A 64,379-nucleotide genomic window follows, 5' to 3' on the forward strand; every position below is an offset into this window, starting at 1 on the left:
GCATTCTGAACAACTAAAATAGTCATCCAGTGCTTGTGGAAAACCATCACTTAAAAGTCTCCCACCAAAAATGGAAGGATGATGGCAAATATCCTGGCCCCCAAAACCACATCACTCTAGAATCAATGTGAATTGTTCTAAGTTTAATCTTGGAAAACTATATAAAGGCAGAGTAGGTGAATGTATTCTTCTCAATTTCAAACCGCAAATTAAAACTAAGGCTGGATTTCCAGATCATTATACATTTCCATAAAAGATCTTTCCTGAGTTTAACCTGTGTGAGTCATGCAAATTAAAAAAAAAATCATTGGTACTTAACTGCCCCTAAGTAAAGACTATTCCCGCAGAGATAGATATAGGCAAGATCCGAGTGAAAGCAAACATGGGAAAGAAATACCATAATTCATTTCCTAGTTGGCAGGTACTGTCTTTGCCAGAAAGTGTCATAGCGGAGATTCCCAGCCAAATCAAGGTCCTCAAATCAGTGGCTTTTATGACTCTGTATATAAGGAAAGAAGGCCTTCATGATGTCACAGGAGAGGAGCCGAGAGGTCGCTAGAACCTTGTTAAGTAATCATCTTGACACACCTCAAATGCAGATTTACTACCTAAGAGATGGGCTTAGAGGAGTTTCTAGAAGCTGGGTTTGTCATAGCTTGAACACAGCTAGACTTGGAGTGGTCTGGGATAATTTCTATAGTTGCTGATTTTTAGAGTTAATCTGCCTACGTGGTTGGGGAAGACACTGAGAGAACTGACCTGACTGATGATGGCCGTGGGGGCATGTTCTGCCAGGAAGCAGAACATGGTATCCGAAAGCTACGGCCACAAACAGTAGTTAGGAAGACTAAGTTAGCAATAGGAAGATGCAGCCTGGAGTAATTTAAAACTGGTCCAGGCTATCACATATAGTTGTTCAGATCATGCACTGCACAAACCTAGATGATGCCATTTACATAGATGGTATGTCCCAACAGGTGGACCAAACATAGACCCTGGGAATGCGGAAATAATATATAAATGGTTCTCCAAATACGTATATGGAGACAGTTGGAATAAACAAAGTCTACCAACAGTTAAGAGTTCAGAGGCAGGACTCCAGCCTAAGAAGAGGGACAATAAAGGAAATATTTCTGTCTTTAACAGCAAATAGAATCTTAAACGTTTTGTCACCTTAGAGTATCATCAGGGGATGATTAAGCAAGTGGGTCTGAATACCTCCCCTTGAATTTCACCTTTCTGGATTCTTGCTACTGCCATGGGCACTGTGGTCCAGTGGTCCACTGCTCTGCCATTAAGCAGTGTGTACAAAAATACTTTATTTTGATTCTTCTTAATACGGTAGAAATAAGCTGGAATTTTTCCAAAAGAGAATACAAATAGAAAACATGAACAAAAAGAGATATTTAAGGGAACTGAAAAAGGAACTATTTCTATCCTGCTTTTGCACTTCTAGGAATTTATCCAAAGGAAATAGTTATAAATGTGGTCAATTACAGTTTAATCAGAGAAGCAGAAGCACTATGAGTGATACAGAGGGATTTGTATAGAGATTAGACCTTACACAGTGTGGGAGCTGGTTGTGCAGACCATTTAAGACTGCAGCCCTTCATCTGGTGCTAGGCCTGAAGTCAGGAGGACAGCAGTTAGGAAGGGAAGATGCATGTGAAGTGAGAGAGAGTGGGGACAAACTGGAACCCACAGCATAAGCTAAAACTGTTGAGATGGAACTGGAACTTGCATCTGGCTCTCACTGCTTCCAAACATCCAACTTTGATGATGTGACAGACTTCGAGAAGATCTAGCGCCCCTTCACCACAGAGTTGCACACGGACCTGGACCCAAATTGGGAGAAGTTGAAAGAGGAGATCCAAGAGGAGCTGGATTTGTTAGGCCCAGATACTATCCCATGAAGAACCAGCTGGAGTTGCTACAGGCCTGGCCACTGGCCCCTCTAAGAAGATGAACCAGCAGATCCATGCCAATGTGCATGAGCTGCAACAGCACGTGACCCTACGTTAGTCTTCCAAGCATACGCATGACCGCTGCTTCATTTCCACCTTCCAAATCTTATGCAAAAAAATTTTTATGACTCTCATTGACTCAGAACCATGCAGGGAAGGGGGTGCTGGAAGTGTAAATCCAGCTTACTTGAGTTGACATAATACAAAGTCACCATAGAGTGTGTGCCAAAAATTAACTACAGAGATTTTTGTTGCAGTGTTATTTATAATGATAATAGGATATAACCCAACTGTCCAACAGTACAGAAATGGTTAAAAATTTATGGTGTATCCACACATTAGACTATATTACAAAGGATGTAAAAGAATGTTTATGTCTATGAACCTATGTTCACAACGTAATTATTGTACCTGGTTGTGTAAATACAAAGTTGTGATTGAGACACTGTGGGAGGCAGACTAACGACCTCCCAAAGATGTCCACATCCTAATCCCCAGAACCTGTGAATATGTTCCTTACATAACAAATAAAAACAAAGGTTGGGGCCAGCCCGGTGACGTAGCAGTTAAGTTCACGCGCTCTGCGTTAGTGGCCTGGGGTTCGCCAATTCTGATTCCAGCTGCAGACCTATGCACCACTTATCAAGCCATGCTGTGGCAGGTGTCCCACGTATAAAGTGAAGGAACATGGGCAGGGATGTTAGCTTAGGGCCAATCTTCCTCAGCAAAAAGAGGAGGATTGGTGGCGGATGTTAGCTCAAGGCTAATCTTCCTCAAAAAAACAAAAAGAATTAAGATTGTAGATAGAATTAAGATTAATAGTCAGATGACTTTAAAACAGGGAGATTATTCTGGATTATCCAGGTGGGACATTTAAGGTTACTTCAAAGTGGAAGAGGGAGGCAGAAGAAGAGAGTCAGAGAAAGATGTGATGAAGGAAGAAAGGTGCAGAGAGATGCAGTGTTGCTTGCTTTGAAGATGGGGGAGGGGGCCATGAGCCAAGGAATGCGGGCAGCCTATAGAAGCTGGAAAAAACAGGGAAATGGATTTTTTCCTAGGACTTCCAGAAAGAAATGCAGCCCTGCAACCCCTTGATTTTAGCCCAGTGAGACCATTAACAGACTTCCATCCACAGAACTAGCAGATAGTAAATTAGTGTTGGTTAAGCTACTTAGTGTATGGTAATTTGTTACAGCAGCTACAGAAAATGAATACCAGCACCATTATACAATAGATGTGAAAATCCAAAGTGTGGTGCCAGAAATATCAAAGTAGATGACCTAGAACAGGTCGTGTAGCTCTAAAACCCACAAGGAAGATGTAAACATTGTGAAAGTGGAGATAGACTATTTTGTGAAGAACTTTTCTTTGGGGAGAGCTGTGCAGAGTTTTCTCTCTCCCTTTTCAGGGAGAAGGGGTAGTGGATAACTACCTAGTTAGAGGGGCTTGGAGAGTTTGATTTGTGTCCCCTTGAGTTTGGGGCCACAAAGGACTGAGTCTAACTGTTGCTCAGGAAACCTAAAGGGCAAGAGAGATGAGCTGGTGATGGACTCTGGTTTCAGAGGATGAAGAGCCACTACTGCTGCAGTGGGATCAGTCTGTCCTCCCGGGGTTTGTCAGAACAAAGAGCGAATGGGTCATTCTTTGGGATGTGGGTCATCCCTCAGGGAAGAGGAGGCAGATGATAGAGCTCTTTCAGAACAAAGAGTCTGAATGAAAACCCCGAGCTGAGGGGATAGCAGCAGCTGAGGAACAGACTGCAGTGCAATAGCGTGGAAATTACAGCTAGAGAAGCTCAGCAGGGGAGCCCCGAAAGAACCCGGGAAGGCACCCATGAGAGAGATTCAGCTCTGCATGTCTGCCGGCTTATGATCGAGCTTGTCAAGTAAGAACTTGCCGCTCCTCCATCCTCCTATGAGAAGAAAGGGAGGAGAGGTTAATCATTTTCCTCCTGAGAGGTCAGGCATCAACCAATTTCACATCTACAACTGGGAAGGGTAAAGTGTTATCTTTGAGTGAAGATTGAAGTATTAATTCGTATATTGGCTTAAACATTAATAAATACCAAATTGAGACTGTAGATTTGCAACTTAAAGTGATCATAGGTCATTGTATTATCTAAGAGGGACCAGAAAAGTCATGGGGCCTGTTGGAAGTTTTATTTAGAGACAGGGCAAACATTCTCCCACTGAGTAGCTTCTAAAGGTGACCCCTCTGAAAGATACCAAATAAAGTTGTATTTGGATTATACAAACTGGTTGTACTCATTCAACGTACACTTGCAATGAATGGAAACTCTGTCAGGTAACTCAACTAATGGAGAATTTATTTTGAGGAAATGTATGTATTATATGTATAAACACACATCGAAAATGTCTAGAAAGATATGTGGCAAAATGATATTAGTAGTTACTATCTATGGAGTGTGGGATTATAGGTGAATGTTTTGTTTGTTGGTTATCTGTATTTCCCAGGGGTTCCCCCCCCCAAAATAAACAAATATTACTTGTGTAATTTGTGTGCGTGTGTGTGAGGAAGATTGGCGCTGAGCTAACATCTATTGCTGATCTTCCTCTTTTTGCTTGAGGAAGATTGTCCCTGAGCTCACATGTGCCAATCTTCCTCTATTTTATATGTGGGATGCTGCCACAGCATGGTTTGCTGAGAGGTGTCTAGGTCTGTGTCCAGGATCCGAACCTGCGAACCCCAGGCTGCTGAAGCAGAACGTGCAAACTTAACGACTACGCCATCAGGCCAGCCCTACTTGTGCAATTTTTAAAAATTAAAAATACAGAAAGCAAGGAAGGAAAAAATTACTTAGGTTTATACAATAATGATCCTACCTATCTTATCATCTGGATTCACAAGGCTTGTCCCCTATCACATCCTGTCAGACAGGCTGAGCCCAAAAGGATGGGTATAACTTCCTGGGGACCTGGCCCAGAATCCTCACTGTCTAGCCTCTAATCTGCCTCCACATGGAGGGTGCTGTCTTGTGAACTGCTGAATGGGAGCTGGACTCCAACATAATATCTTTGAATATGACATTGGCTGCTTGGGACTGCCTTACAAGCCCAACCCTGGGTTTCATCTTGAGAGACTCACCTCCTCTCCAGGTATTTGGCAGGAATCTAGAGATTAACGTAACATATTTCACTCTTCAGATGAAGCTTGCATCCCTCATTCCCCGTTCACTATGATGTAAGATTTAAGAGGGCACTGGTCCTTGTTTTGTTCACTAATGTGTCCCAAGGGCCTAGAAGAATGCCTGGCCCGTAATAGACTCTCAATACACTGAACTCATTTCTTCTGCAGAGGAAATGGCTTAGTCTTTTATAGACCACACAACTAACAATCCCTTATTTTTAAATTCTGGGACAAGGACATCTGTGCTTTCTCCCTCAATCTCCACCCTTATCTCGTTCTCTAGGAGAGGAATGCTGATTGGTTAGTCAGAAACTGGACAATGATTGGGCTGAGTTTTCAGAGAATGGAGCTTTCAAAGAAATTAAAAGCTCAATGAAAAGTTAGTTTTTGAGGAAATGACCCTCCTTCAAGTATCTCCCTTCCATGTTCTCTCTCACCCTGTGGCTCCATTCCCCTGCTGCTGGAAGTAGGCACTGGATCTACTTTTCCTCATATCCAAACTGATTTCAGGTCCAGGACTCAGGTTTAGTGTTTGAAGGGGACTAGGAGTTCCATGAGGACAGAGACCTTGTCAATTTGTGCTCTCAATTATATTCTCAGCACCTCACATTGTGCCTGGCATCTCTCTCAATCTCTCTCTCTCTCTCTCTTTCTCTCTCTCTCTCATCTTTCTATAGAGATAGGTCATTTTGAATGAATGAATGTGGGGGGCCGGCCTGAATGTGGAAGGATAGAGCTCAAAGCATGCTTCCGCTATTTAGGAAGAAGGAGACTTACACATGGTCTAGCTTAGCACATCAGATTTCTACTTTGAGATATGGGGTGGAAATCAGTTCATCATAAGAGGCCACTTTACCTTTATGTGTTGGTCATTGTCCTGAGCGTACATTTTCATCAAGAACCTTGAAGTTTTACTGGGTTCTCTGGTCATAATGCCATTTAAGAGCCCCAAATCTCACCATTTTCCAATGCGAGTCAATTAAAAAAAGAAAAGCCATACCATTTATATAAGAATTATGGTTAGACTTCTTAAAGGAAGCCTATCAGGATAGATTCTAGCCTTCCTAAAAGCTCACTGATTTGAGACACAGAGCCTTGGAAAAATACCAACCCCCACCCCTGGCACTAGCTAAGCATCTGAAAGGGCCACCGCTGGCCAGGCTGTGGTTGTTAGATTGTGATTGTCAGGTGGTGGCTCCTCGAGGTGGTGCTTTTCTCCTAGAATAGAGCTGCTCAAACTTTTGTATGCTTATGAATCCCCTAGGAGTTTATTAAAATGCAGATTCTGATTCAGTGGACTGCAGTGGAGCCTGAGGTTTTGCATTTCTAACAAGTTGGTCCATGGACCACACTTTGAGTAGTAAGGATCCAGAACACTGATTCCTTCTTCTTTCCACATATGGAAGTTGCTTTTGTCCCATGTTAGTGGAACAAAAGTAGTTTTTGGAAGTGGAAAGCTATTTAAACATTCTATGCCCCTGTTTAATCACTTTTTTGATAAAAGTAATATTACAGGTAAAGTCGTTTTCTTCATGAGGAAGTGAGACTTCTAAACATCTCAATAGTTTATTCTCATAAGGTAGATAAACTCAACCTACATGATAAACAGAAACCACAAGACAAAATGGTAGAAACAAGTTCAACTTATCAATAATCACAATAAATATAAATAGATTAAATCACCTACTAAGGGACAATGACAATGTCAGTGATTGACTTTTTTCTAACATTTCATTATGAAAATTTTCAAACATGCAGAAAAGTTGAAAGAATTGTATAGTATATACCCATATACCCACCATCTAGATTCTGTAATTAATATTTGCTGTATTTGCTTCCTTGCCTATCTCTCCAGACAGACTTTAAAAAAATCCAGTTATATGCTGCTGACAAAAGACATCTAAAAACAACACAGAGAAGTTAAAAATAATAGCACTCAAAGATCATTTGCACTTTATTTTATCTTTATTATGAGTTCCAGTTCTACATGTTCAAAATAATGGGGAAAAAATGAAAAATAAAAAAAGATTAGCTTTATACTAAATAATTTGAGATTCTTCCTTATAATATCCATATCTACTAATGGGATTCTCAATCTACAATTTGGGTAATGGTTTTGTTGGCTCATGCGCATTTCATGCAGAGCTTAGGCCCTTTCAAATTATTTACCCTCTCCCAATTCTGGGGATTTCTAGGCAGTGTTTCACAGGTACTTATAAACAAATGTCTCCTGCCAGACCATTTGGCAGCAGCACTGTTGGGCACTGCAGCCTTCCACTGGGCTGCCACCGATGCCCAGAGTCTCACCTCACCAAAGCTGCTTGCAGAATGGTACTGAGCTATCCATGTGGGCTGCTGAGTGCCCTGGGGAGACAGAGCTTACTCACTCTTTATTTACACACTCCATTCTCTGCATAGGGCTCAGGCATGAGTCTCTTGGGGTCTGGAGACTAATCCACATGCAGACTTCTTGCCACCCAGGATCCCTCCCAAGAGCTAAGGCCTTGTCCTCCACTACGAGGCTCCACAGTCATGCATGGAAAAAGGTTTTTAATTAAACTAATCAGTATATCATGAATAAGTGACTTTTTTGCATTTATATTTCCCCTCTATAAATCTGAAAATGTGTAAGATGCACTTGACTGACCAAAATATGACAATAAATCTAACTCAGAAATGCCTAACTCAATATATATTAAGCATCCACCTAGGAACAGAGTTATTTAAAAAAAAAAAAAATCTGTCTCTACTTCTGCAGATGCTCGATTTTGAAATCTTAATCTACTTAAGTATCCCATGTTTCAGTCAGTGTAAACATAACAGAATCCAAACCTGGGAGAAGCTGGAATGTTATTTCTTTGTTTCCAGCATAGTTTGGGGTGAGCACATTGCATATTAAGCAAGGAATCTGATCTGAGATTAAGGACTCCTTCTTTCTCTCAGCACTATTTTTTATCATTCTTTTCATTCCTCTTTTTTTCTCAATATTATCTCATCATTCTTATAATTTTTTTTTTTTGCTATATCAAATTGACTGTTACTTGGTCAAAAAAAAAATCTTGTAATTCATTTCACAGTCTTTTCCTTAATTATTTTACTATAGACCTGAGCACTGTATAACTGTTCAGAGTGGAGATAAACATAATTATATTTGCAAAGGACTCATGAGTCAATTTTAGTTGCTTTTTCTGATTTATAGCTACTCAATCAGGATGGAATGAGTCATCAGGCAGAAGAAGGTTCATGTTACTACCGAGTTCTAGTCTGCAGCAACAGTGTGTGCAAAAGAAATGTCAGAAGTTAAGAGAGCGTGGCATTTTGGGGAGACACTGTAAGTAATTCAGGGTGGTGGCAGCGGAGATTGCTGGAGGAGAGCAGAGAGAGATGAGCCTAGGGTGATAAGCGAGGGCTCTGTCAGACAGGCTTTGCGTGCCATGCCAAGAAAGTTTTCTTTAAATCTAGTGCCACTGAAAGACTTCTAAACAGAGGAATGTGCTCAGGTTTGTATTTTGGGGTTATCTTTTAATGTAGTGTGAGAAATACATTGCCTGGGTGAGGTGTGGCAAGACTAGAAGCAAGAAACCCAATTGGATGGTTTTTGCTAATCTAGGCTTGATAAGAGGGTTGCTGGAACTAAAGCAGCAGCAGCAAAGATGGAGAGAAATGGATGGGTTTCTCAGGGGGTGGAATGGACGCCCACCCCCCCCCCCATTAATTGGATGCAGGGGCTAACAAGGGGAGAGAACTTCAAAAGACAAGTATGTATCCCTCTCCCCAGTGATTTCTGAAGAGACTCCATGGGGGGAAATAGACCCCCATGATATGCAAATTTGAGGTGCTGTGGAAAAGAGCAACTTAAGGTAGGATGGGTAATAGTAATCAGTGTAGGTGCTAAACAGTAACAACAAAAGGAGAGTGAGAGGAGAAACGTGCTTAGCAGGGAATTATTTTTCCAGTTTTTTGTTTGTGGTAGGATTGCAATGAGAAGAAAAGCAGCTTAAGAATCTCAAAGACAAGAGACAGGAACAGAAAGAGTTCCCCTGCTCAGACCAAGGGGTGCTCAGAAATAGCTGAGAATGCTGTTAATGACTTAAAGTAACCCAAATAATTCCCTCGGTCTCATGACACTAAACCGTCGTCAGACATTGTGGAATCTTAATCTTCCATGCTCAGTGAAGAACTAACATTATTATTTTTGGTTAAATGTTTCCAAAGCACTATGTTAAGAATTTATTAGGAAAGAAGTAGTACACAAAATACAAAAATGGTCAAAGGGAAAGAAGCAGCAATCACAAAAGAAGAAATACAAATGACCAATTAATACATGAAAAATGTTGCATCCTATCTTGCAGATTATAATGAGATATCATGTGATGTCCATCAGATTGGCAAACATTTTAAAAATATAAAACAAGGCGGCTTGGTGGCACAGCGATTAAGTTTGCAAGTTCTGCTTTGGCAGCCTGGGGTTCACTGGTTCGGATCCTGGGTGCGGACATGGCACCGCTGGTCAAGCCATGCTGTGGCAGGCGTCCACATATAAAGTAGAGGAAGATGGGCATGGATGTTAGCTCAGGGCTGATCTTTCTCAAAAAAAAAAAAAGGAAAAAAAATATATAAAATAATCATACCTTTTATTGGCAATGGTGTGAAGGGACATGATCATATAGTTCTGGTCAAATTCTATAATCTTTTGTGAGATAATTTAGCAATTTGTTTAAAAAATTTTAACATGGCAGTTTCACTTTTAGGAATTTGCCCTAAAGAAACAACCAGAAATGTGTAAAATTATTTATATATAAAGACACGTATAAAGGCAATGTTTTAGTAGTGAAAAACTGTAAACAACATAAATGTCAATGTCAACAAATAGGGAATTTGTTAAATAAACCATGGCAGTTTAACAGAGTGTCTAGGAGGGAGGGCTCTGGAGCCAGACTGCTTCAGTTTGAATTCCAATCCCACTCTTTCCTTGCTGTGGGAACTTAGGCAATTTGCCTACCTTCTCTCTGCCTCAGTTTCCTCATCTGTAAAATCGGGTAAGAAATTAATAAATATATGGAGAGTTCATAGAACTGCACCTGCTCATACTAAGTTGTCAGTAAAGAGTTAGTAATTTTCATGGTTTGTGTGAGCACTGACCATCAATACTTAGCATGAAAGAGACCTGCAGTCACTCCGTATTGGTAGAGGGTAAAGGAAGGTTAAGTCTCCATCAGGGGACCTTGATGATGGTAGGCAGGTCTGAGTGTTGGGGCTTCTTCTACAAAACGTGGTGCTGGGAAGGAGAAGAGCCAAGCTACGGGCGAAAGCTTCAGAAAGAGGGGATCACAGGATAGATACCCTTTACCAACAGGGCCTGTTTGACACTCTTGCCTGTGCTGGCTATGCTTATAGAACACATCTACCAGACGATGAGTAATGAAGATTAAGCAATCAAGGGACAGACTTTTTATTCTTGAGGCAGTAGGACACTCAGGACAACTCAGCATTTAACAATAACTCTGAATTAAGAACATGTAAGGTTTTTCTAGGTTAGTTTTCCAAGAGACATATCAAGTTCTTTAAGTGTTGTTTTTTACATTCCTGTCCTGTTAGGAACAGTGACTGTATTTTGTAAGATGTGAGTTTAATTTAGTTGATAGCCTTCCCCTGGATTTCTGGTACAACTGTTCAAAGTATAGATTAACAGGAATAAGCCTGGGGCCGGTCCCGTGGCACAGCAGTTAAATTCACGTATGTTCCCCTTTGGTGGCCTGGGGTTCGCTGATTCGGATCCCAGGTGATGACCTGCGCATCACTTGTCAAGCCATGCTGTGGCAGGTGTCCCACCTATAAAGTAGAGGAAGATAGGTTCCGATGTTAGCTCAGGGCCAGTCTTCCTCAGCAAAAAGAGGAGGGTTGGTGGCAGATGTTAGCTCAGGGCTAATCTTCCTCAAAAACAAAACAAAACAGGAATAAGCCTAGAGGTCATTTAGCTCAGGGGTTCTCAACCTGTTGTGTGCCGTGGACTCCTTCAACAGGTTAATAAGGCCTATGGATCTCTCCTCCAAATATTGTTTTAACATGCATAAAATTTAAAAAAAACATAGAATTACAAAGAATACCAATTACATTGGAAAGTAGTTATCTAAATTTTAAAAAGCTAATTTGCGATGTAATCGTGCATGTGCTTTGTTATTGATGCATTAATAAGATCTAGCTGCGGTTCTGACAACTGCTATCTCTGAAGAAGTGCTGAGCAGAAATGATGAGCTGAGATAGCTGCAGCATGTCACATGAAAATCAGTGATTTCTATTAGTGACAAAATCATAGCCACTTTGAATACTAGTGGGGTTTGTTGTCTGCATTCATAATTAAAGAAATTGATAAATTTCAGTTAGAACCTAATGAAAATAAAGATGCAATTTTACCCCCCAACCAGGTTCTATCCATAGACACCAGGTTAAGTGTCTGATCTTGTCTGAAGCTGTCCTGTCACAGATTAGCAAACTGCAGCCTAGTTTTTGGCCCTTGTGAATTGTTCCATTAGACAGAGAGCTAGTAGCAGATTGAAGTCCTGGAATAATATATATTCCCTTATTCCAAGCTGCAAGCATCCAAGATTGACTGGATCTAGACTTGGAGGAAACATATGAATGAGAGAAACCACGCTAAATTATTTTGGAAGAAAAGTAAAATTTGGACTTACACCATTTGGTTTTCTCTTTAAAAAGAGCTTTGCCTGCTAACAGAAATTATAATCAAGGCTTCCCGAGATCCAGTGAGGTCTGTCTAAGCTATTTGCAGAGGAGAATTTTTTAGCCAAATATCTGGCTGATTGAGAGAGCCTCTCTGGTCTACTTTCAGAGTTCTTTTTTGGACACGCATGATTGCTTCACACTTCAATAAAATCTTGAGATCCATGAACCAAAATTCTGGACATATATTTCTGAGACACTCTGCCTGTGAACGCCCTTAAATAAATGCATGAGTGACAGAGAGGACTGTAATAGAGCACTTATTCCTGTTATTACAAAGCCAAACAAGGAAGCATCCAATAAAAGTTCTCCAAAGGTAAAATGGTGGTGTTGGCTACTCGTTAATAATAGTGCAACCCAGTTCTTCACGTACTATAATGTCCCATTCAAATAGTCCAATGTACTGATGAAACTCGGTTTATGTGGAAGAAAGATTGGTTATAAGAAAATTGTTCCTTCCTTTGCTACATCTCTGACTTGATCTTAGGCTCTCTAATCTAACCTTATAGTCAGTCCGTGAATATTTTTTTAAATGCCTTTTCTTTGTCAACTGTTTTAGGTTGTATTAATTATATTTTCTTCTTTTCCTTATTTTTGATGCTCTGGCATTTGGGGCCTTGTGGACTGGGGAACCGCCCCTCCCAGGATAAACTAAGTCCCAGAGATAAGAGTTTGCCTGCCAGCACGCCTTTGATATGCAGACTATCCAATTCTGAGTCTATCCCTGACCCGTCTCCTTTATCAGACTTCTATAGTCTAGGACTCTGTCCCTTGCCTCAGTCACTATAGGGCCAGGAACCAGACAACAGGGGATCACCAGAGCCCGCCAAAATTATTCAAGCTAGCCAATCATAAGTCTTTTCTGCTTGCTTACTTTGCTTTGCCCATTCCTTCCCTCAAAAACCACAATAAAGGCTCATGCTGGCAGTTTCCCCTCTCTGCCTGCTTATCTTGCTTCAGTACTTGCCTGTGTGGCCCTGTGTGGCATGCCATGCCCCTTGTGTCTAGGGCACTGAGAATATAAAAAAATTACTTCTTCCTTCATGGCAATCATTTTCGTGTCTGTGTGTCATACTATACATGCTCAGAACAAGTCCTGGGCACATTTTCAGAGCATAGGCTCTGGATGAACGAACAGCAGCAAATAAGGCAGACCAAATCTTCACCTTGAAGGAGCTTCTATTTTAACCTGGGGTTATAAATTTGTGTGAGGAGGAGGGTTCTAAAAGAAATAGAACCTAGGTGTGACCAAGCCCCATTCTTTTCTTCCTCCCCTGGTTATTTCTTGCTAACCTAAGGGATAAAGGGGGCAGATGAGAATTAGGGAATCAAGGAATTTAATCCTCTTTCTCTTCAGCCTGGATAAAGAGTCTGCCTGGACTAGCCTCACCGACTAATGGCTGGGCTGGGGAGATAGGACCAGGACGGGGTCATTGCAATTTTATCTTGCCAGATGTTTAGGAAGAGCTACCAATTTCTTTCCTAACTGCCTCCCGCCTCACCAGTTTTCCCCAAACCAAACTCACCCAAGATGATAACGGAAGCAATTTTAAAAATTAAATGGCGGGTCAGGTAGATCTTACCAAGCAGTATCGTATGGAAGGAACAGAAGTAATGCCTTGTTCTAACCTACCCCTTCCCACCAATGCAGCATGAGGCTCCAAAGAGTTGGGCCTTTTGCTTGGGCTCCTTTCAAGGTCCTCCCCTCACTCCCCCTCAGACATCTTCCTCTACTCCTTGTGTCTGCTTCCCAGTCTGCTGTACTATTCTGCTCCCTCAGGAAGAGAGTTTCTTCCCACCTCTTCCCAAACTGGGGTCCCTCGGGCCATGGCCAGATACAAGTGAAGTCATTTCTCACTCCAGCTGCCTTCTTGGGGCAGGCGGACTCTGAGGGCCTCCTGAGTTAGGGAGGTGGTAGAGGCTGCTTCCATAGCCACTCTCCCCACAGTGAGAGCTGGAGCTGATCTCTTCACCACTTCCCTCAGAGGAGAAACACCTCAGCAAAGAAGACATGGAGTTTTTTACCCCGAAGACAACACAGTCTAGCCTCAGATGAGGAAATTATATTCCTCCCATTAACATGAGTTTGACTGTGATCTTTTCAAAACTGCAACCCTCGCTTTATTTCACTAAGGAGCCTTTGATCACCGCCTGAGCTTGGCTTACATCGTGAATCATGGTGTCAGCTCTGAGTCCATCTGTCTTAGTCATCTGAGACAGCTTTGTGATCCCCAAATCTCTTGTCTAGTAGAAGGGAGGACAGGAAGATATGTGAGCTCATTCCTCCTGCTTGTGATTTTTTTCTTGCTTCATGTATTCCTCCTTTCATAACATGTCCTAAGAAGGCATAGACAATTAGGAGGGGCTAGGGAAACAGTAGTGTTAGGTGAGAGTATTTTCCCACTTGTCCCTGTCAGGAGCCTGCAGGAAGCAGCTGGTTTGCACAAAGGATTTAACTGAAGAGAGTTTAATAAAGGGACTATTTACAGAGGTGCAAACAGACTTAAGAGAACCCAACAAAGAATGGTGAAGACCCAGGACAAGCAAAAGCAGGCAGCCAGTACTACACCTGGGCCTGTAGAAGCAAGGGGGCGTGGTCTAACTGGACCCTGGGAGAGATGTAGCTGTGGGAGAGGGGCCACCCAAAAGTTGAAAGTCATAGTGGCAAAGGGGAACTCAACCACTGCAAAAAACATGGCCTGGCAAGGGGGCCTAGAGGGATAAATAGGTCGACCTCTCTTCCTTCCCTCTGATCTCTCTTTCTTCCTGCCCTCTGATCTCCTTCCAGCACTGCCATTGGCCAAAGTCAATTGGAAGCCAGCAGGCAAGGAGCCTGCCAGGACACAAGGGAAGGCAAAGAAGGGTGGAGAATGGAGGGGCAAACAGAGTAAGCAACACACAGTCAACATTTGAAAGTTTAAAAAATGATCCACTAATCCCACCAAGCAAACCACTATGTACAACTTATCATACTTTACAGTAGAATACTGGACCTCTGCACACACCAAAAGAAATGCACCGTTACCTCATGGAAGTTCAATGGATGGGTGGGTTTGGGTTTTCTTGCCCTACCACTTTACCCCCTTTCTTCTTACTCTGTATTTTATGTCTATGTCAGCGACAATAAAAATCTATGTCATTATGTACATGTTTCTAGAATCACAGGTTTTTTAGAAGGTTATCTTGTTGAATGTCCCACCCCTGTGCTCCCCCCACTCACATCAGGAACCCCTCAGATCGAGTTGCTGACAGGTTATCTAGTCTGAGTAAGTACTTTGGTGACAAATTGTCTACCATCTCCTATCATTGGACAAATCTATTAAGAAAATGTTAACACTAAGCCACAACAATATTTAGTGAAAATTTTCCTCTTCCAGGTGACAAATTTTATCCAAGTTAGGTCCTTAAAGGACAACTTAAAAGTTGAAATTTTCTCAGTTTAGCTTGTAACTTCGAGATGATTCCACACCATCCATACCATTTGGCCATGTTTTCTTTCTCTGGAGATATTTTGTTAAACAGGGTCTGGAATCCAGAGATTCTTATTTTCTGCTGCTGTGGAGCAAAATCAACTCAAGAGTGGAGTGAAGGTACTGAGTTAAGGGGATGAAGAAGTTAACTGGGGACAAAGACTAGATACTTTTAAGGAGAAGGACAGGCACACGATGACGTTGTTAAAGAATTACCAGCTAAAGTTCACAGAGGAAGAGAAACAGCACACAATTAAACAGGGAATATATGTAGCACTCAGGAACCAAAAAGTTCTGAAAAAATAGAACTAGAAGATTCAGTGCTAGTTTCTATTTATTCCTACGGATCTACTGTGTGTCCTGGGAGGCTGACCCATATGGACTGACTTCTGGCTTCTGATTAGGTGCAGCCGCTGTATCCCTGGGCAGGAAATTGGAGGGGAAGAGAGTAAGGCTGGAATATTCATCCCGCCTCCCATTCTTCCTCCCTGTGGGGTCCCTGCAGGCTGGCTGCTTCCTTCAACTCCAGACTATAGCGTAGCCCCAGTCAAACTGCCTTCTCTACACAGTTCTCTCCCTCTCTTTCTCTCCCTATCTCTAGATCCCAGCAACCATGTCCCCTTCAGGCATGGGCACTGAAAACCCTTGTGGTTTCACACACCCTGCCCACACTTTTGTAAATAGTCCTGCTCATTATTAAATTGCCCACTTGGAATGTGCCATCTGTTTCCCGCCAAGCCCTGACTGACACACTCCATCCCATTCTTCTCCCAACAAACACTTACTGAGTAACTACTATATGCCAAGCAAAAAATAAAATGATAAATTAGACAGTTAATACCCTCAAAGGGGCAGTTGGGGGAGTGGAGACAGCCACAGAAACAGATTATTACATTACATTTTGATAAGTGATGCAGAGAGGCACTGGATGGGGAGGTGGGTGGAGGTGTAAGATAGGGCCTTAGGCAGACTCAGAGGAGGTTTCTTGGTGGAGATGGGGTCAGGAAAATTTAGAGGCACGGACATGGGTAGGGAGTGGTCTAGAGCTGGGAGAGAAGTTTACAGCCACGGACATCAGGGCCAGTCAGGTTGTGGTAAAGGGGTAGAGTGGAGGACTAGTCTGGGCCAGACCACAGAAAGCCTTATACTGCCGGAAGGGGTCCTTCTTTCCCATTTGCTTACTCTCCCTCTTTTTCTCTGTCCACCAAGGGAAAAATAATGACACTGGTGAAGTCTAGAGCCTCTTACTCTTAACCCTTAATCCTGCCACTAATTCGTTGGCCTAAAACCTTGTCTTTTCCGTTGAAAATCACTCCTGTACACTTCCTGAATATTCTAAGGTCTTTCAAAATGGCAAGACAATATGGTAAATTAGTCCCTGGAGATGAGCTACAGGAGACAGAAGAGAATGTTCCCAATACATTCTAGAAGTCCGAATAGCCTAATAGCAATAGATAACACTGACACTTTTCTTGTCCAATGGAGAAAGAAGGGTGATGATAATGTTGGAAAGAGGGCAGGGTGTCAGCTTCACTTCATCAAGGCGGGGTTTTGGTCCAAATAGGTTTGGGCAGGTGGACACTTTTAAGATCGATTTTTTATTACACTACATAGGCAAGTCCAGGGTCCTCGAGGTGTCTGTCTTCCCTCTCCAAAGCACAAACTGCAAGTAGTTTCCTTGCAAGGTAAGTCCAAGCCCATGCCGCCCCGTAGGTTCCTTCCTGGGCATCAAAGACAGCCAATCTCGGGGCGCCTGGTGGGCAGTGCTTAAGTTTCTGCCCCCCGCTTTGGGGCCGGGGGTTTGCACGTTCAGATCCCAGGCTAAGACATATACCCCACTCATCAATCCATGCTGTGGCAGCCACCCACGTAGAAAATAGAGGAAGACTGGCACAAATGTTGGCTCAGGGACAATCTTCCTCAAGCAAAAAGAGGGAGATTGGCAACAGATTTTAGCTCAGGCCAATCTTCCTCACCAAAAAACAAACAAACAAAAAGAAGACAGCCAATTCTTCTAGGACCGGGGCTCAGGGGGCTTAGTTAATCAAAATCACACGCGACTCCACCCAGCAGACTCCTGTCTTCTGTTAACCGAGAGTGCACACCACTGCCTTACTCAGCCTCCCCACAATGAAGGAAGAGACATCGGAAGAGTTAAAAGAAAGTGGTAGGTTTGGAATCCTCGGAGCTCTCGCTCTGAACTAACTGGACCAGTTACTGGAACCCCCGGCAAGCTCAGATGCCGGGACGGGGGGCGGCTACTGCGCAGAGAGCGCTGGGCGGCCGCAAGATCCCAGGGGTGGGGCTGGTTTCTGAGCGAGGGCCAGCTGCCCACCCACCGAAGGCCGTACATCTCTGGCAGGCCGGCGAGAAAGCCCCTCCTCCCGGGCGGAGACTGCTTCAAGAAGTCGACGCCCGCGTCCGGCCGCGGGGCTGGTACCCAGAGGCCGCCGCCGCCTCCCTCAGTTCCTGTGGCTTGCCCAGGCGCGGAGTATGGGACTCTGATGGCCATGGACGGCTACAGGGGCTTCTTGGGGCTGCTGGTGTCGGCGCTGCTCGTCGGCTTCCTGTCCGTGATCTTCACCCTCGTCTGGGTCCTCCACTACCGGGAGGGGCTCGGCTGGGATGGGACCGCGCTGGAGTTTAACTGGCACCCGGTGCTTGTGGTCACTGGCTTCGTCTTCATCCAGGGCATAGGTACTGGGCGTCTCCTGGGAAGCGACGGGGAGGGAGGCGCGGGCTGGGGGTACTCGGCCGAGTCCCGACGGAGTGGGCCCGACGAGGGCGAGCGAGGGGGTGAGGGAGGAGCGCCGGGTGCGCGGGGGCCGGCGAGCCGGGTGCGGAGCGCGCCTGGGAGCCGAGTCGGCGGGGTGCGCGGCGGGAGGGAGGTGGGCGTGCTCCTGCCGGGCCCCGGGGCCGGGCAGAGTGGGACTTGGGCGGCCGCGGGCGATCGCGGGCGTGGCGGCGCTGGGGCGGGGCGCGCCGGGCCCGGGGGTCGCTGTGAGACGCATCCCGGGGGCGCTGGGCACGGCGGCGGCGAGGCGGGCGCCGGCTGCACCGGGTTAACTCTGCTGCGAGCGGCTGGGGCTCGCTCGAGGCGCCCCAGCGGCACCGGGAACGGGAACGAAGGGGAGGTGCCGGAGCCCACGAGCGCCCCCAAATCGTCCCCTGTGGCCCGAGCGCGCGCAGTCAGGGGGCGCGGAGCCGCTCTGGAGGCGAGGCCTTTCGCTGAACTTGCTTCAAGTTGGGAGAACTGCAGATCGGGAGAGCGAGGCAGCCGGGGACAGTGGAGGGGCGAGCATTTGCCTTTTCGTCGTCAGCCTGAGTCAAGGGGCCGGCCAGCCACTAGCCGGGGTGTCAGCATCTGGTTTCACTCCTCCCAGAGCGTTCGACTCAGCAAGCCCGAGAAGCTGCCAGGACTCAAAAGGGTGTTTCGCGGCCCTGCCTGGTCGTTGGTCCGTCTTGAGCCCAGCTTGTTTTTGCGGCTGTCGACCGGCGAAAGTTCCCTTTCGGGGCCTCCTGTGCGGCGCTGCCGGGAACTGGGGCCGGAAATGCCCGCAGGCGGCGCGCGGCGGGCCAGCTGCGGGCCTGCCTCCTCGGGGTGAGGCTGGCGCGCGCGGAGGGCTCAGGCCGTGGCGTTCTGTTTTGCTTTGAGCTATAATTGACATCTGACATTCTGTTAGTTTCAGGTGTATAACGTGATTCTATATATACAGCGAAATGATCACCACACTAAGTCTAGTTAACGTTTATTGCCTGGCGTAGTTACAATTTTTTCTTTCTCGTGATGAGAACTTTTAAGATCTACTCTCTCTTAGCAACTTTCAGATATATAACAATACAGTGTTATTAACTCTTGTCACCATGCTGTACATTACTTCTCAAGGACTCATTTGTTTTATAGCTGGAAGTTCGTACCTTTTGACCCCCTTCACCCATTTCACTTGCTCACCCGCCTCTGGCAACCCGCAATCCATGGCAGTTTCTATTGTCCTTGCATAGCGCGGCTCACGAAGTCCTGACAGTTTCCTTGGCTGCTGTTTGGCTGAAGGAACCTCTAGCTCGTGGTGAAAGCGCCATTTATTTGTAAGCACTTTCCAAAAAGTGAAGTCAAGGCCTTGGCAGAGAAAGTCTTTAGAAAAAGAAAGTAGTGGACTGGGGTCATGTCGCAGAAAATAATCGAGAGGAGAGGAAAGGGTTCAGAAGGAGGTGCCCACCGGCTGAAACGTCTAGCCTTGCCTCTGAACAGCCTGCCTTGTCTCCATCAATAGTTAACTCTCCACAAACAAGCGAACAAAAAAGCGCCGACCTCATTCCTAAAGAAAAGATTTTTGTTTCCACTTAAAACTTGTGCTGCAGCCTTCGGCAGGTGTAGCCGGCTTTCTCCCACTCCGGGATGTAGTGGGAGATATTGGTAAAGCCCAGCCCTGGTTCCGAGGCGTCCTAGTATGAGAATTGGCACCGGCATGTGAGTACCGCTGGCCAGCTAAGTTATTTCGTTGCATAAGTCCCAGTTATTTCGCCACTACACTAAAATGAGAAAAACATAGTCAAGTTCCAAAGTCGCTGACATCAGAAGCACTCTTTCCTTCCTGGTGGAGCCCTGATGTTTGGCCCCAGCTGTCAACACCTTCTGTTTGCTCAAAGTAGTAGGAACAGTCTCTTCATCTCTTCCAACCAATTCTTCAGAGCAGCTCCTAATACCAAGAAACTTTCCGGAGGTTCTGGAATATCTTCTCCTCATATTTGAGGGTAAGAGAAACTTCCTGACTTACCAAGAAGGAGACAAAGTCAAAAAACAATAGCTAACATTTGTTGAGTGCTTTCTGTGTGCCCACTAAGGGCATTATTTCACAGGTTTATAAGAGTAAACAGAGGCACTGAGCAGTTAAGTAACTTACCCATGGGAGTAGTATAAGTGTTTTCAGTGGCCTTATTTTCAGGGTTCATTTCTCTGCTTGTATGGCCATATGCTTATTTTCTGCAAAGCATTCTTTTAAGGGGAGCAAAAAGCTTCATCTAAAATACACTTTGAAGCTCTTCATTCATGTCGATTACAGTTTTCCTAAAAGAATTTCTAATTTTTATAAACTTTGGAATTTTCTTAATCTGTTTATACTCACTTTTGGGCAAAAATGTGTAAATGGATATTTTGACAATTTTCATGTGCTGCTTTTATGCAAACCTTGTTTTCTTTAAGCTTAGTTACTGTATTTGTATTAGTTTTGGAATATTTGTCCTGTCAACGTTACCTATCCTGTTTACTATTTGGATTCCAGATTTGCAAAGCGCTTTAATCACATAATACATTTAACTGACGTGAACATAAACTTTTTCATACATATAGGCACATGCATAGTACTCCTGAGTTCTTAGAAATCTTGGCCCACCTGCACCCCCTCACATCCAGCAGTAGGAGGGCTCCAGTAGAAACACTAGGAGTAGATGGCTGACTTTATAGGGCAGGAGGGAAATGCATGTGTTACAGACCAGCCATGTTATAACAGGCTTTTTTACTGTGTGTAATTGCTTCAGGTAGGAAATTTTTAGGCCATGCTATTTCAGATCTCTAATAATGAATATGATATGATTGAGTTCTGTGATACACAAATATTTAGAGATGAGGAAGGGAAGGCTGAAGTACAGTTATTACTCTAAGCATAAAATGCTTTACAAATGCAATATACAAACAGTAAACAATATTTGAAACTGTGTGAGGACAAGTATGAGTTCTTTGAAACACCTTTAAGAAATAAGCTCTGAAGAAAGCAAGGCTAACGTAGAAGTTACAAAATAAATCTGTGTCTGAGTGTGCACATGCACATACACCCACTCAAGTATATTTTGGAAAATACATGTATTCTGAAATAAAGTGTAACAGACTATAGGATATCTGAAAATAAAATAATGTTTTAAACTAGTAGGAAATCTAGAGAACATGAATGAGGAAAAGTTTCAAAGAGAACTTTAGAAAAGGCTTTGCGCTTCTCTAAAAGGAATGTTTCCCATGAAATAAGTATACTACCAGGAAATCAGAGAAACGAGCCTTGAAAAGAAGGCCGCAGAAAAGAATGAATCAAATAAATGCTCTCAAAGTGGCAGTTGACCTTTTAAAAGGTTCAGTAAGGTGGAATGTGTTCTTTAGTAAAAAGTAAAAGGTAGAAAATTCAAGTGTATAAATTTAGCAAAAAGAAGTCTCAGCAATTCTATACTCCTTACTTTTCCACAGGTAAGACTCTTTTTACTCGATAAACTGAAGGAAGAGAAATCGAATAGTCTAATGATCTCCAGTTGGTTTTGTGAGAGACTATAAGTACATTTAAGTAACATTTAAAAGACTAACAAAAAGAAATTCAGTAGTTCTTAAAAGGCAGTTGGAATATCCCATTAATGTATCTAACAGTGACCAAATTCCGAGACCACTTAAATGTCTTTGAAAGGGCTCCCGGGTAAAACCTGGCAAAGAAGAGCCCAAAATACCTGCTCCAGAACCAGTCTTAGGGACACCATTGGTAATCAAACCTATCAGTCTTAGGGAAATGAGGGTTTTTATGTAGCATAAAGAGAGGATTTAAGACAACCCCAAACACATTTTTCGTTGCAAATAAATGCGTGCAGGTCTCTTTATAACGTAACTAGTAAAAATGTTTTAAATGTGATTATTTTCCTCACTGTTGTGTCCCCAGCAAGTAGAGTAACACCTAGAACTGGCACATGGTAGGCCAATAAATAGTTGTTGAATAAATGAATGGTTATTTCTGTACTACCATTTAATTGTTAGTAACAAAATGCAATTTTACAACCACTCATTTGAGTTGATCATAGTAACATCTAAAGTAAAAGTGCCGTCCCTTCCCCTAGGTGATTATCCTGTTTAGCCAGTTGGGAAGCACTGGTTTAGTAAACCTCAGGGGAGAATGGGCATCATATTACATTGGAAATGTGTCTTTATTCTAAGGCCTCAAACTCATTACAGTGTTACTGCCTAAATACTATCTGTGCCTCCTCTTGCCTACCTATGGACATCCCTTCATCAATTCTCCCTTTTTCCTTTCTCATCATTAAGTTTCTCCCCCATTGGATTATTTCCAACATGTTATAATTTCTATCATGTCAACAATAACCAAACTCTAGACCTCATAAGCTACTGCCTCAATTCTCTGCTTGCTTTGCCACAGAACTTTTCAAAATTTTTGCCAATACCTGCAGTCTCCAATTCCTCTCCTGTTCTCTCTTGAACCCACTCTAATCAGGTTTTCTCTCACTGCTCCACCAAAATTGTTCTTAACATAGTAGCCAATGGCCTCCACATTGCTAATTCCAGTGGTTAGTTCTCAGTCCTCATCTAGCTTGACCAGGAGGCAGCATTTGGCATAACTAACCCCTTACTCATCCTTGAGACACTTTCTTCACTTGCCTTCCAAGACACCCAACGCTCTTGGCTCTTTTCTCACTGGCTATTCCTTTCAATGCCCTTTGCTGGTTCCTCTTCATTTCCCTGGGCACTTAAGATTAGAGTGCCCGAGGCTTAGTTTTCTGACCACTTCTCCTTTCTTGATACACTCATTCCCTTGGTGACCTCATCCAGTCTTATGGCTTTAAACACCGTCAATTCACGGAACCCCCCTTGTATTTATATCTTCAGCCCGGACCTTCCCCGAACTCTGGACCCCAATATCCATCGATCTACTCAAATTCTTACTTAGATGTTAAATAGACCTGTCCAGATCTCAACTCTTGATCTTCCTCATATCCCTAAAACCACCTTTCCCATAGGCTTCCCCATCTTAGTAAATGGCAACTTCATCCTTCTATGTGTTCTTGACAAAACTATATAGTCATCCTTGATTCCTCTTTTTCTTCCATACTTCTCATTCTGTCCATCAGAAAATTGTGTAGACTCCAAATTTAAAATACAGTATTATCCAAATTCTGACCACTATTTTAATTATTTGTTTACTCTGTGTTCTCCTACTAAAATGTAAGCTCCCAAAAGGGAGAGACATTTTCTTTTTCTTCATTGCTTCATCCGTGATGTGTAAAACGTCACCTAACATGTAATAGACATTCAATAAATACTTACTAAATTCATGAAAGCTCAGCCAATCCTTTAAACCAGGAGTCATACCTACAAGGACAGGATATAAAGTAAATAGGTGAAGTGGATTGGGTGTATAGCACAAACCGGGGTGTCATCCTAGGTTCAACTAACCATTCAGACACACAAGACTACCAAGACCACAGTGGGCACCAGTCTACTCAGAAGGATGGAGGATGGGAACTAGCACGTGCTGACAGGGCAGCATTAGGTACTTCTCAGCAGGCGTCCTTGTAGCAACAGTACATGTAGCTATCCACATAGTCCTCCATAAACTATCCTCGCCCAGGGGACAGCTCAGGCACTGGGAGACGAGAGATCTACATTTGAGGGATCAGGGCTTAAGGTCTCATGCCCCACAGGAACCAACATCTCTTTTTTTTTTTTCAAGGATTGGCACCTGGGCTAACAACCGTTGCCAATCTTTTTTTTTTTTTTCTGCTTTATCTCCCCAAACTCCCCCTGTACACAGTTGTATATCTTAGTTGCACGTCCTTCTAGTTGTGGGATGTGGGACGGCGCCTCAATGTGGCCTGACGAGCGGTGCCATGTCCGCGCCCGGGATCCGAACCCTGGGCCACCGCAGTGGAGCGCGCGAACTTAACCACTCGGCCACGGAGCAGGCCCCCCAACATCTCTTGTAATACTCTATAGGCCTGGTTTCCAGTGCCTCTGCAAGGGATACATAGTGGCTGAATAGTGGCCCCCCAAAAGATATGTCCAAATCTTGTTTCATGGACCTGTGACTGTGACCTGAGCATCTTTGCAGATGTAGTTGGGTAATGGATTTCAAGATGAGATCATCCTGGATTTAGGGTTGGCCCTAAATCCAATGACTGTTGTTCTTATAAGAGAAAAGAGAAGGAGCTTTGAGACACAGATGCACAGAAGGGAAGGCCGTGTGAAGATGGAGGCCGAGACTGGAGTGATGTGTCTACAAGCCAAGGAACACCAAGAATTGCTGGCAGCCACCAGAAGCTAGGAGACAGGTGTGGAATGGATTCTCCCTGAGGGCCTCCGGAAGGAGGCAACCCCACCAACACTGTGATTTTGGACTTCTGGCCCCCAGAACTGTGAGAGAATACCTTTCTGTTGTTTTAAGCTACTCAGTTTTTGGTAATTTGTTATGGTAGTCCTAAGAAACTAATACAGGATATAGCAGTTACCATTGCACTATGGGAAGCCCAAAGTATGGCATTCTTATCAAGTATTTATAGATTTTTCATTGTTCCTCCCAGTCTAGACACAGTTTGCCAATCAGGGGTTGTTTTTATTATAAGCAATGTCACCTAATAACATTGATGACAAACCACTTTATCTGTTTAGTAGTACAGTTAACCGAAGGTCGGATCCTCGGGCAGCGGGATGTAGGTACATGCCGCGTTTGAGGGGTGGGAACTGTAGGGAACTGGGCAGTGCCTACTCCTGGCAAAATAGGAAGCCTCTACTTAGCTCCAGCGGGTTGTGGCTGTATGGGGATGCCAGCCCAAGGTGGCCAGAGCTTCCCATTTTCCAGGAGAATCCAAGATTTTTAAAAACTGGTTCGAGCTAAAGTAAATAAGCCACAAAACCAAAACAAAACCCCCAAATCATTGTGCTGATTAAATAAAACACATCTGTGGACCAAATCCAGTCCATACCTGCCAGTTTACAAGTGACTTCTGCTAGGGTTTTCTGTCTTGACTTTGTGTGACTTTAAAGTTTTCCGTTAAAAAATTGAACAATCTTCCCTTTTCAGAAAGAGAGACCAGAAATCTTTGTTATAACTTTTTTTCTTCCTACAGAAACTTTCTTAAAAGATCAAGACAGGCTTTGAAATGACTGTACAGACTTCGGCTGTACATTTCTTAGTTCATTCGTTTATTCATTCATTCATTCTATTCCTTCATATATTATCCTATTTATTTAATTAGCATGCGTTTATTAAGTGCTTAACTGTGTTCCAGACACTGTGTAAAACAAATGAGTAAGATGTAGCCTCATCTACAAGCTGTTCAGATTTGAGTTCGTTAGAGCTGAGTTATGGTTTTCTTTTAGAAAACCTGTGCCTTAAATGTTTCCAGGTGGCTGGGATGTGAAGTTCAGCTCCTTATCTTAGAGCTCAAATGTCTGACCAGGGTGAGACAACCAGGTGATATCAGAACCAGTACTATTTCTAAGCTGTCATACACTGATATGCAGCACAAAAAAATATAGCTGATGTTTCCAACAACTCACAATTTCTGGGGGCCGGCCCGGTGGCGCAGCGGTTAAGTGCACAAGTTCCACTTCTCAGCGGTCCGGGGTTCACCAGTTTGGATCCCGGTTGCGGACACGGCACCGCTTGGCAAGCCATTCTGTGATAGGCATCCCACGTATAAAGTAGAGGAAGATGGGCACGGATGTTAGCTCAGGGCCAGTCTTCCTCAGCAAAAAGAGGAGGATTGGCAGTAGTTAGCTCAGGGCTAATCTTCCTCAAAAAAAAAAAAAATTCTGGATGTTTGTAAATGTTTAGCCAGTTAATTGAATTTTTCTCTTTTCATACACTATTTGGTACCAAATCTGCCTTTGTGAGGATTTCAATCACTTCAAAGAGATGCTTCTAGTACCAAGATGCTAAAACAAATCTTCCAAATCATCTGAATCACTTCCTTCATTTTGATTCTCCAAAGGTTTTCATTGTCCTTGTGTTCATGCTATGAGACAGTTTGAATGCACGGGCATGTTTCAAAGCTCAGATGCTCTGTGATAGCCACTGCAGGGATCTTTTCAAGAAGTTTATTTAAAGAGACTTCTCTGCTTTCACATTTAAACTTGAAGTCCTTTGGATAGAGGCTGGTAAACTCTTGTGTGCACAGGGAAATGAGTTGTTAAAGCTTGATAATCCTTCTCTGAACATTCAACCAAGGAAGGCAAAATAATACTTTATTCAAAGAGTTAAGAAAAGTGTAATGGGCACACCATATTTAAGTAAAATTTATAAGTGTTTTAAAGTTCCAGTGTACTTCAAACTCAATAACTTACTCTTATTTTATTTTGGGGTTCACTTAAAGCTTACCTAAAACTGTTGAGTGGGTCCAAGTGCAGAATGCTTTTTACGTATTTGAAAGGACTGTTTGGTCTTATATGAAGTAACACTTGGGTCAGCAGTACAAATTGTCTTGAGTTTTTGATTTGTACATTTTAAAAGAGGATCGCTCATTTGCTAGGGAACACTGAATGAATTACTGGGCTGTATTAAGATTTATTTATTCAACACATACTGAATTCCTACTATGTGCCAGGCTCGGTGCTAAATGTGGATGTTAGGGTAAACAAGATAAACGTGCTCCTACCCTCATGAATCACAAGATGTTAACATAGAAAAACATAGAGTCAAGTTGTTTTCTATGCTTGGGGACATTTCTTTCCCGCCAACTGCCCCTCTCCCCGGTAGAATTTGACACATTCTAAATTTGCACTGCTTGCTGTAAGACAAATTTGTGTACATGGTTTGTAGTGGTATATGGATGGAAAGCTGATGTCAAACCAGAGATTACATTTTAGAGAATATATATTTTCATTGATTGCTTATTTAAATACGTGGTTAGGAGCTGAGAAATTTTCTAATTATTAAATTCAAATTCAAGTTACTGTACTTTCCTCTTCATTGTCCAAGCAATAATTATACGCAGGTCTTCCTTCCTTCCTCCCTCCCTCCTTTCCTTCTTTTTTAAGTTTATCACAATAACATGCTCCACTACCACTAATTTTTCTTTTAAAAAGATTTAAAGTGTATGTCTCACGTATACGTGTTCATGTTTCCCTTCATTTTCTAGGGGAAAATGGTCTTGCCAACTAGGGCCTCTTAACAGAAAACCCTTGTTTCAGTCACAAGTAGCTGTTTGATACCATTTCCCCTCCTCTTGGGCTTATGAAACCTTTTTATTCCTTCCCACTGAACCTCAGGAATGGTGTCTAGGTAAGTGCCAAGCCAAAGAAGCAAGAAATATTTAAATTCCACTCTCCAGGCAGTTTTTATAACTGTTGAGAATAGCTTCTTGTTTAAGAAATGTGGTTTGATTTGTTAAGGTTGCCCTTTTCTCCTGAAGTCTACCGTATTTTGGTTATTTATACATTTTTAAAAGTATGTAAACACCTTATGCAAATACAACATTTTACGGTTAGCCTTCCTTTATTCTGAGAGCATTTTGAAGTATTTTCTGCCATCCAGCAGAGTTTCTATATAGGCAGGAGAGATGCTGAAGACTCCATGCCTCACTCATAGGAGAGCCCCTCAGATTTCCACATCTACCTATTTAGTAGTTGACGCTAATTGGCAGTTGGGCTTGCAAGCTTACGAAAATATTGTTTTAATTTTAAAACTATTATGTACTCTTTCAACCATACAGAAAATAATATAACAGATCCCCGTGTACTCACCATCCAGACATAACAGATATTAAGATTTTTGCCAACATAAAAATTTATAAGCTAGAACTTAGAGCTGGTAGGAATAAAAGATAAGGTAGGATGATGGAGGGGAGAGGTTGGAGTTAGGCACCCTAACCTGAGCAAGAAACTAAAAAAAGAAATAGAAAAACTCTAAACTAGACCCAGGACTAAAAAACCATAATTGTCTGGGCCCATTTTGATCAGAGGCAAGGACTTCCTCCTTCCAAAGCCCCTAAGGGCTTACTCTTATAGTAATGTGACAGTGTTTTATTGATAATCCCAAATCATCAATGAAAGATTAAATTGTGTTCCATTTGTGCTACTGCTAGAGAAGGAAAGCTAGTATGCAATTGATTTGAAAAACGAACACATCCTGAGTATTTCCTTTTCGTATGTAGATGTTCAAATTCATTCATCTAATGTTCCTTCCCCCTGGGTTGTGCTTGGATGATACGATGATGATGATGATGATGATGATGATATGATAACAATAATAGTGTTAATTTTAACATACTAACTGAAATTGAGCCGGCTACTTAACCTATCTCTACCTCAGTTTCCTCCTCTGTACAACGGCAATAATAATTGTACCTTCCTCACAGAGTCAAAGTAAAATTAAAGTGTAAACATGTAAAGCGCTTATCAATGTGTCCGCTGCTGAGCAAGGGCTCAATTGCGTGTGTGTGTGTAATAAATGACGCTACGCCAGGAGCGGGGAGATGTGTTATTAGGTCTTCACATATTACACATTTTAATTTTAATACTACCTGATCTCAGATTGCAGAAGGCTCCACTGAGTGCATAAAAGGTCACAAGTCATTGAGTAAAGAGGCCTTTGGTTTCTTTGAAAACCAGAGAATCATATAGGGTGTGCTGCTGAATCATCAGAGGAGAAAAGCATGAGAAGGGAAAACCACAGTGTTTGAGTTGACATCAATTGATTTCTAGCTTTGATCAGTCTGCAGAAAGTGCTTTACATTTATTTGTTTTGAAAATATTAAGGGTCACATGCACAAATAAATAAAACTGATGAAATCTGAGTAAGGTCAGTGCATTATATTGACATGAGTTTCCTGGTTGTGATATTGTACCATAGTTATGTAAGATGTTACCATCAGGGGAAACTGGGTGAAGAGTACGTGGGATCTCTGTGTATTATTTCTTAACACTGCATGTGAATCTACAATTATCTCAAAATAAGAGTTAAAAAAAATACTTATGCAGCTGCATACTTTGAGCCCAGGGCTCCTTTTGGCTCAGGGCATACAAGGAGAAACAGCAAGTTGTGTTCCTGCCCCCAGAGAGGATGAGAAGGGCCCTTGAAGTAGCTTTTAAAAGTATACCCTTTAAGGTGTTACATTAAATGGTTCGAAAGATACATTGAATATAGAAATGATTATCCGAAAAGTCTCCGTGTTCTCAAGGAAATATAATCAATCAGCATTTATAAGATACCCATATAAGCAGTAAACTTAGTAGGTAGTAAGTAGACTTTGGACTAGATAAAAGGAATACTGTCCTAATGGTGAGGGCTGTCAAGGAGTTGCAGTGAAACCAAAAAGTAGGAAGATTGACATCTTGTTCTGAAAGCTTTAAAGAGGCTGAATTCGCATCTGCCTTTGTAGGTTTAGATGTGTTTCTGCCGGAAAACAGACTAGATAATCCCTTACATTCTGATGATCCTATGAAGTTTTATATATTTAAATTATAAGTGTCTTTAGTAGGAAGAGGCACTTTTTTTGGCTGGAATTAAGAAGTGTACAGGATACTGAGTATAGTGGAATGCATCTTCCAAAGAAGTATTCTTTAAACTTTTCAATCTGCCATACGTTTTCAGAAACCTAAATTTTCCCTGACGTGGGGTAGGGGCAGGATATCGTCTTCAGGACAAAAATTAATTGGATGCTGGTTAAGGTGGGCATATAATCTACTGCTTTAACAGAACACGTAAGAAAACCCTCTTTTTAAAAATCTTTTTGTTGAAGTTTAATCTACATGTAGAAAAGTGCGCATATAAATGTATAGCTTGATGAATCTTCCCTCAGTGAACGCCTATGTAATCAACACCCGGATTGAAAGACAGAATATTAGCAAGAGCCTAGAAATTCTTTGTGTGCGTCCCTTCTAAGTAGCTATACCCCTTCGTCACAAGGGCAACCACCATCCTGACTTTTCTTATTGCAGAGATGAGTTTTGCATGTTTTTATACTTCCTATAAATTGCATCATACAGTATATACTGGTTTATGTCGGGTTTCTTGGGATTGACGTTATAGGTTGATCCATAACGTTGGGTGAAGTTCTAGTTATAGATCATCCATTCTCTTTGCTGTATGTTACTCCATGTTATGAATATATCACAATTTATTTATTCACTCTATTGATGATAGGCATTTGGGGAGTTTCCAGGTTTTGGCCACTACAAATAGTGCTGCTAATAATATTCTAGTACATGTCTTTTGGTGAACACATGCCCATATTTCTTTTGGGCATATACACAGTAGAATTGCTGGGTTATAAAGTATGCATAAGGTTAGCTTAAGTAGATACTGCTAATTTTCCAAATTGTTCTCATTTAAACTCCCATCAGCAGAACATGAGAGTTCTAATTGTTCACATCCTCTGCAATATTGGTATTTTTCAAATTGAGCCATTTAGATATGTGGTAGAGATATTCTCATGTAGTTTTAATTTGCATTGCTCTGTTGACTAATGAGGTTGATATCTTTCTTATGTTTATAAGCCACTTGGATGTACTATTTGTCTATTTAAATCTTGTTGCATATTTTTCTATTCCTTAGTCTGTCCTTTTTTAAAAAAATCAATCTAAGACAGTTATACAAAGAAACCAGATCATAAGATTAAGAATTTAATTTTGATGTGTTAAGTTTGAGATATCTTAGAGGCATCCATAGGAGATGTCAAGAAGCTGTTGGATTATGTGGGTCTGGAGTTCAGAAGAAAGTTCTGGGCTGGAGACATAAGTTTTAGAGTCTCTGCCATGTAGGTAGCATTTCGGTGAAAGAGTGAATGAGATCACCCACAGAGAGTGCAGAGGGAAGAAAATGTCCTAGGACTGAGCCTGGGGGGCACCCAGGTTCAGTCACAAGTCGGGAGTAAAGAAGATACCAGCAAAAGAGTCCAAGAAGGAACCACTGAGAGGCAGGCAAGAGAGGAGAAGCCAAAGCCAAGAGAAGAAGGTTTCATGGAAGGGAGTGTTCAGTGTGTCAAACTGTTCATCTTGTGTTGATTTGAAAACACACACACACATTCTGTCCCTTTTTGTCTCTTCCCAGCCATCATTGTATACAGACTGCCATGGACTTGGAAATGCAGCAAGTTCCTGATGAAATCCATCCATGCAGGATTAAACACTGTTGCTGCCGTTCTTGCAATAATTTCTCTGGTGGCCGTTTTTGATTTCCACAATGCCAGGAATATCCCCAATATGTACAGTCTGCACAGCTGGATTGGACTGATAGCTGTCATACTCTACATGTTACAGGTCAGTGTCTCAGTATATTTATAAACAAGATATAAAAAGTAAAACAATGAAATACTGTAGATGTTTTCTATGCATTCATAGGTTCTTGGAACTTATCTTATTCCCACTAGTGCTTGTTATATTTGTTGCCATTATATTTTCCCCTGAGGGGGCACTGGAACTGCAGAACTGACAGTCTGTGAACTTGAATGTGAGATTTAAAATATGGACATATGTATGGAGGGAAATTGCCACCTCGTAACATCTAGACTCCCATTGTTCGGACTCTAAGTTCTGTGTGCAGAATAAACTAACATAGGCAAGAGCTTTAGATTTCTTTCCCACATTCTCTGTCCCTTCTATTTTCTAGATGTAGCTTCATGAGTGAAGAGATGAATTTCTATCTCTTTGTTACTTTGTTAGATTTTGAAGCCTCAGTAGTTAGTTTATTTTTGCTCTGTCTTCTCTTCACTTACTAAAAACACACGCTCTTGAGAGCACTGTACTTAAACATTAAGTTAATAGAGTGTGATAGGGATTTGGCCGTTCTAGGTGGCTAAAGTAAAGGTTAATTTTAAAGTCTTTTTGGTGTTAACCACTTTGTTGAAAAATCTTTGTCAACTATGTTGATTCACTTTCCTTCCTTGGTTAGTACAATGTACATCCAGCTACCTGATTGGGACATGATGGTGAACTTTATTTTTCTGTGGGTATAGGAGAAGTAAGAAACCAGAGGAAACCCATAAAACACCAAGGTGTATCTTAAAATATATGACTGTATGACCTCTTGAAAGTAGGACCTCTTATCAGACATTAATTTATTGTTTTTCTTCTTCTTAAAGAAAGGCGTTTGAAGTGATAAGTTTTTTGAGTTTTAATTAAATAAAAGTTACTATCTGTATGGACACTATTAATTATTTGTTTGCCTTACTGTGCCTGGAGCAAAGGATTGGGGAAGGGAACCATGTCAGACAGGAGGGAAACACAGAGAAAACCCTGCATCAAACATGATCTTCCTGATTAAGAAGGAAAAAGGAGAATATCTCAAACTGGATGGCTGAGCCAGCTCAGATCTCCTGTCCTCAAGGTGGATTTTCCCTCAGTGTTCTCAGCTACTGCCACAGATCTGGGAGCAGCTTCCTCTGCCACCACCAACTGGTGGACCCTTTCCCCTCAGAGAGTAGGATGGCAAGAACAGGGGCCGTTGAGATGCTACCGGTTGCTTTGAGGACCTTTTTGGCTTACTAGCATCTCTCCAAGACTTTTCTCAGCTCTTTCTTCTGCTTCCAGCCATCTGTTCCTCTTGCTTTGCTTCACTTCCTCTGCGCCGCGTGAGAATGCAGAATGCCAGAGCCTGAGCACAGTGTGAAGCAGTCTACTTATCTCACATAGTCCTTTAAGTGAGATAGCCTTTACAGATGCTGAGGACACACAGGTTACACAGCTAATGGCAGAGCTGAAACTCAGGCCCAGGTCTGTCTAGGTCCTGGGCCCTCCCCACAAGCACTCGGTTCTGTTGTTTCCAGGATGTCCCCAGGATCACTCAGCCTGTGTTAGAGCATCCTTAGTAGAGGTCCGTATCTCTGAGGAACAGAACAGAAAGCACCCAAACTCTACGTAGCTTCCATGGGAGAAGGTTCTGTGGTTCTGAGTACAGTAGTTACGATGGACTGAATAAAATGCCTTTACTGAGTTAATTATATGCCAGGGCGTTCTCTGAACATCTGGAAAGATATACACCACCAGAACCTTAGCAGTAATGCTCTCTAGGTGGCTGGATTCTAGGTGATTATTTTTCTTTTCACTTTCTATATCTTCTAAACACACATTCATTTCTTGTATAATCATCATCATCATCATCATCAAAGCTTTTAAAGCTAAAAAAAAGCTTTCTATACCAAAAATGCCTTTTAATCTGGACTTTCTAAAAACCAACTTACACTCTGCTCTGTATCTTAACATGTAAAATTAAGAAATAGCTAGGAATTAGCAAAAAAAGAGAATATTCATTCTGAAATCTATGGGTCTTAGGTAAAATGGTTCTCAGAGGAATATAGGCTTAAATGCTTTTAATATTTTTTTTGTGGGGGGTACTTAAAATACATAAACTAAGTATATGTTTAAGAAACTAAAGGAGAACAGCAAAATACACCAGGAAAATAAAGACAAAAAAAAATTCATGGACAGTTATGTTAGTTTTCTTTTGTTGCCATAACAAATTACCAGAAACTTAGTGGCTTAAAACAACACAAATTTATTACCTCACGGTTTCTGTACATCAGAAATCCAGGTTGGTTTGACTGGTTTCACTGCTCTAGGTCTCACAAGGCCAAAATCAAGGTGTTGGCCAGCCTGGGCTGTAATGGGGAGACTTTGGGGTAGAATCAGCTTGCAAGCTAATTCAGGTTATCGGGAGAATCCAATTCCTTGTGGCTGTAAGACTGAGGTCCCCATTTCCTCACTGGCTGTCAGCTGAGGGTTGTCTTTAGCTCATATAGTCCTCTCTCTGCTCCTTGCACATGGCACCCTCCCTCTCAGAGCCAGCAGTGGTGCATTGAATCCGTCTCACTGGCTTGGAATCTCTCTGACTTCTCCTACCTCTTCCTCATCTTTTCTTCCTCCAGCTAGAGAAAGTTCTCTGCTTTTAAAAGGGCTCATGTGATTAGATTGGGCTGCCCATATAATCCAGGATTATCTCTCAGTCATAAGATCTAGAAGCCTAATTACATATGCAAAGTGTCTTTTGCTATGTAACATAACATATTCAAAGTTTCCAGGGATTAGGGCATGGACATCTTGCGGGTGGGGGAGCGTAATTCAGCCTACCACAACTATAAATAAAAATTAGAAGAAGTTATAAATGAAATGCAAAGCTGGTTCTTTAAAAAGCTAAAATAAAATAGATAAACCATTTCAAACCTGATTGAGGAAAAAACAGCATTCAGTACAAATGTTTCACATTTCTTCCTATTCCAGTTTGTGAGAACGTTTTGTTTTTCTTTTAAAATCATGAATGGATGTACAATTTTATTGAATACTTTTTCTGTGTCTGTTGAGATGAATATGTTTTTCCTTCTTTAATCTGTTAATATAGTTAATTAGATCTATAGATTTTCTAATATTGAACTTGGATGAATTAAAAACATTTTTAATTGTCTCAAGATTCTCTTTTGCTCTCTGACATAACCAAATTCTTATATTCTTATGTTTTATTTGTGTGCTAAGTAGGCTTCTCAGAAATGTCGTTTCACAACTTCATGACTTTTGTTTGGCAGGAGAAAATTTGGCCACTGGCTTCTCTTCCTTGCTCAGATCCAGGGAGTAGGCAGCATTTAAGAACACAGGACTTGCAATCAGGGTGACCTCAGTTTGAATTGGGTTCATCCGTTTGTAGCTGGTGACCTTGGACAAGTTACTGAACTTTTCTGGACTTAGTTTGCTCACCTATAAATTAAGGCTTTTGATGCACCCTTCACAACATCGTAAGAATCAAAGCCAAATATTATATGGAAAGGCTCAGCCTAGGCCTTAGGATACAGGAATGACACAAACCAGCTGTTGTTACTAGGAGTGTACATCTTGTGGTAGTCTCCTTTATGACCTGAAGATGGCATTTTTCATTTCTACTATAGATCATAGGCACCTTCATGGTTGAGAACATGCATTTTATGTCAGTGAAATTTTGTTCGTGAATCTATCCATTTATTCAACAGAGTTAAATACTTATTATGTGTCAGATTCCTTGCTAGGCTGTGGGGAATACATTGTTCCACAAGACAAGCATGGGCCCAAAGAGGCATGCTCTCTGCCCTCATGAAGCTCACAGCGGGAGACAGGTCATTGAGTATTTGATGGTGGGTGGGCATGGAGTGTTATGGGAGAGCTTTCATATGATGGAGGGGATAAAGGAGGTCAGACAAAAACCTGAAGTCATGAGCTTAATGTTGAAAGGGGAGAGAGTATTCTAGGTGGATGGAATAATATGTAGGTGAAAGTTTGCTTTATTTGAGGAACAGAAAGGAGGACAGGATACCCAGAGAGTGGTATGGAAAATGAATTGGAGGCTGGACAGAAGTAAATATAGGGAGACTAGCTTGAAGGTGTTTACAGAGATTCAGATGAGAAATGATGGTGGCCTGGAGGAGTAGCAGTAGCAGTGAGCAAAGTGGATAGTTTCTAAAGACATTTACGAGGTAGAATTAATGGGATTTGAAAAGTCAGTGATATAAGAGATGAGAGAGAGCCACTTGCAGGCTCGAGCAAGTGGGTGGAGGAGAAAGGGAACATTAGAGAGGAGGGGGTTTGAGGAGTGTCAGCTGCTACTGAGAAGTCAAGGAAAATAAGCTCTAGAAACTGTGCATTGGATTTAGTGACCTGGAAGTCACTGGTGACTGCGGAGAGCAGTTTCCTTGGAGGACAGAAGCCAGATTTCATTGAATTGAAGAGGGAGTGGAAGGTGAGAAAATAGACAACTGAGCCAAGAGGTTTGGGTAGGATGGGGAAGAGAGAAAGAAGATGGTAACTGGACAGAGATGGGAGGCAAGGCAGGTGTTTGGGTACTTTCTGTTGTTTGTTTTAACTTCTTTTCATTGGTAGAATCTTGGGCATGTTTAAAATGCTCACAGGATAGCACCAGTAGAGAAGGAGAGGTTGCAGTAATCTATAGCTAGGTCTTTAGAAACAGGTTGCAGAGAACAGCTAGAAAATTGGAGGACTCCAACTCCATTGTAATTGAAGAAAGGAAGGAAGTGTTGGCTTGGGATGATTTTTTGGTGTGTTGGCTCTTCTCTGAAGTTGCCTCTGTTTTTTGCATGAGGTGGTGCTAAGATCATCTGCCAGTAGTGAAGAGGTACATGGGAGAGTCAGAAGTTTGAGGATGGGGGAGCACACAGGACCAGTTGATAAATCAGACAATAGAAGGATTGTTGAGCAATGTGGAAGTGCTCATAACTGTGATGAATTTATAGTGATGCTAGTTTCCTTGAGTGTGTGATTTACTTCAGTGGTACCTAGCAGACCAGGGGTAGTCCTGAAGATGGCTGAGCCGGGGTTGGGGTATTGCCAGGTGGACGTGATGAAAGACAATGCAGCAAAGAGATGTAGGATATTGACAGGAGACTTAGTACTCAATTTGAATGTCTGTCCTCCCTCTTTAGGAAAAAACTATGGACATATTCTAATTGGTGCTGATTAGATTTTTTTTACCCCAGAAGAAAAGAGCTGTTATGTTTGAAGAATGCAACTTGGAAATGACCTAAGACAGAGCTCCTTAAAGTGTGGTCCCTAGAATAGCAGCATTACCATCACAAGGGAAATTAGAAATACAGCTTCTCGGGTTCCCCCCCAGACCTACTGAATCAGAAACTCTGCAAATGGGGCCCAGCAATCTGTGCTTTAAATGAAGGAATGAGTGAGTGTGTATAGAAAATAGAAGAAAGATGAAGAGGAACTGGGAGGAGCCTCCAAATAATAATCTGTAAATCATTTGATGGCTCATTAAATCTACCTCTACACTTAAAAAAAAGCAAATCAGGGGCCCACCTGGTGGCACAGTGATTGTTCATGTGCTCCGCTTTTGCCGCCTGAGGTTTGCGGGTTCGGATCCTGGGTGCAAACCTACACACCACTCATCAAGCCATGCTGTGGCAGCATCCCACATACAAAAAATTGAGGACGATTGACACAGATGTTAGCTTGTGGACAGTCTTCCTCAAGCAAAAAAGAGGAAGATTGGCAACAGATGTTAGCACAGAGCCAATCTTCCTGGCCAAAAAAAAAAAGCTAATTATACCTTATACAAAAGCTAGCTAGGTAGATGTTTCCTGGTTTCATTAATGACCTTTGCAAATAAAAGCTTTTGTTATGTCTAAAGGTTTACACATATCTTTTTTTTAAAAACTCTTTTGTTTCATAAAGTGAGATAAAACTGGCATAGTAAAATACACTTGTATCTTTAAAGGACAGTAATAATTAACTGAGAAAAGCCCAGTTATTTAAAGACAGAAACTTTAAAAGTAAACTTTCATTGTCTATTTTTAATTATAAATGTAATGTACATTAATTTAAAAATTTATAAAATACAGAAAATATAAAAATAAAAATCACTGATCAGGCCATAATCTAGAGATATCATTCTATTTTGGTTTATTTCCTTTAGGCTTTTATTATGCCTTTGAATATATATGCATATTTAATTTATATATATAATTTAATATATATATTTCATTTTTAAGCATAATTAGATCATACTACATGTTTTCAGCAGAGCTTCTAGACTGAGATAGACTAGGAAGAAGGACTAGCCACCCAGTTGTGGAAAACTGGCCGTGAAAACCCTATGAATAGCAGCGGAATGTTGTCTGATACATAGCTGGAAGGCGAGAGGACGGCGCAAAAAGATTGGGCAGAGTTTGCTCTGCTGTGCACAGGGTTGCTGGGAATCAGAACTGACTTGAAAGCACTAACAACAAACTACATTTTCACTTTCATATCTAAATAACTTTTTATGAGATTTTATTTTTCTTTAGCTCTCGTAGGAACTCCATTGGGGTGAAGAACAGCCTTCTGTAGATGATGGTTCCTAAACACTGGAGCACTTTATTTGAAGTGACTGTAGACTGAGGATATTGGGAGATTCCACTGTCTTCACTTTCAGGGGTTTTCCAGACTGCAGTTAACCCTATTCTCAACTAATTTGAGTGAATCAAATGCAGTGGTCTTCAAACTTCAACAGGCATAAGAATCGCCAGGCATTCTGTTAAAATGCAGATTCCTGAGCCCTCCTTCCAGAAATTCTGATTTAGCAGATCTGGATGTGGCCCAGGGATATCTTTAAACACCTTACGTGTTTCTGATGCAGGTCTTCTGTGAACAACACTTTAAGAACCACCGATTTAAAGGGACAAAGGGATTTTGTAACTTTCAGTCCACTAAGTTTTAAGTTACCATATTCACTTGTAAGATGGTAAGGCTAAGACGGCTAAAAGGAAATAAAGAATAATTATTATAAATTATAAGTTTTTATAAATTATAAATTGGCATAATTTGGAATACTTTCAATCAAAGTTAAGCATTCTACAATTTTTATCCTTTCCTTTTAAAAGCAATTTTTTTTGTTGATAAAAATTTTTTTAATGGTGAAAGCGAGATTTAATGGCTTGGGGTCCCATAAACAAATTTCTGACATCCCATCTGCTTAGATCATTGAGCCCTACAGGATTACAAGAGACACACATGATAAATCCTGAAAGAAATGAGAGGAAACAGTAAGAATCTTAGGAATGAAAAGAGGCAGGAGAACAGGAATATGCAAAATGTAGGTTTTTGTGAGCAAGTCACAGACAAGATATGGTGATTTGCTCACAGAAACATATTTGTGCAAAATCCTTGACAGTCACTAACTGGAGCCACATTTTCACATAGAAAGCACAACCTGTACATCAGGAAGCTTGCACTTGGATATTAATAGAATCACCAGAGTTCACAGAAGGAGAATTAGGAACATTCTGAACCACCAGGGGGGAACCCTCTGAACCATTTCTAGTATATCCAGGCATTTGTGGTATTAAGTAGACAATAAAATGTAAGCCAGCCTATCAAATGCATTTTTGGTTACTTTCCATTCATTGCCATTGCCTGTAAGGTGATTCTAAATGTATTTTAGGGCCTCAGACCCCTTCTGCCTCTATCCTTCTGGCATCCCATCCCTGATTAGTCCTTAGATCTCAATCAGGAAAGATGAACAGTGATGTTCGTGTTTTCTCCCATTCTCCTCTCTTCTCATAGCTGTTTTGTTAGGGTGGTAGATCCTAAATAGGTCCCTGAAAAACTTGGTAACTCAGTGGCCACCAAGTCATCTTTATTTTCTCGAGGAGAAGAGGATACTTAACAGGCAGGGAGTGTGGGGCAACAAAACAAAAGTGAAAGTGTTAACAGATTTCAGTTTACATGGGAATCTCACTGGCTTCTCTGCAGAGAAGTATCCCACTAGGAATTTAATTATCGAGGGAATGGAGATTACTTTTCTCCAGAACTCATCTCTTCCTTACAAAACAAAATTATCAACTCTTTCCGCATAGTTTTTTAGGTTGCCCTGACTTAATGTGTCCTATTGTATTTGGCTTAAGTGACTTAAAAACCTTTTACTTCCCGTTTTACCTGGAATCCTTCAGGAAACTGATGAAAACAAACAAGTACTAGAATGTTCACTGTAGCCTTGTTAGTGATAGCAAAAAACTGGAAACAAGAAATGTCCATAAATAGAGAAGTGCATAAATATGTTACATCTTTAAAATAGAACGTTAGCCATTAAAATGAATAAACTAGAAAAACATGTTGATAAGAAAAGCTCTCCAAGATATACTAAGGGCAAAAAGCAAGATACCTAACAAATGTGGATAGTAAGATCCCATTTATACTTTAAAAAATTCTCTCTCTCTATACACACACACAACACACACACCCACACACGTGCTTGTATAGGCATAGAAATTTTCCGGAAGGACATTGGAGAGAGTGATAATGGTGTTACCTTTGAGTGGTGGAACTGGAGTGGGGAAATTTACTTTTCGCTTTCTGCCTTTGTTTCTACGTGAAAAGTTTTCTCATTTTGCACATATTGTTTTTATAATAATAATTTCAAAGTTAGCTAAAACTTAAAATTAAATGATAACCTTTGCACTTTTTGATGTTTAGCTTCTCCTAGGTTTTTTCATCTTTCTGCTTCCTTGGGCTCCACTTTCTCTCCGAGCACTTGTCATGCCCATTCACGTTTACTCTGGCCTTCTCATCTTTGGAACAGTGATTGCAACAGCACTCACGGGAGTGACCGAGAAATTGATTTTTGCCCTGTAAGTTGCAGTTTTCCTAACTGTAATACTTAAGCTATAAAATGTTAAATACCTGTTTGTTGGGAAAATGTAATATAAATGTAACAATTTTTTTAATGTTAAAAATAGAAAGTTTTTAAAACATTTTTTAAAAATTTATTTTATTATATATAACAAAATATTACTAAAAGCTTAGAAGAAGGACCAAAATGTCCAACAAATTGTACCACTCTTACAAAATAACTATTGAATTTATGCATGCCTTTTTAATCTTTTTGATATACATGTTTATTGTAATTATAGTTTACATCTACTTCTGTATCATCCTTTTTAAAATTTTTAAGTGATACAGGTGTTTCAGATGCTATATTATTTTCATACTTATGAATTTAACAATTTCATACTATTCCATTGAGTGAATTATAGGATAACTTAAATTTCTTCTTAAGATCAAGCTTTAAGGGAATTTACATTGAAGCTGTACCAGTATGCCTTTTGAGCAGATGAATTCAAGACTGTTTGCATGTTGCTGTATCACCCTATTTGTAACTGAACACGCTCTTTCTTTTTTTTGTAGGAAAGATCCTGCATACCATTCATTCCCACCAGAAGGTGTTTTCACAAACACCCTTGGCCTTCTGATTCTGCTGTTTGGGGCTCTCATTTTTTGGATAGTCACCAGGCCACAATGGAAACGTCCTAATGAACCAAATTCTATCCTTCTTCAGCCAAAGGGAGGTACTACAGAGGGATTGGAAGGCTCCATGGCAATAAACGTTGGCAACGTGGACAAATCAGATTCAGAGTTAAACAACGAAGGCTCAGCCAGGAAGAGAAACTTCACCCTTGATGAGGCTGGACAGAGATCCACCATGTAAAATGTTGTAGAGGTGTAACCATATAACTTTGCTTTTAAAAACTAGCTCTACAGTTTAGCTTTTCCTATTTAGCCATAAGATGATTGAGCTCCAAAGAGTCAATATTTATTTTAATCATAAAGTAGGATTTCTTGAGAGTCTGTATTGATTGAAGCCTGTGAGCTTACCTGAATTGGAAAGGAGATGATCAATATAAATAACAGCAGATATAAACTGTGGTTATGTTACCACTTCCTTGTTGAGGACCAAGGCGTTTAGCACAGAGCCTTGCATAGAATAGATGCTCAAAATGTGTCTATTGGTTAGTAGATTTGATAGACTGCCAGCATCCCTGGGCTCTTATCACGCAGTCATTTCCTGTTAATTCTGGGATCCCAGTGATTTCAGGAGTAGGTGGAATCAGTTCTAAAGTTTTAGAATCAGATCTTGAATATCTGGGACAGGGTTTATGCTACACAGATATCATGAGTAGACAACAGAAAAAGTTTTAGGAAAATAACTGGTTCTCTTCTCCCTGCTCCTGCCCTCTGCTCCCTCCCCAGCTGGTTTGGGCTCAGACTGGCCCTGGAGACCAGGGTTTATATTAGTGTATTTTGGAGCAGGAACTGGTCTGTAGGTACCTGAAGAGATATTCTCTAGTTAGACCTGGAAGTTTTCCAAAACTCAACTTAGTCCCAAGCCTTCCCCAGAGTTTAGTGTACTTTATGATCCAGATTCCCAACCTAATGAGAATGAGAATATGCCTGAATGCTTAAACAGCAATAAACTGCTCTGTAAACCTCAAGGAGCATTTTCCCCCCAAGTTTCTGTTTTTATTTTAAAAAGTACTTACATGGCACTTACTATGTCCAAGACACTATTCTAAGCACTTTATAAATATTAGCTCGTTCAATCCCCAGATAAACCTTATGAAGTAGGTACTATTATTATCTCCATTTTACAGATGAGAGATCTCCATCTGGGAGAGGTTAGTAGCTTGCCCCAAGCTCATGAGTGGTGGAACTGAAATTCAAAACCTGGCAGCCTGGTTCCTCAGTCTGCGATCCCAACCACTTCACTATGCAATTTTTTTTTGTTTTATGCTAATTTGCACCTACTTTGATGCACCCCTGGATAAATCTCAATTGCTGGAGTGCAGTGGAGTTGTTAAAGTTTACCTTCTGGCTCTCCTTTTCAAGGCAGATTTCCCAAATAACCAAGGAAAAGGGCCCACCCATGCCTGGAAATAGATCGTGGGTACCCTGCCACTGCCAACTAGCCATGGCCTACTGTGATGCCCCTTGGATCTTAAAATTCTGTCTTGGTGACAAAGAAAGGTTCAGGCAAGAACATCTATAGCTTTCAAGATTAATCAGTTGCAATTTTTGTTCTTGAGGATCTTAGCTGCTGATTAGCTTTGGGTTTGAAGATTGGAGAGACTTACGTCATGGTTGCTCTTCCCCGGGGTAACAGCTGGGGTCCTTCCTACTTTTGTTGGAATTTTAGTGGATATCTTGGGTTCTCAGTAGTGAATTGAGACTCAGAAGTGACACGTTTGTGCGTAGAGCTCTCTGTCTAAGCTCTGGGCTGACTTAAAACCTAAAGTAGTGCTTATGCTGAAATGATGCTTTCTCATTTTGGTATTGTTTTTTGGTTTCCCTGCAATTTTAAACTGGAGCATTTTAATGTGGATAAAACATTACAGTTTATACCAGATACCTTTAACGTTTTTGGTGCTTAATGGATTTCCTTTTAGGTAACTAATAATTGCTGCCATAGACTGGATATAAGCTACACTCCATCACATTCTTTAAGCTTCACAGATAACCATTCAAGATTCGCTCCCTGCAAGTTTTTTTCTTATTTAATTCATTCTGTTTCTGAAGTTGGTGATGGTGTCAGAAGGATCCCCAGCGCCCAACCCAATGCCTGGCACATAGTGGGCACGATGAAATTCAATCTGAGTAGAGCATGCTGCAGTTTTGGTGCTAGGTGGAAGGAGTAATTGCATTGTCACTCATAAACATCTTTTGATAAATGGATGTTTCATTACATAAAGGTACACAAAATTCTAGTCTTTTGGGGGGAGAGGTTAGTGACAGCCCCAAGAATCGAAGCTGCCATTCCATTTTCTATAGGCCAAGAAAGAGGTTATCAGTGAAAAGAATTATGGATTTGGCACTCAGATAATCTGCTCCATTGCAAAGTACTCAAGCACCCCTCCTCTCAGCCCTTTATTTCCTCTCTCCTGTGGGCTAATATGAGGGTAATCTTACAGGTATTATAGGATCTTCTCTTCTTTCTTTCTCAGCCTTTATGAAAACAATGCATAGTAAAAATATCTAGAAAACCTTTCTGTTTGAGAGTCTTTTAATGGGCTTTTTATTATAATGATAATTGTACCTTTATCTTTCAAAAGCTGGTATTTTCTACAGAAAGCTTCTCCCCAAAAAATATCTCATTAAAAAGCCCACAAAAAGAATAGGGGGGGAAGAAAGCCTTAGGTATCAATTCCAAAACCAAGATTGAAATCTCCCCAAATAATTATAGCTTATATCTTCTGCAGAGATAGTCTGGCTTGGCTTACCCCATAATCTAATTTCAGAAAAAAATAGCTTTATTTTAACACTCATCTAAATCAACACTAAAGCCTTTTCTCTCAAAGGGCTTATTGAGAAACTCAAATGAATATACTTTTGCATTAATATTATCAAAAGTGTATAGCTTCCTGTGCTCCTGTGTCAGACTGAATCCATTTCCCAAAGTACTTTCCTTTCCTTGTGTGGTTTCCTCTAAGCTGTTGATTAGAAATAGCATGTAAGACCTTACAGTCAAATGACAGAGGAAGCCAATGCACTTTTTAAGGAATACTGACAAGTGGTTTCTGTTCTCCAAAGGACAAAATAAAGAGGATGTCTTGTTTTCAATTAGGCTCTTTTCCCTGCTGAGTTGGAAATTCTAGTGCAAAACCAGCTGACCACAGCTGCCAAATCTAAGAGAGCAAAGGAAGGAGTAAAGCTTTATGTTAACTTTAATGCCATATGATAGAATTTTTATCTTGACATGTCCTTTTTTAGATAAGTACAACAGAAAGCTTTAACAGCTATGTCTTAGAGCTAAACATAGGAAAGTATAGAAGAAGGAAAACTATAGAAAGTATAGAAGAAACTTTGTTTCCTACAAAGTACCTGAAAAGTTTAAGTGGAAAAGATTTCTTTGTTTAAATTTATCTTTTTATCTCAGCACATTTATGGAAAAATATTAAATAGCCTGAATATTTTATAATTTTGTAGGAAAAAAATGCATCTATTTTTTCTTGACTTGTTTTTATATAGTAATAAAAGTTATTTTGGAAGCTATTTGTGTGTGTGTGTTATCAATTTTTCCAGGCTGGAAGGTGTAGGCATTCTTCCGAAAGTTTATTTCCCATGATTTTTTGTGTTTGTTTTTCAATGGGAGATTTTTTTTTCCCCTCGGTAAGGAAGATTGGCCCTGAGCTAACCTCTGTGTCAGTCTTCATCTATTTTGTATGTGGGACGCCACCACAGCATGGCTTGATGAGAGTGTGTAGGTCTGCACCTTGGATCTGGGCCACCAAAGTGGAGCATGTGAACTTAACCACTATGCCCCCACCCGGCCCTGGGAAATTTTTCTTTTTTAAGTTTCCTTATTGAAAATGCTGTCAGAGTTCTCTGTAAGTGTACTCTGAGTACCACACCTTTTACATTGCTAGAAGGATTCAGAGGACTGTTTCAAAACTGTCATGGTTTTCTCCTCCATACAGATCTGAACTGGAACCATACTCTACAGTGTAGAAGGGAGCCAAGATGTAGTCACCCAAGGCAGATGCAGTTTAAGTTGGAAAAGCATGGAAGAAGAATCTATTAAAAGTGCTGGTATTGCAGAACTCTGTGTTTATAGAAACTTATCCTTGAGAAGGTACATAATTCATAATGGATAAATTGTTGGGGTTTTTTCCAAATAAGAAAGAAGGATCATTAGCATCTAAATAGAGTCAATACTCATCCAATCCTAATTTCACAGCTCATTTAAACTTTCTTCACCAACTTTTTATCTCCTGGGAAATGTTAATGGTATTTTATGTTGTGTAGCTATAATAACATAATACTATATGTCCTATTATGCAAAAGAACTATAATAGTGTGTGTGAACCAAATTTTTGTGTTACATATTTTGTCACTGATTTATATTATTAATTTCGGGGGTACTGTATTTCATTTCAGATTGATCTTAATTGGCAAGTACTTTTGACACTTTATAAATATATGGCTCAAATCACATTACCATATATTTTACATATATTAGCTCATTTAATTTAATTTGCAGTTGTACTAGACACGTCAATCATAGTACCCACTATGCCCTAGCTTCTCCAAGGCAGCTCTGTTTTACTGACTTCATATTGTCTACATTTCCTCAGCCACAGCTAATTGATGAGGCTGGGAGAGAACATGCCACACAAATGCAGCCTCTCCACGGCTGGCCAAGACACTATGAATCTGCCTGGCGTGAAATGAGAATGTCCTTTCATTTCATTTCACGTTAAGGAATGAGGATTTTGTAAGATTTTGGTTCTCCTTCTTCTAGGAACTTGAACAGGGAAATACTTTAAGAATATGTCAGTGAGAACAGAAGCTAAATAAATGCCTAGAGACAAGAGCCATGAGGGAGAGTCTAGACCAGGGATCAGGAAACTGCAAAGAGCCAAACAGGTTTTGTGGACCACACAGTTTCTGTTGCAACTATTCAACTCTGCCATTGTAGCCAAAAGAGGCCACAGACAACAGTAAGTGAATGAGCATAACTGTGTTCCAACAAAGCTTTATTTACAAAAGCAGATGGCAGGCCCTATTTGGCCCACAGGCCGAAGTTTGACAATTCCTGGTCTAGACCATTAGGTAGGGCCATGGTAGTTCATGGCAGGCAGAAGTGATGAGAAATCAAGAAATATGTAGTAAAGGGAAAATACTGATGGTAGAGAGAAAGAATTGGTAGTTAATGACAGGAAGTGCTAGTGGACAGTGAAACAGTCTTGGGGAAGGTGGCAGACTCAAATTAATGGCAGGTACTAGGGAAGATCCACGAAATCCTGCTGAGGGTTCCTGAAGGTTGATTTGGATCTAGTTCCAGTTCTCTTGGGGACTGCTCTTCTGAGAATTGTGGGAGATCTCTGTCTCCTTTTTTGGCCCTAAATAAAATTCAGTGAGTTAAATATATTAACTCCACTTTACAAACAAGAGAACTTAGGTTCAGAGAGGTTAAGTGTTTGCCCAGTCACCCGACTGGTAAGTACCAGTCAGAATAGACACCTAGGTCTTCTGACTCTTAATTCCAGATTGTGTTCCACTGTACCCAAAATCAACGGTTTAGCGCATTTAGAAAGTTGCTACTTAACAAAGCTCTGGGATCTAGGAAGCAAAGATTGCTTTTTGTAAGATAACCATCTATTCATTTGTAAACTTTAAACATCTTCCATAAGGCATACAACTCTGTGCTTTGAATGGAAATTCTGGTACCAAATCTCCCCTGTGATAAATAATCTCCAAAGACAACCACCGTCAGTTCCTCTTTTCCCTGTAGGCACATTCTGCTCCTTATACCAGGAGGTGAAGTCCATTTCCTCTTCTCTTGAATCTGGGCTTCCCTTTTGGCTTCCTTTAACCAATGGGATGTAGAAGTGACATTCTGAGGATTTGAGCCCACGCCTTAAGAGAATTCACAACTTCTGTTCCCTCCTCTTTGACTCCAACCATTATGCTGTTGAGCAAGTCTGGACTAGACACCTGAGCGACCTGAAGAGAAACCCTGGAGGATGAGAAGTCATTTTGGATGTTCCAACCCCTTCTGAGCTCAGATGCATGAGAGATTCCAAGTGAGACCAGCAGGACTACCCGGTCAGAACTCCCCTGAGCTCCAGTCAACTCACAGAATCATGAGAAACGATAAAGTGTTGTTATTTTAAGCCATTGTGTTTTGGGGGTAGGTTATCATGCTGCAATGGATAAGATACCCCATTCTCACTTGAAAAATTGAAATGAATGTAAACTAAATCTAAATAGGAAGTATTTTCCAGAGAATGTTATACAGGGTTTATTTCATGTTCCTTAGAGCTTTTGTTTATTTTGTTTTGTTGAAAAAAGAAGTTTGATAAAAACAGAGTTAAACAAAGTTAAACAGGTTTCCATTGTAGGACTTTGCAGACCTTTTCTCCAATATCGTATTATGAACATTTTCAAACATCCAGAAAAGTTGAAAGAATTACCAAGTGAACACGCATGTACCTACCACCTAGAGTCTATAATTAACAATTTACTATATTTGCTTTATCACCTTTCTATCTATCTATCATCTATCTATATATCTTTATTCATCAAATCCTTTTGTTTTTTTCAAAACTTTTTCTTTGTCTTTTGTTTTTGGATTTTTGATTATCATGTGTCTTGGCATAGATTTCTTTGTCCAGTCATTACAAGCATATTCTCATTTATGTCTCAGAGCACAGTTACAATAGCTGCTTTATAATCTTTGTCTACTAATACCAACATCTGGATCATTTTGAGATGAGTTCCCACTGATTGCCTTTTCTCTTGAATCTGAGCTCCATTTAGTTATTTCTTTGTATGTCTACTAATTTTTATTGTATCCTGGACATTATGAATGGTTGAAGAAACTCTGGGTTTGAATACTCTCAAAAGAGTATTTACTTTTAATAGTCACTTAACTTGGTCAGACTTAAACTGTAAACTCTATTTGCCCGGCAGCAAGCAGCAGCTGAAATCTCCACTCAGTTCTTTTAGATTTGGATGGGTTGCTTGGAGTCTGCCCCATGAGTGTGTAGTTCAGGGTCAGCCAGAGATGTGAGTAGAGTTTATGGGCAGAATTTAGGGATTTCCCTTACGGGCTTTCTTCTTTGTAGGATTCTCCCCTCACTTTCAAGCTGCTGTAGTCACACTGAATTTCGTCCTCTGGTTCTTTAAGCCAGTAAAACTGAGAATTTTCTATTGAGTTTTAGCCTCTTTGCTGTCCAGAGTCCAGGGCCTTCTCCCAGTAAAAACACTTAAAAATGGAAACTTATCCAGTGCCATTCCTTTCTTCCAAATCTAGGCTCTACTTCAATTTCTGCCTGCTTTTCATTGCTTTCCAGTGTCTTCAGTAGTTTTTCAAAAATATTTTTTCCAGAATTTTTAATTGTTATCTGTAGAAGGGTTTGTCGAATAGAACCTACTCCTCCATTACCAGAAGCCAGAACTTTGTAACTCCTTTAACTGCTAATATGTAACATGAATCTCCAAGATAGAGAATATAATACACAGTATTTTACTAAGTGACTTTGACCAGAAAGCTTTTTTTTCTTTTTTAATGGAACAGCTGCAGAATGACTGCTTTGCTTTGGGAAAAGCTGATCAAAGGACAGCCTCAAGGTGCCCTTGCAACTTCTCACCAAGTACAGACCTGGCTTATTATCCACTTAGCTTTAATGCTCACCCAATTAAATGCTGTAGAAAACACACCTGCTTTAAATACCTTGCAATTAAAGGTGAGAGTTTGACCTTCATTAAAAGATAAAGATGATAAGGGAGTGATTGTGATCTCCACTTAAAAATGTTTGAGTGTGGAGCCAGCCCTGATGGCCTAATGATTCAAGTTCTGCACTCTCACTGCTTCAATGGCCCGAGTTCGCTTCCCTGGTGCAGAACCACACTACCCATCTGTCGGTTGCCATGCTGTGACAGCAGCTCACATAGAAGAACTAGAAGGATTTATAACTAGTATATACAACCATGCACTGGGGCTTTGGGAGAAAAAAAAAAAGAGGAAGATTGGCAACAGATGTTAGCTCAGGGCGAATCCTTTCTTGCAAAGTTAAAAAAAATAATAATAATTTGAGCGTCTAGGTTTGCACTACTGGACCAGAGAACAGTTCTGAATATGAGGTTGTATTCTGGCAGCTTGACACTTTGAGATGGTAATATAGACAAAATAAATATAAATAAAGATAGGTGCAGGAAGCAATATGCATCACGTGAAGGCAAAGGCGTTTTTTACATGGACTCTGAAAGGCATCTACTACCGACCAATTCAGTACTTTGTCCAAGTGAGCAATCCATTTGCATTTTCACAACTTTTTACCTTTAAATTTTAAACTGTAAAACAATTGGAAAAAACACTATAATAAACACACATACCCTTCAACAAATTCAACAATTATTTACGTTTGCATTTACCACATTCACTTTCTCTCTCTCACTCCCTCCCTGACACAGTTTTTAAGGTAAGTTGCAGGCATGATAAGACATCACCCATAGATGCTTCAGCATCTCCTAGGAATAAATTAATTGAATAGCATCTAATATCCACTTGAGGAAAGTATATAGATCTTGTCCCAGATGATGTCTTTGGGATAAGTCAATTTTCCTCTTTAGTACAGAAATCATATCCCTTTTCAGAAAAGAGATGGTAAAATACAAGAGGGAAGGAGAGGGAAAAAAGAAGGAAAAGATCTTGTGAAGCTAATATTGGTTACTAATTTACACTAGTCCTGAAAGTACTATTGTATAGCACAGGATGCAATACAATGCTATTCTAGTATACTACACATCGTTGGTTTAGCAAATTAACTGCTCTAAGTAGTGGTTCCCTGCTAGGCTTAGGACCAATCTCTGCCCTCAAATAGTTTACAGGATGGTCAGGATCTTGTAAAACAGACCCAAATATCATGTACCTTCTCTACCTTGTTAAATTCAGCACCTCCTATAAAACCCAGACCAGGCATCACCTAGAAAAACCCTCTCTGGCTCCTGCTGCTTCTCCTTTGCCCCTGGTCCCACCTTGCCTTGGTCTGGGTGGAGTGTTTCTCCTCAGGGCATTCAAAGAACTGGGTTCCTGCCACTAGTCCATCTTATCAGACTGTACCTGTTGCTCATTGGCGCTCCCTCCCTGATTTCTTTAAGTGTTGGGGAGTTGGAATTTGCTCCTCCAGGCTTATGGTAGGACCAGATAGATATTTGTGGACTGTTTATGAAGGGTTAATCAACAAGATAGGCAGAGTACGATAGCAAGAGAGAGGGTCAGTGGTGGAAAAGAGAACCAGTGTGGGGCAGCAGACCTGGCGGGAGCTGCCCCACTGTGGCTGGACAGTAGGGATTGTTGGCTTGACCCTAGACTGAATTAAATCTCCTTTCCCGGCTCACTGGCATTTTTTCCTAGTCTCTCCCCTCCCTAGTTTCTCAGTGCCCTAACCCTACCATTTCTCTCTCATCGAAACCATTCACATTATCTGGAAAAACGCCTCTGGAGCTACAGGCCTAGCCTAGTGCAGCAGCGGCCTCCGTTTGCTCCCGCCATTTGAGCAACCAGCTAGCCTGTCTCTCTACCCTTTACATTTTTTCCAGTCGGCTGGCCAGTTACTCTGTCCTTAGCCAGCACCTTAGAAATCTGGAGATATCTAAGGCATTTCTCCTTTCAGACAGTCTGTTCAGCTTTTTAGGTAGCCCTCTTAGACAAGACGTAAGACGACTTTTCTCTATGTGCCTCCCCTGGGTTTATATCTCTTCTTTAGAGAGATGTGGACTTTCTTGCATGATAATCAGATGCATGAAGAACATGAAGAACTCTTGGAGCCCAGAGAATAAGTCTTTAATTAGAGAATGTTAGGCTTTAGGGAGCTACAAAAGAGGAGGAGGAAGCACAAGCTGAAAAGGGCTCCCCTCACTCACCACAGAGGGACCACCCATTTTGAGGACAGGCAAATTTGGGTGGAGAGGATGCTGGAGAAGTGAAGTGTATTGGGTCCCACAATCTGCCAACCTCTGTTCATATTGGAGGTAGCCCAACATGCTCATCTATATGGCAAATCTGGATAAGAGTATACTCGTTTTTTGTCGAAAAGACAAAGAACTCCTATAAAATTACCCAAAGCCTGTTCATTCAGATCTTGCTACAGTGAGGGAGCCAGCTACCACCACTTTCCTCTGGTAGGGACTTGAAGGTATGTGAAAGGAGAGTGAGGGTCATAGAGTGAAAGGCGGAAGTCTTACGCCAGTCTTTGATTGCCAAGTGTTCGATCAGGGTGGGAGTCCTGGAAGTGGGGGAGGCTTTCTGATTGACTCTGAAGTCCATCTGGCAGTCTTTGATTGGTTCATTCTCTACTGGTACATAACTGAGAGCTTTCCAGGCTGTTGGGGGGAGGGGGGGGGGCTGTATGTTTCAACCGGAAGGATATCTGTTTCAACCAGCAGGATATCCGGTCGTCAGCCTCGGGATCAGAATCTCGCGTAAGCAGCTCCTCCATTTGGTTAATGTTACAGCAGATTATTCTGAAGTCTAGCCCAAATAAATATTTTACATGTACTTATATCGATTGGTATGAATCTATCACATTGAAACTAGACTGAGACTTGTCACCAATTTCCTTGTTGAGAATGAAGGTGAAAAGGAAAAATGTAAGCATTGGATAAATGTTGAATGGGATAAGGTCTGAGGTTCCTCTAAAGTTAAGATTCTGAGGCGATTTCTTGAATAGGCCCCTATTCTGTAGCTCAGGGGCTGAAGGGACTCTGAAGTTGGACTGGATGAGCTCCAGAGGACAGCCCCCAGCTCAGCTGTGGCACAAACAGGCAGGTCGTGGTCCTGGGGACACTGAGAGCTCTTTCCTCCCTGGCTGCGGCCCAGCTGGGGTGAAGGCAGAGAGAGCTGGAAGCATCCTTGCCCTTCCCAGACTCATCCAGCTCCCCTCCTCTTCTATCAGAGTTCATGTTTCCCTCATATCTCTAGCTAGGTGGTCTTGGAGCAGACTGTGGAAGATTCTGGGCCCAGTGAACTCACCTGGAACACTCAGTGAAGGAAGGAAAGTGAAGGAGAGCAGAGGCAAGGGGAATAGTGACAACTTGTAAGTGTGACTTTGTTTACCCAAGAGGGTGCAAAAGTACAAACGTAGCTCAAGTGTGTGCAAGAGTGTGAGTGGTGATTATGATTCAGGTCCCATGGGATAGAAAAATCATCTCTTTCTTACCTAGCCTTCCACTCCCATTCTCTATCTCTGTCTGTCTGTCTATCTGTCTGTCTGTCTCTCTCACACACACACCACACCCGTCCCTCCCTAACATGCAGTTTGCCAGTTTAAATCAGCATGAAAAACTGGATACATGTTTCTTTGCCTCATTAAAAAGACTTTTTAAAAATTCTATATCCAATCTTGAAAATTATATTAAATCTGTAAAGTTGTTCTCCTCGTCCTCTGCCCAATTCCCAGATTCCCGACATTCCCAACTACAAATACTTGATTGATTTCAAGAAGGAAACTCACAAGATCTGCAGGTTGTGAAAATCCTTATTCTTCCTTAAGGAAAACTAGGAGAGGGGCCCTGACGATCAGGCGGTCAGGTTCCGTTTTCCTTTGGAGCTCTAGCGGATGCTCGCTCCCAGGGGCAGCCCAATGCACACTGTCACTCTCTCTCTCTCTTATTTCCAGAGCACGGGATTGCAAGCGGGATGAAAGTGGAGACTGAGAATCACTACTACAGTGGCGATCTGAATGGCGAGTCATCTTTAAAGATTTCTTGTCTTTGGAAACAGTGTCCAATAGAGAATGGATAAATACAATGTCATACTGCAAAAAAATTATGTCGTCCAAAATTGTGTTGTAGATGAGTATTTCACAATATGGAAAGATGTTCATAAAATATTAAGTAAAGTAAACGTATATAAAACAATGTATAAATGTGAATGTGCATGCATATATGTGCATATATACGCAACTGAAAGCATACATGCCAATTGGTTAATTAGTTAATAATGGTTGTCTTTGGGGTAGAGTAGAACAATGGGGATTTTAAATTTCCCTCTTTTTGTTTTTTTGGATTTCCCATAATTAACACGTATTACTTTTATACTGAGGAAAACATTACAAGCACTTAAAAAACATGTATTATCAGAAATCCATCTGCCTGGTTGACATCATCCAAATCTTTGTTTAGTCAAATTTAATAAGAAATCAAAGACAATATTTTAAAACCAAAATAAATGCTTTCTTAACACCAGGAAAGAGGAACCAAAGCATTTGCCAAGAGCCCAACTCGATCAGACACCAACTGGCCTGAGAAACCACTTGCTTTGCCGCGCTGTTGGTCCCCAGATCCCCAGAGGCAGAAACATTCACAAGTCTTCCAAAGGTGATGCAAATTACTGGAAACTGGGCCACGTAGAATGGTAAGAACTGGATAAGACAGGAAGATCCGGATTCTTTAAGAACTCTACCATGGTCAGGAATGTAGCCTTGGACAAGTCACTCTCTATCCTCTACAAAAACAGGCCCTTTCTTATTCACTCGCCAGTTCAATTTTTGAGCCACTCCTGTGTCCATAGGCATTGTTTCTAGGTACTGCCCTAGGCTCATGATAGAATGCTATGAGTCTATGTTATTTTACAGACTTGCATCCAATTTAATATATACCATCATTTCTGTCCTTCAGCACAGAATTATCCAGAATTCTCAAAGCTTAAGAGTAGAATAAACCGGTGCCGGCCCCACAGCTGAGTGGTTAAGTTCGTGCGCTCCGCTTCGGCAGCCCAGGGTTTCACTGGGTCAGATTCTGGGCAAGGACATGGCACCGCTCATCAAGCCATGCTGAGGCGGTGTCCCATGTGCCACAACTAAAATATACAACTATGTACTGGGGGACTTTGGGGAGAAGAAGAAAAAAAAATTTAAAAGAAAAAAAAGAGTAGAGTAAACCTTTTGTAATCTAGATAATGAAGGCTCCGGAAAGGAGAGGCTTTGTAAGGTTGACAAAAGAGACGAAGCTAGGATAAGAGATAAACTGAGTAAAGAGTTAGAGACGGACCAAAGTGGAATCCACCCGACTCAGAAGAGCTTGGGGGCAGGGGGCAAAGGGGAGAAACCCTGAGCAAAAGCAATGGGGAAAATCACAGATCGTGGTGGTAAATTCCCAAGCACAATAATCTCAACACCTTATTTTCCTCATTGTACAATGCACAGCATTCATTATTCTTTTCAGGCAATAACAATCTGTGCTGAACAATGTTTATGTGTTTGCTGTCACTGCAAGAGAGGGAGCGATTAAGCTAAACATCTTTGTTCTTGAAGATCTAATACTGTACATAATGGTTAAGATCATAGGTTTTGATGAATACGGGGAACATGAGCCAAAATCAATAAAGACTGGTGTATTGTTCCAGAAAAGCTCCACAGACTGTGCACGACCATAAAGGACACAATAGGGTTAGGCAAAGTTATTTTTATACTTCTCCGAAGATATTTAGATACATTGCTGGGCACAGCAGTCTGTTTTGGTTTTAGCATATTATAATTTGATTGTTTTTCCTCATTGCACAACAATTTTGGGCAATTGCTTGCTTTTCCTCATTGCACAACAATGTGCTTACCAAGAAAATTCAAAAGGCTATCAGTAATAAACCAATTATTTAAACCAATAAGCAACTGGAAAACAAACTAGTTGGAACATATGCACACAGGACATGCACTCACATTCAAAGACATACACACGCAGGCACAGATAAATCTAAGGAAAAGAAATACAAGGTATTCATTAAGGAAGATTGACTACTAATCAGAAATCTAACTATGAGGTCAAAAATACCTTTGGGCAAAAGTTGGTGAACACATTCTTTATGAAAGCCCAGACAGCCAAATGTCATTTTATTTAAAGAGCTCCCCTGTGCTCAGTTATCTTAGCTAAATATGAGGCAAATAAGGTAAACGTGCATTGTATGTCAAACTAGAGGGTGGTTGATAGAAATAAAGAACCTGGTTAGCTGCTTTGTCACAACTGAAGATACTTCTAGCCATTATGACAGTTTGAGTTATTAAATGAACATTAATGGCAAAATAAACTCATTTTCTTTATACAAAAAAATAATAAAGTTCCTTTATTATTTTCATAACCCATATGGCTGATGGGTTCTCTTACTTGTGTTAAGAAGATAGGAAAGTTCAATTAAGATCATATTAATGTTTACTCTTTGGCATCCAGAAATGTGCCATTTGAAGATTTTGGCAGATATTACATGCATGGACAAGTGCTCTGTATATGTTCTAACATTACTAGAGTATTTTGTGTGTGCAAAGACCTAGCAGAAAACTTCTGCCCTTACCTCTCTCTCCTTCACACGTCTACAACTCTGCTTTCCTAAGGAAAATGTTGTAGCATTGTAATGCTTTATGAGTTGTATGTTACATATTATATATTTAAATATGTAAAGTATACTTTATGGTCCAAAGCCTTATCACTTACTAATTGTAAGACCTTCAGCAGGTCAGTCTCTCTAAAGTACAGCTTCTGCATCCCTAAAATGGAGCTAAGAGTATCTTTTTATCAGTGATTAAAAAAAAAAAGTTTTTTTTTGAAGATTGGCCCTGAGCTAAGATCTATTGCCAATCTTTTTTTTCTTTCTCTTCTTCTTCTTCTCCCCAAAGCCCCCAAGTCCATAGTTGTATATTCTAGTTGTAGGTCCTTCTAATTCTGCTATGTGGGATGCTGCCTCAGCATGGCTTGATGAGCAGTGCTAGGTCTATGCCCAGGATCCAAACTGGTGAAACCCTGGGCCACCAAAGTGGAGCATGCGAACTTAACCGCTTGGCCATGGGGCTGGCCCCTAATTTTTTATTTTATTTTATTGAGGTCACAATCTTTTACAACATTGTCAAATTCCAGTTGTACATTATTATTTGTCAGTCACCATATACGTGCCCCTTTACCCCTTATGTGCACCCCCAACCCACTTCCCCTCTGGTAACCAATAATCTGCTCTTTTCATCCATGTGTTTGTTATCTTCCACATATGAGTGAAGTCATACTGTGTTTGTCTTTCTCTGTCTGGCTTATTATGCTTAGTATAATACCCTCAAGGTCCATCCATGTTGTTGCAAATGGGATGATTTTGCCTTTTTTATGGCTGAGTAGTATTCCATTGTGTGTCACATCACATCTTCTTTATCCATTCCATTGTGTGTCACATCACATCTTCTTTATCCATTCATCAGTTGGTAGGCACTTAGGTTGCTTCTGTGTCTCGGCTATTGTGAATAATGCTGCAATGAACGTAGGGGTACATAAGTCTCTTTGAATTGTTGATTTCAAATTCTTTGGATAAATACCCAGTAGTGGAATAGCTGGGTGGTATGGTATTTCTATTTTTAATTTTTTGAGAAATCTCCATACTGTTTTCCATAGTTGCTGCACCAGTTTGCATTCCAACCATCAGAGTATGAGGGTTCTGTTTTCTCCACATCCTCTCTAACATTTGTTATTTTTTGTCTTGGTGATTATAGCCATTCTAACAGGTGTAAGGTGATATCTCATTGTAGTTTTGATTTGCATTTCCCTGATGATTAGTGATGTTGGATATCTTTTCATCTGCCTAGTGGCCATCTGTATATCTTCTTTGGAAAAATGTCTGTTCATATCCTCTGCCCATTTTTTGATCAGGTTGTTTGTTTTTTTGTTGTTGAGTTGTATGAGTTCTTTATATATTTTGGAGATTAACCCCTTGTCAGATATATGATTTGCAAATATTTTCTCCCAGTTGGTGAGTTGTCTTTTCATTTTGTTCATGATTTCCTTTGCCTTCCAGAAGCTCTTTAGTCTGATGAAGTCCTATTTGTTTATTTTTTCTTTTGTTGCCCTTGCCTGAGTAGACGTGGTATTCAAAAAGATCTTTCTAAGACCAATGTCAAAGAGTGTACTGCCTATATTTTCTTCTAGGAGCTTTACGGTTTCACGTCTTACCTTCAAGTATTTAATCCATTTTGAATTAATTTTTTTATAGGGTGAAAGATAATGATCTACTTTCACTCTTTTGCACGTAGCTGTCCAGATTTCCTGACACCATTTGTTGAAGAGACTTCCCTTGTATGTTCTTAGCTCCTTTGTTGAAGATCAGCTGTCCATAGATGTGTGGTTTTATTTCTGGGCTTTCAATTCTGTTCTATTGATCCCTGTGTCTGTTTTTGTACTAGTACCATACTGTTTTATACTATAACTTTGTAATATATTTTGAAGTCAGGAATTGTGATGCCTCCAGCTTTATTTTTTTTTCTCAGGATTGCTTTAGCTATTTGCAGTCTTTTGTGCCACATATGAATTTTAGGATTCTTTGTTCTATTTCTGTGAAGAATGTCATTGGAATTCTGATTGGGATTGCATTGAATCTGTAGCTTGCTTTAGGTAGTATGGGCATTTTAACCTATGTTTATTCTTCCAATCCATGTGCATGGAATATCTTCCTATTTCTTTATGTCATCATGAATTTCTTTCAATAATGTCTTATAATTTTCACTGTATAGGTCTCTCTTCTCCTTAGTTAAATTTATTCCTAGATATTTTGTTCTTTTTGTTGTGGCTGTAAATGGCATTCTATTCTTGAGTTTTCTTTCTGTTAGTTCATTATTAGAGTGTAGAAGTGCAACTGATTTTTGTAAGTTGATTTTGTCCACTGCAACTTTGCTATAGTTGTTATTTCTAATAGTTTTCCAATGGGTTCTTTAGAGTTTTCTATATATATAATCATGTCATCTGCAAACAGTGAGAGTTTCACTTCTTCCTTGCCCATTTGGATACCTTTTATTTCTTTTTCTTGTCTAATTACTCTGGCCAAAACCTCCAGTACTATGTTCAATAAGAGTGGTGAGAGTGGACACCCTTGTCTTGTTCCTCTTCTCAGAGGGATGGCTTTCAGCTTTCCCCCGTTGAGTATGATATTGGCAGTGGGTTTGTCATATATGGCCCTTATTATGTTGAGGTACTTTCCTTCTGTACCCATTTTATTGAGAATTTTTATCCTAAATTGATGTTGGATCTTGTCAAATGCTTTCTCTGCATCTTTTGAGATGATCATGTGATTTTTGTTCCTTGTTTGTTAATGTGGTGTGTCACATTGATTGATTTGTGGATGTTGAACCATCCCTGAATCCCTTGTATAAATCCCACTTGATCGTGGTGTAAGATCCTTTTAATGTATTACTGTATTTGGTTTGCCAATAATTTTTTGAGGATTTTTGCATCTATGTTCACCAGCAATATTGGCCTGTAATTTTCCTTCTTTGTGTTGTCCTTGTCTGGCTTTGGGATCAGGGTGATGTTGGCCTCATAAAATGTGTTAGGAAGTGTTCCAACTTCTTCAATTTTTCGGAATAATTTGAGAAAGATAGATATTAAATCTTCTTTGATTGTTTGGTAGAATTCTCTGCCATCTGGGTAGGCTTCTCACCATCTGCGCCTGGATTTTTATTTTTCAGGAGGTTTTTGATTACTGTTTCAATCTCTTTACTTGTGATTGATCTATTCAGATTCTGTATTTCTTTTTGATTCAGCTTTGGGAGATTGTATCAGTCTAAGAATTTATCTATTTCTTCTAGATTGCCCAATTTCTTGGAATATAGTTTTTCATAATATTTGCTATAATCCTTTGTATTTCTGTGGTATCCTTTGTAATTTTTCCTCTTTCACTACTAATTTTCTTTATTTGAGCCTTCTCTCTTTTTTTCTTAGTGAGTCTGGCTAACAATTTGTCAATTTTGTTTATCTTCTCAAAGAACCAACTCTTAGTTTCATTGATCCTTTCAACTGGTTTTTTTTTTTTGGTTTCAATTTCATCTATTTCTGCTCTAATTTTTATTATTTCCCTCCTTCTGCTCACTTTGGGCTTTGTTCTTCTTTTTCTAGTTCTCTTAGGTGTATTTTAAGGTTGCTCATTTGAGGTTTTCCGTATTTGTTAAGGTGGGCCTGTATTGCTATGAATTTCCTTCTTAGGACTGCTTTTGCTGCATCCCATATGAGTTGGTATGGTGTATTTTTATCTTCATTTGTCTCCAGATTTTTTTGATTTCTCCTTTTATTTCTTCAATGATCCATTGGTTGTTCAGTAACATGTTGTTTAGTCTCCACATATTTGTCACTTTCCCAACATTTTTCTTGTAGTTTATTTCTAGTTTCATATCATTATGATCAGAAAAGATTCTTGATATGATTTCAGTCTTCATAGATATATTGAGATTCGCCTTATTTCCCAACATATGGTCTATCTTTGAGAATGTTCCATGTGCACTTGAGAAGAATGTGTATTCTGCTGATTTTGGATGGAATGTTCTATATATCTATTAACTCCATCTGTTCTAGTTTTTCATTTAGTTCCACTATTTCCTTGTTGATTTTCTGTCTGGGTGATCTATCCATTGATGTAAATAGGATGTTAAGGTCCCCTACTATTATTGTGTTGCTGTTAATATCTCCTATTAGGTCAATTAATAGTTACTTTATGTACTTTGGTGCTCCTGTGTTAGGTGTATATGTATTTATAAGTGTTATGTCCTCTTGGTGAAGTGTCCCTTTTATCGTCGTATACTGTCTCTCTTTGTCTCTCATTGCCTTTTTTTTATCTTGAGGCCTACTTTGTCTGATATAAGTACAGCAGCACCTGCTATCTTTTGTTTGCCGTTAGTTTGGAGTATCATCTTCCATCCCTTCACTATAACCCTGTGTTTGTCTTTAGAGCTGAGATGTGTTTCCTGGAGGCAGCATATTGTTGGGTCTTGTTTTTTAATCCATCCAGCTACTCTGTCTTTTTTTTTTTTTTTTTTTTTGGTGAGGAAGATTGTCCCTGAGCTAACATCTGTGCCAGTCTTCCTCTATTTTGTATGTAGGATCTGCCACAGCATGGCTTGATGAGTGGTGTGTATGTTTGTGCCTCAGATCTGAGCCTGAGAACCCTGAGCCACCAAAGCAGAGCACGCAAAGTTAATCACTATGCCCCTGAGCCAGCACCCACTTTGTGTCTTTCAATTAGAGAATTCAATCCATTTACATTTAGAGTGGTTACTGATATATGAGGGCTTAATGCTGCCATTTTACCACTTGTTTCCCAGTTGTTCTGTATTTTCCTTGTTTCTTGTCTCATGTATTTTAGACTGCTAATTCAGTTTGGTGACTCTCTATGATGGTTTTCTCAATTTTCTCTTTATTTATCATTTGTGTCTTTGTTCTAATTTTTTGTTTAGTGGTTACCACGAGGTTTGTACAAAAGATCACATAGATGAGATAATCCATTTTCTAATAGCCTCTTATTTTCTCAATCTAAGCAGACTCCATCCCTTTCCTCTTCCCCATCTAAGTTATTGTTGTCACAACTTATTCCATTTTGTGTTGTGAGTTTGTGGTTAAAATTAAGTGATTATATTTATTCTTGATGTTTTTTTTCCCTTTATCTTTTTTTGGGGGGGTGAGGAAGATTGGCCCTGAGCCATCATCCATTGACAAACTTCTTCTTTTTGCTTGAGAAAGTCTGTCCCTGAGCTAACAGCTGTGACAATCTTCCTCTGTTTTGTATGTGGGACACTGCCACAGCATGGCTTCATGAGCAGTGTATAGGTTCCTGCCTGGGATCTGAACCTGTGAACCCCATGCTGCTGAAGTGGAGTGTGTGCACTTAACTGCTATGCCACTAGGCCAGTCCCTCCTTCCCTTTATCTTTAATGTTATAACTAAGTGTCTGCTAACCTGTTTTGATAGAGAGTTGAAATTTTCTGATTTTGTCTGCCTATTTATCTCCTTGTTCAAGGCTTTGTAAACCCTTTCTCTTTTTTCCAGGTGTGAGGGCCTTCCTGATCATTTCTTGTAGGGGGAGTCTTGTGACAATGAACTCCCTCAGCTTTTGTTTATCTGGGAAAGTTTTTATTTCTCCATCATATCTGAAGGATATTTTCACTGGATAGAGTATTCTTGGCTGAAAGTTTTGTCTTTCAGAATTTTGAATATATTATTCCACTCTCTCCTAGCCTGTAAGGTTTCTGCTGAGAAATCCACTGAAAGCCTAATAGTGGTTTCTCTGTAGGTTATTTTCTTCTGCCTTGCTGCCCTTAATATTTTTCCTGTGTAATTGACTTTTGCCAGATTTACTACTATATGCCTTGGAGAAGGTATTTTTACATTGATGTAATTAGGAGTTCTATTAGCTTCTTCCTTTACAAGTAATTCCAGTTCCTTCCCCAGGTTTGTTAAATTCTCAGCTATTATTTCTTTGAACAAACTCTCTGCTCCTTTTTGCCTCTCTTCTCCCTCTTGAACACCTATAATCCTTATGCTGCATTTCCTAATTGAATCAGATATTTCTTAGAGAATTTCTTCATTTCTTTTTAGTCTTAGTTCTCTCTCCTCCCCCATCTGAAGCATTTTTATATTTCTGTGCTCTAATTTGCTAATTCTTTCCTCCATAACATCAGCTCTATTATTTAAGGACTCCAGATATTTCTGTGTGTTGTCCATCTCCAACATTTCTGATTGGTTTTTCTTTATAGTTTCAATCTCTTTTTGAAGAATTCCCTCTGTCCATTAATTCTATTCCTGATTTCATTGAACTGTCTTTCTGAGTTTTCTTGTAACTCATTAAGTTTTTTTGTGATAGCTACTTTGAATTCTCTGTCATTTAGATTGTAAATTTCTGTATCTTCAGGGTTGATTTCTGGATGTTTGTCTTCTTCCTTCTGGTCTGGAGTACTAATATACCTTTTCATACTATTTGATGGGGTGGATTTGTGCCTTTGCATAGTGATAATATGTGGTTGCAGATTCCACTGCCACTACTGGGGACAGACAGGAGCTGTGTATTCTGAATCCCCTATGATTCCTGGCAGCTGTGCCTGCCTGAGCCTGGCTTGTTCCTTGGGACCACAGCAGAACTTTAGGCTCTCCCACTGAATGGGAAAGCGATCATAAAGGGGCTCAAGGCCACTGCTGCCTGCTCCTACAGTCCCACCAAGGTGTGCTCCCACCTTTGAGGCTGCAGTGATACTATAGGCACTCACAGTAGCTGGGAAGTCATTCGCCTGGGTGCACAGATCCACTGCTGCCTTTACCTAGGTCTCACCAGCCGTTGTGCTTGGTGGGCAGGGCCTCTCCACTGGGTTAGAGCCTGGGCCACTCCCTGGGACCATGGTGGCACTGTGGGCTCTCCCACCAGGCAAGAAAGCAATCACGTGGGGGCTCCAGGCTTCCATCACCTGTTCCTGAAGTCATGCTCATGCATCCTCCCACTCTCAGGGCTGCAGCAGTACTATGGGCACTCCAGCTGGGAGAGGAGTCGCACGCATGCACAGGGCTGCTGGGGGTTTAGAGAGGGCTCACCTATCCCCCCCACCTCCCCAGGGATAGTCCATCCACCTTCAGATGTATACCTGTACAGGTCTCTCAGGCATCCTGTTGTGCTGTGTGGGTATCCTCTGTTGATCAATGAATGTCCATTTAGTTGTAGTTCAAAAGCTGAGAGGTAAAGGGAACAGCTCACTCTGCCATGTTGCTGACGTCACTCTCCATGGTTTTAAAACTGGTCCTGTAATTCTTTGATATTCTTCCCTTCGAAGGTGGAGTACAATTCTCCTCTCCTTAAATATGGGCCAGACTTAGTGACTCACTTTTAAAGAACAGAATGTGGCAGAAATCATACTATGTGACTTCTGAGACTAGGTTCCCCCTGGCTTTCTCTCTTGGAAGGCTTGCTCTTGGAACCCAACCACCTCACCATTTGGTGAAAAAACCAAGGCGCCACATGGAAGTGTCACATATAGGATTCCAAAAACAGTTCCAGATGAGCTCCCAGCTGACAGCCAACATCAGCCACCAGACGTATGAGTGAGTTGTCAGATTATTTGAGCCCCCAATCTTCGAGCCACCTCAGCTGACACTGAGTAAAGCAGAGATATACTGTATCCTCTGAGTTCTTCCAAAATTGTAGATTAATGAGCAAATAGATATTATTATTGTTTTAAGCCATTAAGTTTTGGAATGATTTGTTTGCAGCCACAGATAACCATAACAAAAGCCAAAAACATGTAGCAATGACTTCAGGACTGGGCAGCAGGCAGAATTTGGGAGTGTTTCCCAGAGACTGCTAGTGGAAGCTTCATGGTTCTTCAAGAAGTTATTGATAAGGGTTGACAAGAAAGTGAGGAGAATGTTATTGGGAGTTGTCACGTAGGGCGAGAAAGGTTAGCACTGTCCACTGTGGTAACATGGAAGATGGAAAATATGCCAAATTAACTGAATGACCTATCTAAGGAGATTTTCAGGAAGAGCACTGAAGGTGCTGCCTGGTTATTCTCACTGACCATAGTAAAACGCAAGAAGAAAAGGGTAAGCTAAAGAAAGAACCATTAAATATATAGGAGCCAGGAATGCTGGGTTTGAAAATAATGATTTCTCCTTCCTCACCTCTCCACATGGCAAAAGAAATGACTTCCAGGTGAAGATCAAATCCAGAGCGGTGTCAGGAAAACACGGTCCAAAGGTGAACCCAGGGGTGTGACCATACAATTCTTTTTAAGACCTTGGCAAGTTTTAAGGTGTTGCTTCTTAGACCCCACCCAGCATACAAAAAGCCTGCAAATTGTAAGGATGTTATCACACAGCAGCTTTGGAGAGTCTAAACTAGAGAAGAGCTACCCGAGATTTGTGGGTGTGGCTTTTGCCTAATGGAGTTGGTTATGAATTGATTCATAAGAAGCCTAAGTTTTCTTAAAGAATTATAATCAGCTTAGACTGAATGGTATACTCAGGCCTTTGGCTTCCCAGACTTGTAAGGACAGGAAGCAGCCTGAGAGAACTACTCAGCTGCAAAGATGGGCTACTTTTAGTGGAGAAAGAAGAATGACTCAAAGGGTGGAACCAAGAGCCCAGTGGGTGGAGCCAAAAGCTATGCTGAACAACATCCAGCTGGTAGGACTGAATCCTAATCAAGGAACTAGCAACACATGCTCAGGTGGACTTCAGAACTGCTGTGTACCAGTGAGTGCTGTGTGCCTCCTGTTTTCCCCCATTTTTAACAGAAGGGTTTATAGTGGTTATTCTGTAGTTGTTCTACCTCTGTATTTTGGGGGTGGTGGGAAGATGGCTTGTCTATTGGTTCACAGGTCTTCAGATTGAGAGGGGCTGCACTCGGGAACAGTATCCAAGGGGCCTCAGCTGCTCCTGGACCTGATTTACGTGTCCAGATCGTGGACCTCAAGCCTGAGGCTATGGTAGGTACAATGTTTAAGGGGTCTAGAGAGAGGGGAGTAAGTATATCTTACGTGTAGGGGAAAATGTAAAGAATTTATGTCCAGTGGGGTAATTGTGATAGTCTTAAAACTTGTCCACAAGTTACTTGAAATTCTTCTCAGCAAAAGGCAGAGCCTAATTCCCCTTCTCTTGAATAGTGGCTGGGCTCAATAACTTGCTTCTAATAAGCAGAAAGTGGCAGAAGCCATCCTGTATGATCTCTCAGATGAGATCACAAAAGAGGAGGCAGCTTTTGCCTCATTTCTTTTCTCTTGGGGTGTTTGCCTTTGGAAG

At 40.9% G+C, this 64,379-nt stretch overlaps 1 protein-coding gene across 2 annotated transcripts; it reads left to right on the forward strand.

Annotated features, from left to right (window-relative positions):
* The first annotated feature begins 14,760 nt into the window (after positions 1 to 14,760).
* Positions 14,761 to 44,233, forward strand: CYBRD1 (cytochrome b reductase 1). 2 transcript variants are annotated; one of them, XM_014846594.3, is made up of 4 exons: positions 14,761 to 18,019; positions 31,129 to 31,337; positions 40,011 to 40,165; positions 40,722 to 44,233. In XM_014846594.3, the coding sequence occupies exons 1-4, from the start codon at positions 17,827 to 17,829 to the stop codon at positions 41,020 to 41,022; spliced, it is 858 nt and encodes a 285-aa protein (XP_014702080.1). In that variant the 5' UTR covers positions 14,761 to 17,826; the 3' UTR covers positions 41,023 to 44,233. The 2 variants fall into 2 exon arrangements, with proteins under 2 accessions (XP_014702080.1, XP_014702081.2); XM_014846595.3 differs by lacking the exon at positions 31,129 to 31,337.
* The last annotated feature ends 20,146 nt before the right edge of the window (positions 44,234 to 64,379 follow it).

This window comes from Equus asinus, chromosome 4 (assembly GCF_041296235.1).
Source record: "Equus asinus isolate D_3611 breed Donkey chromosome 4, EquAss-T2T_v2, whole genome shotgun sequence".
In the NCBI taxonomy this organism is placed as follows: Eukaryota; Metazoa; Chordata; class Mammalia; order Perissodactyla; family Equidae; genus Equus; species Equus asinus.

What these genes read in the sequence shown, in the direction of transcription:
- CYBRD1 (XM_014846594.3), top strand. Translation starts at nt 17,827, where the DNA reads ATGGCCATGGACGGCTACAGGGGCTTCTTGGGGCTGCTGGTGTCGGCG. An exon ending in TCATACTCTACATGTTACAG is followed by an intron (nt 31,338 to 40,010) that starts GTCAGTGTCTCA and finishes TTTGATGTTTAG; the next exon opens with CTTCTCCTAGGTTTTTTCAT. An exon ending in GAGAAATTGATTTTTGCCCT is followed by an intron (nt 40,166 to 40,721) that starts GTAAGTTGCAGT and finishes TTTTTTTTGTAG; the next exon opens with GAAAGATCCTGCATACCATT.